General features: G+C 31.9%; 1 protein-coding gene across 1 annotated transcript; it reads left to right on the forward strand.

Moving 5' to 3' along the window:
- The first annotated feature begins 37092 nt into the window (after window positions 1-37092).
- Window positions 37093-40297, forward strand: LOC145312586 (uncharacterized). Its single transcript, XM_080151841.1, has 2 exons — window positions 37093-37138; window positions 39108-40297. The coding sequence occupies exons 1-2, from the start codon at window positions 37114-37116 to the stop codon at window positions 40295-40297; spliced, it is 1215 nt and encodes a 404-aa protein (XP_080007967.1). The 5' UTR covers window positions 37093-37113.
- The last annotated feature ends 31792 nt before the right edge of the window (window positions 40298-72089 follow it).

The following is a 72089-nucleotide window of genomic DNA, read 5'->3' on the forward strand; positions in this document are numbered from 1 at the left end:
ACGAACGTATAGACCCTAACTAAATAGTAGCAAAGCTAGTGATTATGCTTTATAATAAAAATGATTGTTCAAATATATATGAGGGGCACACCCTATATTTACATTTGGAGATTACTATTGGTGTATTTACAAAGTAACAGAATGTTCAATTTGATTAGCGGATCCACTCTACAGATCCAATAATATGTTAATCTATATATTATCCAGATTTTCATATCCTTATTCTAAAGTAACAGGATGTTTGTTTGTGTGTCTGAGTGTCTGTACCGAAGGATCTCGCTAACCGCTGAACCGATCGGGTTCTCCTTAACAGGGTAGATTCTCATGGGTCCCGGGAAGGTTTATAACTATTCTTGGGGAGGGTACCACCACCCTCCCAAGAGAAATGACAAAAAAATCGAAATTTTTTTAATGTATGAGAGACTTCAACGTAAAATAAAGAGGTATCGTACGTAAAGAATTATCGTAGAGACTTTAACAAACAAAAACATTCAAAGTGCCACTAGAGGCCTCTAGGTGCGTAGTACTCTGATAAAGTAATAATCGGAGCTAGCTAAAATAACGATACCCCAATCCACCTACTTTACCCATTCTCCTATTGGATGAATGAACTGAAAATAAATGTGGTCCATATTAACAAGCTAAATTGACGCCAAAATTTTCCCTGTCAAAATCCATCAAAAGTATGGTTAAACTCAGGAACTTGGTATTTATAGTATGCATAACATGGGTCCTTGACAAGTTTTAGTCTATTTTCTTAATTCTGTGTTATTCTCATAGATAAAGTTAAACAACCTATTAAACCAAAAAAAAAATAAAGTTAAACCTTTCAAATCTTGACTCCTAAAGATTTAAAGATTGCAGTGTGGTTTCTTTTATTCATAAAGACATTTTGGACATAAAACAATCAAAGTCATATTATGCTTTCCTAGTCAAAAGCTTGCACACCTATAAGCTGTAACGCTTTAAGTTTAACTGGGAAAATTTATTGCTTATTTGTCCTCGGAATAAAATTTTGCAGGTTTACATGAGCAAACTCTTACAAATAGTTAAGCCTGGACAGGGTGTAATAATGAAGAAGACTTAGAACATAATTTCTATCATTTCCTGTAATCACAACTAATTCTTGACAATTTCCCTCCAAGTTTATTTGGTCCGCCAATCTAAAAGAATTTAAAGGTCCCTCCAATTAAACATAATATAATGTAAAGTAGTAAGGTTTTTTTGTCTGATGCTTCGAAATTGCTTCTTCGAAATCGTTGTATTGTTTAAGGAAACTGTATAAATATCTTTGGGTGATTGTAGGATACCTTCCTGACTTTCGCCCTCTCCAAGAGGCTAGGGACGAAGCAACTTGTATTTATCAAACAATAAAAAAAAATACTAATGTAGGACTACCTTTTTCAAAAATGGATTTAACATTAAAAAAACACATTAAAAAAGTTTCATGGAGTCTTATAGCTAATTCAACACATCAACATCATCAACATCAAATATTTATTTCAGTCAACATATCAAAATACAGTGATAATGCCAGATTAAGAATATTTACATATAGCATAAGTTTATATAAATCATTGATACTAAATGATAAACACAAGAATATGTTGCTAGAGGCAGGATTTAACGCAAAGATAGAGTGCAAACTAAATTTATATATATAGTCAACAATTTTGAATTAGTAACCCTAGGAACATTGATTCGCAAGAGCAATTGTAATCCTTTTCAACAAAAATATTACTTTGATATTATATCTGCATGAAAGATTTTCCATAATTTATTACTTGGATCTAACGCCAGATTGTCATGTACTCTAATTAAGTAAAACTTGTAGCTTGCTAAAAAAACGATTTCACCCATAAACGCCCTTTGACCCACCTCCTGACCTCCTACTGGATGAACGAACTGACCAATAAGTGATGTCCATGTTAGCGAACTAAATTGACGAAAATCTTTCCCATTGTTATAATATCCACGTATATTCTACATCCATACCTGTAACTAAGTACAACACAACGAAATTCAAAAGAAAGTAGGTGTCCTAAAAATCACAATTTTGATAATGACTATGTATAGAATTGGATCTTTTAAAGGGATAAGGCACTGGTTGATAAGTTAATGTATATTCCGAATTATGATACACAAAATTATCTCTTCTGTAGATTACATTTATTGGTTGAAAGGTTCAGACGCTCAACTAAAAGAACCAACCAACCAATTAAAATTCATTGAAACTCCCCAAAGTTGTTAAGCCAACGATAAAAAATGTTTTTATAAAACTTTGGGGACTTGTGTAATAAACAGCCAAATTTACCCTAAAATTTCTGAAGTATTATAGTCGCTTAGATTTTAAGATAACAACTGCTACAGATAGCAATAAACAACTGAAAGCTCACATTTGTAGTTGAAATGTCAAATAAGAAAGATAATTATAGGGCAGGAAGTTGAAAACATAAATAAAACTTATCATTACAATTATAATCATAAATAGCGCAGCAATTCTATGACTACCCGTCCGTCAATCTGTATGTACAGTACACACAAGTAAATACAAAGATGTAAGATTTTCTTAGCTGCCAGGACAGATAGAAGATTTTTATGTCCAGATTCCCAAATCATAATAAATGTATAAGCATTCAGACCGGCCATTGATTGCTTTTTGCGGCTTTATTTTTTGTTTTTTAATAATTCTTATTTTGTATGGAGACTAGCATCTTAATTTATTTTTTGTTATTCCTATTTTGGCATATAATGACATTGGTTGTCAGACCATTTAGTAAATGCTTTTTAATGTCGCTTTTTTGCTTGTTTTATCCCCATTATGGAAAATCTTGTCATTGCATAAACCTAAACTTGAACTTTTATATGAAGATTTTACATTATTTTCAACAACTGTTATTATATTGTCAACTTATTTATAATTGCTTTCTTCTAGCTATTTTTCAATGTTGACTTCGTTTTTTTGGATATTTTGCTGTTTTACCAGCTTAAACCAACAACGAAATTAATTAGAAAAATATAACTATTCTATACGTGATTTTCAGTTGTCGTTGGAGGGCAACACTTATTAAAAATGACTAACTTTTTATCTGCCTCCATAAATTATTTTAGGTTTCTTTCGCTTGTTTGTTATACCTTATTCCTGATGTTTTATCCATTTAACTTTGTTACTTTTCACGCCTAGAAGAAGAAAATTTGACCCACATTTATTTTTTGATTATTTTAAAATAATACGCCGTAAGCCTTGAAAAAAATCTGACAAAAGGTTGAATTATAAAGTACATTATTTGTCTGTAATTTAAGATTAAAGATGATAACTACTGAACCAATTTAGTTCTCCACTTTAGGGAAGCTCCTCATAGGTATTGGGATGGTTTTAGGTTTTAGGCCATTTTCTATCCTCTACTATCACTGTAACTATTGAGCCCCTGGATGCTCGGGGCGCAACCGCTAGTTTGTTTTATAGCATCAACAATTTATGTTATGTTTTACTTAATATGGGAAATCTAGTTACACAAGCTAGTTAACAAAGAATGTAATCATAAAGCAAGGCTGACAACATTCATCAATGTTTAGCTCAACTATTCAAAAATCGGACAAACACATATAAAAAATGAAAACAAAATGCGATTTTAATTAGCTGTAAAACTACTTACATTCTAGGATTTAAAACTCCAGAAATCAAGTCAAAATTAAATTTAATATCATAGCAATCCGTTAAGGACGAATGGATGGACGAATCTAGAAAAGCTTCGCTTTAAAATGGGCAACAAGTAATGTTCTTAGGTTACATTCAAATCATAGAGAATGTATATAAGAGTAATAATATTTAATACAAAAAAATAAAGACTGAGGGTGCTGTATCCAAAGGGGTAAGCAGGAGAAGAAATATTGCTTAAAACCATCTCAAGGTTTAAATCTAAAATTTAAAAAAAAAGAATAAAACCAGCCCTGGGACCAAAATGAAGTTTTCTTAAATAGCAGAACTTAATTAATTTAGTAGTTATTGAAATCCAAAGGTGCAGACAAAATAAACTTTATCACTTTATAAAAAAAAGGGATAGCGCTATTTCTCTTCTTATAGCTACTCCATGCCTCAAATATCTGTTAGAATTGGATTAATAATTTTCAATCAAGACAAGCTGTCAAAACAAGAATCCAAAGAAGATTTCTATAGTTATATTAATCTTAGTATCACAGAAATGTTTAACTTAAAAAGTTTACTAATTTATTGTAACGGTACTGTAAACCATTGGCTTTAGAACTTTTTTCAATTCAAATGAACATTCCATTCAAACTCTTGAGTTTATTAAGGAGATGTAAGTCAACATTAAGTAGAAATTTTTATGTACTATATGAGAAAAGGCAAAAATATTTTAAAGCCTGGAATCTGGATTACAGTTATTGATTACGAAAGGACTGGTAAAACCTAAAAGTAGAGAAAATATTTTTCTCGTATTCATTCGAATCCGGTGGATAGGAACCGGTTCTCATCCATACGAAAAAACTATGTCTAGCATCGTATTATATCCAGTTTTCTACGAATATAGAAATGTACAATCATAAGATTAAAACCAGTTTTTTTAGCCGGTGCCTCCGGCACCTCGGGGCTAAAAAAACTAGTTTTAATCTTATAATTGTACATTCTATATCCGCGGAAAGCCGTTTATAATACGATACGAGAAATAACTATTCCAGTATAGCTTGAAAACCTTTTAATATCAGCTGGATTAGAACCGGTTCTTATCCATACTGAAAATCATGTATAGCATCTTATAAGAAAAAATTTTCAGTAATATTGAATTAAAAAACATAAAATTATTACCAGTTTTGTTAAACTTGGTGTTCGGCCCCTCGGGACTAACAAAGCTGGTTTTAATCTTTTATTTTAATATTTATATGGACCTACGTTGAGTCATTTTTTAAAGCGACCAATCACCTAAACACCCAGAACTTGGTATTCTAACAATTACCAGACAATAAACCATTTGATTGCATTAATCTTATATGAAAGTCCTAAATCTGCAAGGTAATATATTTTATGGTAAACAGTTTTCTTCTAATCTAGCTATTGAAGGTGTATGTACTGTTTTAACGCCTCTAGTATAAAGCTATGATCTCCATAATCACATTGTTTTAGTGTATCGGGTATTCAAATATCGTAATATATTATTCAAAGTAGAATTATTTTTGTCTGTTTTCTTTTTATAATGTTCAAACAAAAAAATACAAAGCTGACCTTTTATGAATATGACCCCTGAAAAAAAAGGGTTTGGTACCATCAGAATTAGAATGGACTCTGTCATCATTTAGATTCAAGTTGTCACATAAACAGTTTCAGGCTGCAAGGCATCTCTGCAATGATATCATTCCTTAAAAAAAAACATATTAGTTTTGCAAGCATATATTACACCCTTTAAATATTTCAAAAATATTATGTTTCTTCAACTACAATTTACCTTAATCATATAAGTTTTCACACAAGCAGTTTTAGATACAAAGCATCGCTACTAATATATAATCCCCGAGGTATTTTTTTATATGATTTTAAACCAGATTTTTTAAAAAAGATTTTTATTTGACTTTTGAGCGGTACCTCTAGAGTATCATATTCTCTCAAAATTCATACAGTATATCCATTACAGTCTAAATATTTTAGTAATGTTTATAAATGGTTAAACATACCATGAAAAAAAAACCTATGGGAAGCTACATTGTAAAGGAAAACCATATCGGTTCAGCAGTTAACTAAATTCTTCGGTACTTAGACAAACTCACAGAATTCTTGATACTTTATTATAAGAATTTAAATGTATGAATGTATGTGTTCTTGTTTAATTTGAAATTAAAAATTGAATATGTCAAGAAAAATCATAAAAGAATTCAAATAGAATATTTCATCTTTTGTGTTCTTTGTCATTTATAAAATGCGTAGCATCTCTATAATAATCATCTTTTTTATTTCTTATTTGCGACGTTTTTGCTGTTATTTACTTTTTTTCTCTATACGGTTCCACATTTACATTTACATTTATTAATCTTTTTCTCTTGTCTTTGCTTTTTAAAAATACTAGTTGCTTTAAGCCTCTAGGGAATTGGAGGCGGGAAGGTTTCAGAAAAATAGATTAAAACCTCCCAAAGACATAGATAAAGCTTCCCAGAAGACTACCAATTTTAACTAGATCTTTAGCTTCGGATAAAAATCTTATTTCTTTATACTGTAGGATATATTGATTTTTGGTCGAATTTTTTTATTTTGATTTTTATTCTATTGGTTTCTTTGGGTGTTGTCACTCTTGTATACATGTGTGTGTGTGTTTGTGTGTGTAATGTGTGTGTGTATGGGATGGGCTTTATTTGATTGTTAAGTCAATCCAAAACACAATTAGATCAAATTTAAAGGGTGTCCCTAAAATTATTTTTAAATGTTAGTGTTATTGACGTCTCAACTTTAAATAATTTGATGTTTTTTATAATTACTCTTTTGTAATAAATATCAGGAAACAGCTTTAATTTTCAGGTAAGATTATGTTTTTTTTATACATCCTTTAATGTCGAAGAACCATTATTACAGAAAAATCTTTAAAACAAATTGATTCAAACTCACCAGTAAAAAAAACCTCACATAGCAATATAATAGATTTTTTAGTAAGCACCATTCATTTCTACATTTAGAATCCAATACATTTAATAATTTTGTATGAAGCTTGAGATCTCAATACCTACTGAACTGATTGGGTTATCTATTTAAAGGTATTTTTACATAGGTCCTGTGTAATGGTTTTATGCTATCTTATTTCAAGATTTAGGTCTTGGGTTGGTTTTAGGCCATTTTTCATTTTTCAATTGTTTGTTGGCCACGTGCTCTTATTTTTTTTTAAACTGTTACCTGTCCTTTTGTGTTGCATGGATAAATTTATATGCTTGAGGCTGTTATAAGACTATCAATTTGAATACAGGAATACTAGGGACACCACATAGTCATATAAACCATTAACATTACCCAATAAAGCTGGATAATGGTTTATGTCATCTGACGCCCATCTAGAATCCTGACACCAAGCATATAGCCAAACACCTTAGGTTATAGTTTTAAGTAACACCCGAAAAAAAAATAATATTTAAAAAACACTCTTTTTTGGATCACCTCACCACTGTCCGTCCATGGTAATCAGTTGAGCCTGTTATTAGGAAAAGGCATTCCTTCTACTCTTACTATTGATGTTACGGAGCTTGACATTGCAGCAAAAGATACAATTTTGAACGTAGTTTAACATCATATGTCGTCTCAATGTAAGTAGAAAAACGTTATATCAATAATAAATCAGTTATTAACACTAATATTCATGTCATATAGTCAGCATAAGTAGTAGTCAATTATGTCATTAGAATTATTGTATGTCGATAATATGTTAGCCATTACCTCCTTATACCATATAGTCGACATAATCCATGGAAATAAATTTTACAAAACCCTTATATCCATGTGATTTGAATATATTATGTCACCACAAGAAGATTCTTGGAGTCAGTAAGATTATTAAAGCCTGGTTCTATAACTATATTTATTGATTAATCACATTAGAATAACAACATTATCAAGCATGCTGTTGTGATGTTAAACTTCTTATCCTAGAACATTAGGAATTTTGGATTAGAAAACTAAATTATACTTTATTAGGCAGGACAATGGGCAACTTTTATTTTTATTTTATGAAACACGAAGTTTTTGGGGGGATTATATAGTTAACAAGGATGATAAAAAGGCTTTTAGTTAAAGAAATAAGTGAAATGTAAATTTTAGCATATATAATTTATGAAAATCATGGGTTAAGATATATTTGTAATCTATTGAAAGAAGTTATACTGTCTCAAAAAGTAATAAAGCTGCATAAATTAGTTGCTGACAAAATCTCAGTACTTGAGGCTAGAAGTTGCAAAATCTGTAAATGTAAATAAAGTTTACATAAAATTATGGTTGAAAATATCTTGCAAACAAAATGCTAAAGTTTGCATCATCCCAAAAATGTAAAGATAGTAAACATAACATAATGGGTGGAAAAATCTTGGCAACTTAATACTAGTAGTTGCATCATCCCCAAAATATGAATAAAGTTTACATAAAATTATGGGTGGCAATATCTTAGCAACTTACAACTAGAAGTTGCACCATCCCAAAAATATAAATATAGTTTACATAAAATTATGGGTGGAAATATCTTGGAAACCTAAATCAAATTTGCATCTTCCCCCCAAGGTACAATGAATAGATAATGAATAATATCAAACAGTGGATAAATATATGACAACAAAAACAGTTTTACCTATGAATTTCTGCTAGACCAAATAACAGAATTTCCTTTATTGATCTCAACTGTAGAATAGATTAAAACTAAATTTTTTAAGGATATATTAGGCTCGATTAGGTTTATTAAGAGTTAGAAGATCCTCGCAGGGATAGAATCTTACATTTTTTAACGGGTTTAAGGGGGGATCGGTTGTCAGTTTCATTTTCAGTATAAATATCCCATATTAATGCAGTACAATTTTGAGGTTTTTCTGGTAATTCATGATCGATTTTATCTTTGTTTTATATTATCTGAATATTGATTTTATAGACAGCTTTCCGCGGATATTTAAATGAAAAATTATTGGATTTAACCAGTTTTGTTAGGTACGCTCTTTTGAATCTGGTATTGATTTTAATATTTGTGGAAAATTGTCTGTAATTCGATGCTATTCATGATTTTTTAGTATTGTTGAGAAATGGTTCTAAATCAAACTGGAAAAGTTTATTTTGATGTAAATTAATTATTATTTTACTTTAAATCTTTATTTCATATTTTTTTTCTTAAATTATGATTACTTTCTTTTTAAGCTTAGAAATTAAATCATGTTCCTACATTTATTATTTCAGCCTTTAAGCATTTATTGTATAAAGAGCGGAAATTATAGCAAAAACACATATTAAGTTTGTCTGTTATACTCCGACTTTTTTTACTCGACAAGAGTAGGATGTTTTATGTTTACACATCAATTCGTCTTCTTGTCTATATATATTTGTCTGTCTATATTTATATGTCTAATTTATTATTTTATATTTTTATTTGTATGTCTTTCATTCTGAATTTCCATTTTTCATTCTGCCTATTTGTCTGTCTGTCTGTCTGTCTATTTGTCTTATGCATCCGTCCATACGTCATATTAAACTGTCTATTTTTCTTTTTTTATGTCTTTTTATCTATCCATCTAATAGTCTTTCTGTTTATTTATCTATCCGTTTATTTGTCTAACTATATTATTTCTACTTGGCTATCTATTTTTTTCTGTCTATTTTCTATAAGTCTATCAGTCTATCTGTGAATTTGTCTTTTTGTTTATCAGTATTTTTTTATCTTCTCATATTTGTCAATTTAGTAATAAAATGCTAGTTTTGATAAAACCGGAAGGGATGGAATTTTCAGGAAAGCATCTCAAGTCTCAGACAATATAAGAACCAATACAACATACAGACATGCATGCGATAAAAAAACATTTAAGTGTAAAACTTCTGAAGAAAGTATTGTAGAGTTTTTGATTGTGTCGTGAGCGTACAATAACATTTAATTGGATTAATTAGACAACTTTTGCTAACATATTAGAGTCTGATGAGACCTCTGTTTAGACAGGTTTTTAAAACGTGTTTCTATCCATAGGAAATATATAATTGCTTTTTACTTATTATTGTACAAACATTTCTTTCTCTCTCTCTCTCTCTCTATCTATCTATCTCTTTCTTTCTTTCTCTCTCTCTCTCTATCTCTCTCTCTCTCTCTCTCTCTCTCTCTCTCTCTCTCTCTCTCTCTCTCTTCTTTATCTCTCTATCTCTCTCTCTCTCTCTCTTTCTTTATCTCTCTATCTCTCTCTTTCTCTTTCTCTCTCTCTCTCTCTCTCTTTCTCTCTCTCTCTCTCTCTCTCTCTCTCTCTCTCTCTCTCTCTCTCTCTCTCTCTCTCTCTCTCTTCTCTATCTCTCTCCCTCTCTATCTCGCTTTCTCTCTCTCTCTCTCTCTCTTTCTCTCACACACACACACACACACACACATATACACACACTGACAAAATTCTCATATCCCTATTCCTACTAAAAACTAAAGTTGATCACTCTAAATTATCTCGACACCGAGTGCGCGTCGACAGGTAAAACAACTTTTATTGTCATTAGTTTTTTTTATTTTTTTCTGCCAAATCTTTTATACTATCTTTCTATCTGAATATCTATCTATCTTTAAGATAGGTATTTATTTGACTATTAATATATTACAATCTATATGATCATCTAGCTAGCTCTCTCATAATATATATAAAATCTGGGGGAACTTATCTTTAATCTAGGTTGCTAACATGGACATCACTTATTGGTCAGTTCTTTCATCCATTAGGAGCAGAGGGGATGTGTAAAGAAGATGGGTGGCGGGGGGGATCGGTTTTTTAACCAGCTACGAGTTTCACTTTATTAGAGTACATGGTAATCTGGTCTAAGATCCAAATAACAATAATTCCATTATATGTAGATCTAAACCTAGAAATATTTTCTGTAATATTTTGCAATAAAATAATTATTAAATAAGTAATTTCTCGCTTCGGTATTATGTTTTTCTATATAAATGAATATAGGATATACGTGGATATATTGACTGGGGAAAATTTGTCATCAATATGTAAGCTTGCTAATATGGACCTCATTTATTGATCAGTTCGTTCATCCAGAAGGAGAGTAGGGGATGGGTAAAGGGAGTTGATAGGAGTATCGTTATTTTAGCCAGCTTCGAGCATCACCTTATCAGAGTACATGAAAATCTGGTGCAACATCCAAGTAATAATATATCGAATTTTATACAATACAACTAACTATAATGTTATGCTTGGAAAATTTCATTTGGCTTGTTTTTTTCTTTCTGCCAATAAAGCTTAGAAATAGAGAAAAATGCTGTTGTGAAGTCTTAGTCGTGTTTAGTGATTTATTGACATAGTTTGACAATATTTATGTTTTTTAATAGTTATATAGAGCATCGTAATATAGACAGCTTTCCTCGGATATTTAGATAAAAAATCATAAGATTAATACCAGTTTTGTTAGCCCTGGGGAGCCTGCCCAAGCTAACAAAACTGTTATTATTTTTATAATTTATTTCAATATTCGTGGAAAAAATACGATGTTATACATGATTTTTCAGTATGGCTAAAAAACCTGTTCTAATCCAGCGGATATAAATCGGTTTTTATACCATAACATAAATATTATTAACCCTCTATGAAACTATTATCTCAGCTACTCGCTAATGTATGAATAATTATCTAAAATGATTAATTACAGTGTCTCACTTTAATAACGTGACAAACATTAGACATTTGGAGAAAAAAGACACACATGAAACCCCTCGCTGAAGATTTTTTTGTCGTGTAGAATATTTGAGAGGTTTTAAGACAAAAAATTTACTTTCTTTCTCTTTTTAAAGTAGAAACGCAACTCCAAGATTTAGCTGTTTTTGGCAGGAAATAGGCTGTTATTACACTAGCTAGTCCCCAAAGTTTTTAATAACGTTTTCTTATTCGTCTGCTTAACAGCTCCGGGGACTTTTGATGATTTTGATTGGTTGATTCATCAAGTTGAGTGTCAAAACGTTTCAACCAATAATTATAATCTAAAATAGAGGGAATTTTGTGTATCATCATTGCAGGGGATGTACATAAATTTATCGGCCATTGCCTTAAACCTTTAGATTCCTGTGTTTTGGTTTGTATGACTTAATTCTTCTTTTGGGTGGTTTTTGAACATTTGAACATTTTAAAGAGGCCACAATATAAAACTGTAAATTGAAAATCCGTCAATTTCCACGTATGTTCTATATAGATTTATCTTTTTAAAAGCGAAGCTTTTCTATAATTAGGGTCGGTCCGTCCGTACGTCCGTCCGTCCGTCACGGATAGCTTTTTTCGTTAATTTAGACATGTTAGAATTGTCCTATCGATTTCAAATTTTGTATGGTGATTCCTTTAGTAGTTAGGTACGATTTAGAAAGCGTAGCAACTCTATAATCATTAACAAAATGTCCGTACGTCCATTTTAAACATGTTGATTTTTTTACTTTTTTAAATAGCTTTTTTCATTAATTTAGGCATGTTAGAATTGTCCTATCGATTTCAAATTTTGCATGGTGATTCCTGTAATAGCTAGGTTCGAGTTAGAAAGCGTAGCAACTCTATAATCATTACCAGAATGTCCGTACGTCCATTTTAAACATGTTGATTTTTTTTTACATTTTTAACAACAAATTTGTATGTGACCTAATTATCCGATTGGTCTGATTTTTGGTAAACTGATTCCTGGGACAACAAAGTACAATATTATAAGCGAAGCAACTCTATAATCAAGACCTAAAAATGTAAGTATGTCCATAATCATTATCCTGTATCAAGCAGTTTTTCAACAAATTTACTTACAATTTTGCTTTGACTCTTATACATTCGCATTCTGATTATTCAGTTCTGACATTATACAAGTGTTAATGTCCGTTTGTCCTACCGTTTCAGAGCTTCGCTTTTATGGATGTTGTCATCCTTGTTTAGATATCTCTGCTTAAGAACTTTCAATTTTGTCATTCTGGTTTATTTTTATTTAGATAATTTTTAAACGCGCTAATTATTTGTCATATCTTTTTATTCTGTAGAGTGCTAACTTTCTCTTTTTATTTATTGATAATTTAAATTATTGTTAATTATGTTGAAAAAACAAGGATTAAAACATCCATAAAAGCGAAGATAAAATCAAAAGGAAGGACAAACAGACAATAACTCTTGTAGAGTGTTAGAACTTAATAAGTAGAATAATAATTTATGCTGTATAAGGACAACTTTCATTATTAGGATTTAATTATAGAGATAATTTGCCTTTACTATTGGACTTTTTGTCCTATGAATCATTATTCATAGAAAAAGTTGTTGTCAAAAAAATCTGCCTATTTTAAATGAACGTACCGACTTCTGATAAAGAATATAGAGTTGGTACGTTCCTAAATCATTTCTGTCTGCTAGAGGAATCATCATACAAGTTTGAAACCGATATGACAATTTTAACATGTTTAAAATAATGGAAAGAGCTAACTGCTAATTATAGAAAGCTTCCCTCATAAAGATTTATTTGATAATTTTTACATTTTTCGAAGAGATAGAGAAGTTTCTCTTGTAATATATACTTAATTTTCCTTTTGCTAATGACATAAATTTTAATGAATAATAAATTTTATTATGATATAAAATTTGTAGAATAGTTGTGAAGCTAATCAGATAAATAATCTTATTTAATGACAATTCACAGCATTGAATTTTTATATTTTTATGTTTATTCATTTCAGCAAAACACACTCAGACAAAATATTCAATGATAATACATATATGTCTATTCAAATTGTAAGTAAATTCATTGCAAAACTGATTAAATACATGTTACTGTTTAAGGATATACTGACGTTTTAAGGACTTGATTATAGAGATGCTTCGCTTATAACGCTATACCTTGTTGTAATAGGAATAAGTATTCAAAAAATCAGATCAATAGGATAATTCTAACATTAAAAAATTTGTTGTCAAAAAAGTAAAAAATCAGCTTGTTTTAAATGGACATACGGACTTTCTGGTAACGATTATAGAGTTGCTTCGCTTTCTAAGTCGTACCTAACTGTTATAGGAATCAGCATGCAAAGTTTGAAATCGATAGCACAATTCAAGGCTGTTTAGATTAACGACTAACTGTAACGGTCGGACCGACCCTAATTATATTTAGAGAAGCTTCGCTTTTAATTTTGGGGAATTTTTTTCATGGGGTTATTTCTCGAAGTAGGTTTGAGCTACCATCCACAAAAAAATACATAAATATAAACCCAACTAGGTTGGACTAATAATTAGGTTCTTTGGTGATTAATAATAAATAGCTAAATTAGATTTTGTTTGGTTTGTGTAAACGTCAACAAGTAAGCATCTATATACTAAGAATTATGCTTACATTTACCCTACTCTTGTAGTCTCTATATAGTTGGACACAGACAATTATAGAAAGTAAGTAATTAGTTGAATGGGCGGTTTCCCTCAAAGTTTCAATCGAGCACAGAACACCTTACCCCACCTCCCTTCCCTCCATCAATAAATTGAATGTAAGGTTTTTCGGATCTACTGCAGTTCACAGTAAAATATTGCTGCTAGCTGCCAAACGGCTGAACGTACAGATCATACCCGCACACCAATTTAAGCGGCATAAGAAGGCTTACAAATAATCTTAAATAGCCATAAATCAAATATGCATAATTATCTAGCAGCCTTTAAAATTCATAGATTTTTGGAAATATTGCTTACCAGCAATATTTTTCCGTGAACTGCAGTAGATCCGGTTTTTCGTTTGTTTGTTATATTGGTTACTGGTATAGGCCCCTCGAGTATTACTTAATTTAACCCACTTAACATTGACAATATCTTATTTTCTTAAGTTCTGTCAATGGTAAGTGGGATAACTTAAGCAATACTTTTATTCCTTTAAAAACACACTGCAGTTACAAACTAACACATAATTGAACTAATGGCTTTCTCGTATTCATTCGAATCCGGTGGATAGGAACCAGTTCTCATCCATACGAAAAAACGATGTCTAGCATCGTATTATATCCATCTTTCTACGAATATGAAAATGTACAATCATAAGATTAAAACAAGTTTTTTTCGCCAGTGTTCGGCACCTCGGGGCTAAAAGAACTGGTTTTAATCTTATAATTGTACATTCCATATCCGCGGAAAGCTGTTTATAATACGATGCGAGAAATAACTATTAAAACATTAAGAATGAATTGTAACATTAATGCTATTATTTTTTTTGAGTATATATCCCTGTTCTTCTATGAAACTAATGTTTGAAGAAATATTGTTTCTTTGTGGGGGGTAACATTTACTTATATTATAGCTATACTCCTTGACCAATGCAATTTGGCAGGGCCGCAGGGAGGGGACATTAGATTTCAAATCATGTTGGTCCTAAATTGTTGGCTTATATCTTTTGATAACCAATTTATTTTGTCCAAACTTCAACAGTAAAGGTAATTTTGTTGATCATCATTAGGAATGTACATATTTTTATTATCGATTGTTTTAGGTCCCTGGCATTTGGTCAAAAGAAGTTCTTACAAAATGATCAAAAGAAACAAATAGCCAATAATATATATTAGTATACATGAAATTTGTTGATTCATTTGGTAGCATTAGTTCGACAACTATGGCGTGCAGAGGTATCTATTAATAAGTAGAGTGTGAGCCTTGAAAGGATTTAAAAATGGGAAGGCATTTTAGGGGGTTGATGTTGATATCCCTCTACACACCACTCCCGCCCATCATTAGTCAATAAACAATTTCGATGTTTACGTAGACTAAAACTAGAATAACATAATTGGTTTTGGCTTAAATATTATCAACCTTCCATCATTCTGCTAACATCATTCGTTGGCTATTTGATTTTAAGGCCATGGCTTTAATATCATCGTTCTAATTATATATGAAAACCACCAATCTTTGAAAGCATTGCTAAATGTAAGGTTATAAAATATGTATGTTTATGAAAACACTAAATATTTCTACTGAGACATAGAAAGTAGGTAAATTGTAAATGGATTAAGAAAACAATATTAGTTATTTCTCGCATCGTATTATAAACGGATTTCCGCGGATATAGAATGTACAATTATAAGATTAAAACTAGTTTTTTTTAGCCCCGTGGTGCCGAAGGCACCGGCTAAAAAAACTGGTTTTAATCTTATGATTGTATATTTTTATATTCGCAGAAAGCTGGATATAATATGATGCTAGACATAGTTTTTTCGTATGGATGAGAACCGGTTCCTATCCACCGGATTCGAATGAATACGAGAAAAATAATTAAAATTTTATATCATTATGTCAAGTCAGGAATAGAGGATAAGTCAATAGTGGAATTAATAATTTCTGATTTTGTAAAGTAAATGAAACCTTTATTGAGGTGTAATTTTCGAATCTTAACATCACTGCGTCATACTAGAGATGTTAGATTTTGTCCTCATGTACCTGCTGTTATTACTAGCGCGTGACATATAGAGTAAAAGTTAAAATAAACGCCTTGAGACGCAACTTGTGCCCATGTACAGATAGGACTTCTGACAATGGTCGTACAGTCAAAGAGTTGATTGTCTATATCCTAGGTAATTTTGTGGCTGACTTTAGAACGTCATAGGCTCGGAATTTTCGAGGCAATAATGGATATATTATTACTTGGATCTTAAACTAGATTATCATGTACTCTAATAAAGTAAAACTTGTAGCTGGCTAAAATAACGCCCGCCCCAACTACATTCCCTATCCATCCCACCCTTTACCCAATCCCCTTCCCTCCAACTGGGTGAACGAACTGACCAATAAGTGATGTCCCATGTTTGCAACCTAAACGTCTGTCATAATATCTCCACGTATATTCAATATCCATTGAGATAATTTACAACTTAAGAAAACAATTTTAATAATTATTAGTATCATAATCAATATGGAATTTCCTATGTTTACAGATTTTAAAATTTCTGCAAAAAAAAAGTCTAAAATTACCTGCCTAAAAAATTAAATTATGTAAAGTAAAAACAAACAAGGATGATAAAATACTAAGCCATCTGAATAGATTTTTGTTTATACACTTTTTGAGTTGTTCTAATATAAACATAAACATACTTTAAATTATTTTTTTTTGAAATATTTACAAGGTAGATTCAGGTCTCTAGTATTATTATATGTATATATCAGATGGAAAAATAATAACAATATCGATAATATTCATTATTCATATAAGTCATGTCCAAGCTTTTTTATTTGGGAGGGGTAAAATTTTGAAAATAAAAATTTTGAGGGGGGGTAATCTTTATTTTATAGAGACATTTTTTTTATTTGGGGGGGGGGTAAAAATTGAAAATCGAAAATTTTTTTGGGGGGGGGTAATCACAACTTTACTCCCCCCCCTTGGACGTCTATGTCGGGAAGGCCTGCTTTTCTTTTTTTGAGGCCATAATAGTTACACACACCCCCATGATAAATCACTGTGCCCGCCACTAGATTACATAGGGATTTTTAAGAACGTAAGACCAACAGACATAAATTTTAAAGAAGCTACCCAAAAATTACGTATAGTATGAAAAATGTTGTGCAAATATTTCCATTATGCAAACTACTCAGACACACGCAAAATTGCAAACATATTTACATCAACTATAAAAAAAAAAAGAGTTATGTCTGTGATTAGCAAATCAACAGCAAGGACGGTACCAATATTTTTTTTGGACATTGGACACTAAACTGTAATTCATGAGGAATTGCTGAGACAAGGGACCAGATTCTGGGAAATTATTCTAGGTAAAAAATAATGAATATAGAATATATTATGACAGAGGCAAAATTGTCGTCAATTTAGGTTGTTAACATGGAACTCATTTAATAGTCAGTGCAGTTTGTTTATCCAGTAGGAGGGGAGGGAATGGGGTAAATGAGGTGGATTGGGTGTAGCGTTAAATTAGCCCGCTGCGAGTTTTACTTTATGAGATAACATGAAAATCTTGTGTAAGATTCAAGTAATAATATATCCATTTCAGATTATCTCTTTCCAAGAAAAAAAATCATAAGTTAAAGATTATACTTTTAATATTTTGGCAGCAATCAATATTTCAAAAACTTAATATCATATTATTGTCTTTTTTTACAGTGCGGTTTCTGTAAACCCTTTAAAAAACACAGAACACACACACACACACACACACTTACACACACAATCACACACCGAAAATACACACACACGCACAGAATACACACAAAAATGCCTTGTTTACAAGAAAAAGACATGCAATTTTGAATTAAGTTAATGTGCAGCAAATTTTGTGAATTTTTTATCCTTGATTTTTCATTGAAAACAAATGAAGCCTGAGATAATTAAATACAATTAAATTTAATATGGGATATAGAGAAGGATAACAAAAATGGATTTGTTATTACTTGGATCTTACACAACATTATCATTAACTCTATTGTAGCTGGCTAAAATAACGATCCCCCATCCACCCCCTTTACCCAACCCCTTTTATTTATATTCATTTATATCCGATAATAAAAAAGATGTTACAAGTTTTTCAAGCTTTTTCTAAGGATTTTCTGTAATAATATGCAGAGCAAAGCAACTCAAAGATTTATGATTAATTATGATTAGTTAATTATCTCATTGTATTATAGACAGCTTTCCTCGAATATTAAAATAAAAAGTTACAAGGTTAAACCAGTTTTGTTAGTTTTAGTTTTTAGTATGGCTAATTCAACTGTTTTACACGATAATATTTCGATTAGGTGTGTTGCACCTCTCGAGATTTATTTATATATGGACATAAAGCATTCTGCAATTTAAAAAACTTATCAATATGATTGTGATATTTTGATATTAAAAGAGCTACAATTTGTGACTTTTATTTGAGTGAGCATTGATTTTGTGAAAATTGGCATCGTTGTATATTTAAAAAAAGACTTTCCAGCATGTCTTCGAAACAATTGGCAACCGCTTGATTAAAACCGGTTCTCAGCCATAATAAAATTACAGACAATTTTTCACGAATATTTAAATAAAGATCATAAAATTATTCTTATAGGGTTTTATGAAGTAGGGTTTTTTAGATTAAAATTACAGATCTCCACATCAACTTGACATATTAAGATGTGCTTTTTAGTGAAGCATTGATACATTCTTGCCCTTGTTATTGTTTTTATGCTATTTTTAATGTATCAATCCCCCTCATCCCCCACCCTTTACAACATGACTTACCTGGGAAATAGGGGCTTTGATACATTCTTGGTATGGTTTTAGGCTATTTTTGATATATAAACCCACCCTTTTCAACTTGACTCACCTGGAGTATAGGGGCAAAGCTACTAGTAATGGAAAAAGAAATAGGTAAGAATATTAAACTTGAAAAGAATAAGCCCAGTTCACAAAAGACTTTTGGAGGTCGACTGATTTTTTTCTTATGTCAACCTAAACAAGAACAACTGAAAAAAAAGCCCAACCTAATTTTTTATCATTTTTAGTCTGTTTTGGTTTATAATTACTAAATACGTTTAAATTATCTCTTAATTTACTAAGAAATCTTAAATTCTAGTATATCAACAAAAATTATTAATATCAGAGTAGCTATAATATCAAATATGGCAGATTTTTCTTGTGCAATTGCATGCCGCGTGTTAATTTTTCACTAGCCCACAATTGGTCGAGTTTTACTTAATTGATTGATTGATCCTAGCGGTTTCTTTTTAGAATGCAGATTTTCTTTTGGTTCATGCAAAATCGCAATTTTATTACATTATTACTGCAAATTTACTGTATATTAGCATACTGTAATTGATAATAATTCTAATATTAAAATTATGGTAAAAGTAAAAGGCAAAATAGTTTTCTTGGGGAGTCATCTAGGGTCATCAGCCGCGCGTCAGCCGCCTGTAAGCTTCAGGAAAATAAATCTTTTACAATTTTAGCTGTAGGTCTAAACGTGACCCAAATTTGACAATTCCCTTTTTCAAAAAAAAAATTTCAAAGCATCTAGTTTAACTTATAGGCTTAGTCGTGGCTGTCCTTGGTGTCATCTTTTAACAGAGTTAGAGTTGTTTGTTCTATCAGATATAATTTTAGATGTCTTACAGTACATGCACACAAAAAGCTAAATAAATATTGGTAAACATGTAGAAATATAATTCTATAATTTCTACATTTTTGCAATTTTAAAATGATAAATGATCGGAGGAAAATGAAAATAGATCACATCTGTTTCGAGTTTGAATATTTTTAAGTAAAAAATTGTTACATTCTGATACAAAAGTAACAGGATGTCTATCAATCTTTGTTTCTCTGTATCTGCTTGTAATTAAGATCTCGCTGACGCCGGACCGATACCGATCTCGTTTTAACAGGGCTCGGCAGCCACGCATCAGCCGCCACAAGACTCCGGGAAATCAACCTTTTACAATTCTAAATATCAACTGGAAGTCTAAACCTGACCTACACTCTTTAAAAAATTTAATTTGAGGCTTCCTTGCTTAGTCTTTTACTACTATTCTATTCTATTCAACCCACCCAAACCTTGGAAAAGTAGCAGAGAACCTGCCGAAGATCTAAAATGCTTGAAGTGAAAATAAAATTATTTTAAGCTGAATGAACAAAAAAGTAATACCTTTTTAATAAACCCAATGATAATAAAAACTAAATGCCCCTTCATTTATCAAATGTATATTCAATTTAAAAATCTTCCAGATAAGATAAATACATGAGATACATATTATAGATATTAGAGCCTAGAGATTTAATGAAAAACATTATTTATTCTATTATTATTTTCATCGCTCACTAAAGACTAAAATAATGTCATTGGGACAAAAATTACTTAATATTTAAGATTTAGACCACACTACGTCATAACTTTAAAAATGCAACTTCACATGCGTAAGACTAATAAAAATGACTGAGACTAAAACAGGCTCAATACTTTGTTAGCTCAGCTTAGCTGAGATTTATAGAAAATTTCGTGCAATCAAGTGGTTCTTTACCTAGTAACAGGTAACTAAATAATAAGATACTTCAAGCAATTGTAGAGCTTAATAAAAATGCTTTTATAGCTAAAATAAAATTTGATAATTTTTTGTATATACTAAAGTAATTAACTAAAATTGTAACTTTTTTGAAAGGTTTGTCACTGAAACTGGTTATTCCCCTAACTTAGACCTATGCTGAGCTTCCTGAAAGATAGAGCAAGGTTAGCCCAGTGGAGATTATTTGGTGCAAACAGAGAGACACCCATAACCATACACATTTAACCTAATCTATTTTTCTATACAACAGAAAGATATTTTAAAACGGATTACTTGTGCTTGTAAAGTAACTGTTTGGTGTCTTAGGTAGAAAAAGTTTTGTTTTATAAATATTTTTAACAGAGATATGGCCAAAAATATAATGACTTTTTGAAAAACAATATTTCTACAGACTGAAAACATTTCTAAATATTCAAAATTGTTGAGAAAAAAGCGTTCCAACCAAGAAAAAAAACATTTTGATTTTTTTTGTCCATTGGCCGACCAAAGTATAAATATCAATTACTCTAAAGAAGTTAAGAAAGGAAGTTAAGCAAGCAGGGGGGCGGGGGGGAGTGAGAGGAAAGGAGAGGGAACGTCACCGTGTACACACACCGTGTGCACGTGTGCGCCACCCACCGACGAATCGCTGTGCGCGCGCCGCCATTAAAAGCTCTTAAATGTCCCCCACTCTCTCTCCTCCCCTCTAACTCCCTCTTTATTTCTCTATGTTACAAGAGTATCATTGTTTCAAGAAGCATATACTTAATGGATATTTGATAAGGGAAAATTGTCGTCAATTTTGGTTGCTAACATTAACATCATTATTGGTCAGTTCATCCATTAGGCGGGGATTGGGTAAGGGGGATGATGGAGAGTGGGGGGGTGGGTTATAATACCCAGTTACAAGCTTCACTTTATTAGAGTACAGAATAATATGTTGTAAGTTCCAATTAATAATAAATCCATTACACACTTACTTAGAAGGAGAAAAAGAAAAGAAGTAAAGAGAAAATATAATGGGGAAAGAGAGAGAGGAAACAAAAACAGTAATTGAAACTTTTTATTCACAGGACGCTTGAAATATGTTGGAGTTTTATATCTTTACTTAGATTTTTCCTATTATGAAGAGTAGTAAAGCTTTTTTTGTCTGTAGCAAAAGATTTAGATATCTACTGGGCCAACTTAAGTCTATTTTGTTTTTCGGAAAAAAAGCTAGAATAGTTTTAGACTATTTTCCTTCCTCACCCCTATGAATACAAAGCCCCTCGATGCTAGGAGTGCACCCCCCCCCCCCCAAAAAAAAAAGAGCGATTCCCTATTAATTTATAGACGCCAAACTATAAGTAAACGCATATAATATAGATTTAATAAAACGATACTTTTCTCTTAATCATTGAAGTTTTTTATATTTCATACCGAAGCTACCTTATAACAGTTGTATGTCCGTCAAATCTACTCAGGATTTGCTTTTTGCTCTATTCAAGGTCTTAATTTAGTGTCTATTTACTAAAGGGTATTTAAGCAAAACACAAGAGGTAAGATCCCCACCTCATAATACTTTTTATATATTCTTATCATATCTATAAAAAAGTTTGTATTTTTTTTTTATCTCACGGTCTGATATGTTAAACTTCGCTTTTATGGATGTTGTCATCCTTGTTACCTATATTCATACAGCGATTTTAAGATATAAGACAATGGCCAATAAATTGATTTACATCCCCAATATGTAGATTTCAATTAGTAGTCGAAGAGTTTGGACACTCAACTAAATAAACCAATAAAATTCAATAAAAGTCTCCCCAAAGTTGGTCAGCTAATTATTGAGGAAATCTTATTATAAAACTTTGGGGACTAGTGTAATAAACCGCACAATGTTCTCTCCCTTCCTTATATACACATGTTTAATGTTGTTATAACTTATGGTGGTGTAAATTAGCATTTGTTATAGAACAAGTGATCAACAATAATAAGAGGAGATCCGTGTTAAAACTTTATTTCTATACAACTTAAGGCATACAGTACTCTAAACTTGGGAGAGGGGGGGGGAGCACTTCAGTCAAGGAAATGGGGGGAAACTTAGACCGCAGAGACGAAAGTTTGGAGCCAAAGTTAAGTAAACTGTCGGTGTGCTAATACTTCCGCAATATGTAGTACATCATCTAATTTTCAAAATGGCAATTAATTTCTATAAAACCAACTCTCATTGCTTTAATCTTACTAGCAGCAGCTTTACCCCTAGAGGCTTCTAGAAGCTATTAGGGTGTGTCGAGGGGCTTTTTGTCAGTTAATCCCCCATCCCTCTCCATACTATGACATTTAAGAAGCTAAATTGTAAAGAGAACCATAACGGTTTGACGGTTAGCGAGATTCTTTGGTACAAAGAGACGGGCGTCCTATTACTTTTATAAAAAAAAAATTAAAATCCCCTTGAATGTATTTGTTGGTATGTTTTTTGCAAATATGAAGAACTTTGCGTACGGGATTGCGCACGAAACTGGCGGCCTAGACGATTTTACCCCAGGGGGGCGGGTGAAGAAAGTTTAGTGGTGGGGAGGGGGGGGGGAGTGGTTGGGGGCTGTTCTAAGGCACCAAATTAATTTGTGACAAGTTATAAATCATTCTATTTGATTTAGTCGCAGCGAACATTATACCTTTTATTTACACTCATAATTATCTACAGATTATTACTTTCTCTATTTTTAGTAGTAAAGCTACTCTAAAAGTATTTTTTCAGTCACATCTATGCTTTTTCTTCTTCAGTTCTCTCAATTTCTCTTCTCTTCCTAAATAACTCAGTAGTTTGCTTATCTGTATCTGACTTTCTGTCCCTCGCTCCCTCAATATATTATGTTTTTTCAGAAAGCTTTTTCTTAAATTTTCTTTTCCTTTCTCCCTTCTCTCTCTCTCTCTCTCTCTCTCTCTCTCTCTCTCTCTCTCTCTCTCTCTCTCTCTCAATCTCGTTCTCTCGTTCACACTTTTCTCTTTTTATCTAACTCTCTATCTCTTTTTCTCTCCTCTTATCTCCCCCCCCCCCCCTCCTCCTAACACTTCTTTATTTGAAGGTAGATAAATGTAAAGATAAATACACATATAATGTCTCTTAGTTATTTTAAAAGACAAAATGGCCAGGGTAGGAATCAGCTTTAACAAAAATAGGGGTCATGTGAAGGAAACAAAGTTGCAGGTTTCGTTATATTTTCACTGTAGCTGTTCTCCTAACTTAACCTAACCTAACCTAAAATATCCTTTCAAAAGCTACTGTGAATATACGACGAAACCCGCAACTTTGTTTCCTTCACATTATTAAAAAATCTTCAGAAGTATATATAATTATAATAAAGATTATGTCTAAAATATGTCACCCATTACCACTTTTTATGTAATGCTATATAGTCGACAAAAATAATAGTAAATAGCATGTCGATATTATGTCAGTCACTTCTGCTTGTATTAATAGTCGACACGAATCCTTCTTAATTCTAACTCATTAACTAAATACCCCGAGTAATTAAAAACTCCCCCATCCCCTAAAACTCCATACTCAAATCCAGGAAACATATTCTAAAAACAAAAACGGTAACTGTCATATTTAGCAAAAATTGAATGAAAAGAATTTCCAGCATGGCTTCGAAGCCGATAGATATCCGCTGGATTAGAACGGGTTCTCAGCCATACTGAAGAATATAGCATCATATTACAGACAATAATCAATAACAAGTATTATAAACAAATTATATACAACAAATTATAAACAACCAGCGGCTGAACCCCTAGCATCTAGAAGCTCTTCATTCTAAGGGATAGAAGTTGCAGAAAATAGCCTAAAACCATCCCAATTTCTTAGTCTAAAACTGAAATAGTCTAAAACTATACCAAGACCTATTTGAAGGTTCCCTGTAAAGGAGAACTTAATCCGTTTAGTAGTTATTAATAGGATATACAAAATGCGAAATTTCAGCAAACATCTTTTAAATTCTCTTTAAAATTAATATTTTTGTTTCAATTATTTTTAAGAGTTATTGTCTATGTCTTTGACAGTAATACAATTTACAGCCTTCTCCTTTTTAGGACTCATTTAATTATCCCCCTTAAAAGGTCCTTCCAATCTAGGGACCCCCCCCCCTCAGAAATTAATTAGCCCCAAAAAGATTTAAATCTTTTTAATGAACATTCTCAACTGCAATTTAATCTAAACACTTTTTGCCTAGATCCATCAAAACAGTTTTGTAGAGGGCTGGAGAAGTTTAATGGAGTTATTTAGAATATACAACTACCTCTACCTTTTTAAAAATCATGGGAAAATTTTGTAGCTTAAAAAACACTTCTATACTAAAAGTAATTAACAAGTAGTACTCATATTTAGGGCTGCTAACAATTTCTTTACTTTTCAGATAGATGGAAACATTTTTATTTTGTTTTTAGGTAACATTAATTTACGTAACTTTCCATTTTTTTTGGGGGGGGGGGCGATATTGAATGCCCCTTTCCCACCCATAATCATATGACTTATCCATCTCATTAGATAAGATACCTTTAAAGCACGGCCAAAATACTATACTATTCTATAACCATACAACAAATATAAATATAGGTGTCCAAACTGATCCCAGGTTTGATACTGCAGATCCTGATCTTCCAGGTCTCCATCAACTTTAGCTTCTGGGATTCAAAAATGTAATGAAAGTACAAGAAATAATCTAAACCCTTAAGATATTTTTTTTTGAATTCTAGTAATTTGACTCTATTATGAAATAACTGGGGCAATTTGAGTGTTTATATTCAATTAAATACAGGACATTAGGCAAATAAAATGGACTATGTAGGTCTATACATACCCATCATGGAGGGAGGGGACTTTGGGCTGTTCATTACACTGGTCCCCAACTGGCTCATTAACTTTGGGGACTATAATGAATTTTGATTGGTTGGTTCACTTAAGTTGTGTGTTCCAATTTTTCAACCACTAATTGTAGTCTACAGAAAGATTTTTGTGTAACATCATTGGGGAGGTACATCAATTTATCAGACATTGTCTTATCCCTTTAGATCCCTGGATAGCAATAGGGGCACGTAACGAATGTTACATGGGGGGGGGGGGGTTGTAGTTAAATTTAAGAAAAAATAATCTCTCATACAATTGAAATGAAACTTTTAAAAAATCTTTTAATTCTTAAGGATGTTTAGTAATTTTTGGGTGTAAACTAAATTTTAGATCTTCTATTATCGGGGAGGGGGGTTTCAACCACCCACTAAGACCCCCATATTTACATACGCCCACATATAGAGGTAATTTTAGAAATACAAGTATAGTTTAAACAATCGAGATTAATGTAATTTTAAAGGCTTGAAATGTGTAGGAAAATTTTCAGAAATAGCAATTAGATATAATATTGGCAAGCTATACATATTGAAGAAAAATTTTCACCTGTCTATATTTCCAAGTATATCCTATATTTACAGGGTGGGGCACATAAATCCGGACTTTTTAAAAATGGCCATAGCGTCCAAACTACTTGACCAATCAGGACGTTTGACCCCACTATAAAAAGCTTAGGTAATGACCTTTCAGCACAAAAAAAAATATTTGGACGATTGGGGACGTGTACTCCGAGCTGGCCGCGAATATGTTCAACAAGGCAGATTCAAAATGCGCTGGTGGTTTAATCTTGATTCTCGACTAGGTCCCACTAAATCTGACCTCAGCCCATCTTTAGGTGAGGTAGGGTTATAAAACTTGCTGGAGTTACTCTTAGATACATAAGTAAGACACTAAAAAGACTAGAGATCTCTATCTGAAATGGCTTGGCCGTAGTACTCCAGCAAAGTGAAACGTGGCAGATTATGAGATGTCAAAAACGTCAAAAATCGTGAAAAATTGTGAAAATTTCTCGGTTCTCGATTTCAGCGACCCATATGGAACTTTAAAACTCATTTTAGACTATGGAAAGCGCTGACAACCGTAGTTGAATTGTAATGCCATTTCCAAAAAGGTAAAGAACGTCGTTCTAGCTCAACTGTGGTCCAAATAAGAGCCTCCGTGTCTAAGGGTAGCTTGAAAGTTGGGTTAATTTGGATCCTGCGGTTACTCACGTTACTAAGGAAATGTGGCCTCCCAGCAACCTGATCTTAATTTAATGGACTTTTGGGCCTAAAGCTACTTTGAAGCATGCACCAATAGACGTGCCCATATCATAAGACCTCCCTCATAGCAAGGAGAACTCCGACAGCTTGGAAAGGTACATTTTGACCTGGGCCTGCCGGCGGTTGAGGAGGCGGGTAGAGGCGGTGAATGAGACTGGCGGCCATTTTTTTGAATAATCTAATAGGCATATACCTATTCTGCCTCCCAGTTTTTAAAATTCAATAAAATCTTTAAAATTGACGATTTTATGTTCATTTGTTTAAAAATTTGAAAAAGTCCGGATTTATGTGCCCCACCCTGTATATAGCGTTACCCGGTATATTTTAGCACGTTCCAACATATATATTACATACGAGTTCCTATATTTTCTCTCTCTTATCTATATCTCTTTATCGTGCTCTCTCTCTATCTATCTATCTATATTTACCTATCTATCTAACTAACTATCTGTCTCTATCTCCCTTCCTCTCTTTTTCTTTTTCTCGACTAGAAGTTGTGCAAAAACAATCCTTATCCATCTATATCTATCTATTCATCTATTAATCTATTGAATATATTTTCAGGAATAGAGTATATAACTAGATTTAGATTACAATTTTTATAAGACTACAAAACAGAAAAAAAACTCAAAAATGTACAGATGTTTTTGATATTATACTAAAGATTGATATAAAATCTCTGTAACTATCCACATATCCCCAAATAAATAGTAATATACATGTGCAAAAGGGTCCACTGAATCGGAAATGTTGGAATGAAAAGAAAGGACCCTAGAATAAAAAAAACTGACTAAACTAAAATTTAAGCACTTCTACTATAAAAAAATTAACAAAAATTGGCTTTCAAAAGACAAATTTAGGGACCATTTTTAATTTCCAACATGAACTAATCCTTAGGCCCCCCAATATTGGTAGGTAGTATCTATGAATAAATATTAGGCCCCCTGGGGATATATGGTGTAGCTAAAATTCATTCCACACTTTCAAAGTGTTCCTATTAACCAATATATATATAGAAACAAAACAATTATGTCTAATCACGTTAGGAATCACTATTTTAAAAATGAAAAGAATAATTCAATCAAATGTAAATTGCTGGCAAGAAAGCTTCAAATTGGAGTATGATCTTTCTGGTAAAAATTACAAAGCTTTCAAAACAATTTTTTGCTACAGGAATCGTCATTCAAAATTTAAACTCGAAACGACTATATTTGCTTGCATAAATAGACGAAAAAAAAACAAATTTTTGGTTGTTTTGCTAGATAGCTTTTACTTGAAGCCAACTGTATGTAGGTATAGTATTGAAATTATGATTACATGTTCACCAAGACAAGTGTAAAATAAAATATTTTACTTAGTTTTTGGAAACTCTAATCTATTTTTTGTCTGCTAGTAATTTACTACAAACGTTTAAACGTTTGTTCTTATTCATTACTAGTCATTATAATGTCGATAATATTTCAGCCATTAATATTTTTTTAATACAATAAAATCGCCTTTAATAATCTTATTAGAAAAACATAATTGTCTATAATATTTCAGCTATTAATGCTTGTTTCAATACAATCCCCAATAATAATTTTATTAGAAAAACATCAACCAAGGCCCATGAGACCTTTTTATCCCATGCCATATAACAAACCTAAACTATTAAAATTGTTTAAATAGACTTTTGAATTCGATACTTTTTAATTAAAAACATTTAAGATATTTTTATAGCGTCTTTTTATTCTTTCCCTCCTTGTTTAAGTTTATGTGTGTATGAATCTTAATGTTGGAGAGGTTTTAGGGTGTCATCCAAGACATAAAACAGTGGGGGTACCATCATAACAGTTGGGGGGACATTGGTAGGGGGGGATCCATGGGGGGATGGGTCTATTTTTATGGGGTATAGATAAATTTTTGATGGCATTGTCCTGACTAAGTTTATGGCACAAGTTCTACTAACTGACACTCCTGCCAACTTATTTACATTCAATATAAAACTGCAAAGCGATAAGGGTCTTCTATAAGATAAAGTAAAAACTATTGTTTTGTTAATTTCGCAAGAATATTTCTTTACCGGCACCTTTTAGTTTATAATAATAGGATTTGAAGCCATACGGGAATAGTTATTTCTTTCATCGTATTATAAACCGCTCTCCGCGGATATAGAATGTACAATTATAAGATTAAAACCAGTTTTTTAGCCCCGAGGTGCCGAACGCATGGACTAAAAAACTGGTTTTAATCTTATGATTGTACATTTTTATATTCGTAGAAAGCGGTTTATAATACGACGCTAGACATAGTTTTTTTCATATGGATGAGAACCGGTTCATATCCACCGGATTCGAATGAATACGAGAAATATTATTTTAGAGTAAGTTAATTTGATTTCAAATAACAAACAGATTTTTGTAACTGTAAGGACCAATAAACATGGATTTAACTCTACAAATTTAATTTTCTTACCCAGAGACACCTTTTAATAAAGCCATGCTAGAATATATATCATACAAATTCAAAGTATTCTAATTTTAAGTTTTAGAGTTGAAATGTAATATATATTTTAAAGGTTTGTACGCTCTTATTGTAATGTAACCTAATCTAAGTTAAGTGTAGTATAAGTAAAGACTAGCTTTGCTCTGATCTTAATAATTAGTCTAAATAGACAGCTAAAATGGATAATGGCCAAAAGGGGTAGCTGTCAATAAAGTATAAGCTGTGGGCTTAGGTAAAACAATGCAAAGCTAGACAACTTCAGTTGGTTTTAGAATTTAGCTTAGCTAGGTTCGCTCCCCTGTAGCTGTAGGTTTGAGTCCCTAGGTGTGGACACCACAGTTACATTATACCAACCCAGAATCATAAGTAATATATACATATATCCAGTTATTATTGAATCTACTATATTATTAATAAAGTGTTGATCAACATTAAACAAGGTGACATTAGTTATTTGTAGAAGTAGCAAATCTGCTCTATAATTCAGAAAGATCTGTCCTACGTCTATACTACAATTTTGGCGCAGTCTTGTACTTTTCATAGGTTGAATTGTATAGAACCTTCGCTGCCTATTTTTATCTACAATTTTCTAATTTCCTAAATTGCCAATCTTATTTTGAACTTTTTGACTTCTTATTTTTATGATGGCTGAGAGATGAATATTAATATGGAGGTTGAGGAGCTCAGGGCGGCCATGGATAAGTTCATGGCAGATGTGACGGCCAAATTAACTGAAATTAACGCATCCAAAACTGAAGTGGCGAATTTAGTTTCGGCACAGGTTAAGGAACAAAAAGATGCTCTGTCCAATGATGTTGATGTTAAATTAACTGGGGTAACAACGGATATTAAGGAGCTTAGGAAAGTGGCTAAGGACCTGCCCAAGGATGGGAATCTGGACTCTTATATTAAGGACAGGATTGAACATGTTCAAGTGTTGGAAACCATGGGTTTGGCGGGTGGAAGTATGGACGATACATTGGATATTAGCTATGGAGAGCATGTTTCAACCTCTCACTTAATAGAGGGGGCGGGTAGAATGGACAAGTCCAAAATAACGGCACCTGGCGAGTTAAAAAATAGTATGTTTGACTTTTGGGGCCCCGACAACAATACAAATTGGGTGAATTGTTATGAGAAACATTTTTCGAATTTTGAACAAGCATTGATCGCTGAAATCCCTGTCATCCCTGACAGATACACTTATTTTGAAAGTTTGAGTATTTCTCTTAATAGGAGTACTAGGGAGGGGGGTGCGATCGATTCCGCACAGGATGTAACTCGTAGAATTGAGCGCCAACTTAAGTGGAATGATAATTTTAACAACTTTTCACCTGATTGGGATGTTAGGGTTAATTTTGAGGATTATTTCACTATACTATGGAGGGGCGCTGAGGAAAATTTGATTGATGATCCTAGTATTATCAAAAAAGTACTTTACAAAAAAGTCATGAAGGCCAAGCCAGATATGGTGGGGTTAATAGCTACTCCTGAACGCTTCGCTTCGGCGTCGGCCTTTAAATATTACCTTCAGTTGCGACGCATATTAAGTCCCTATGCCGACGGTGAAACCGCAGCAAAGTTGTTTTACACTGTAAAGCAAAATGATGGCCAACCCTTGGATTTGTATTTCACTAAAAAGCTTAAGGCATATAAAAATATGCATCCAAGTTCGGTCAATGCAAGACAATGGAGAGAGTTTTATGATAATGTGGCAAGGGGCTTAAAACACAAAGAGCTAGCCAGGGACATGTCTAAGTATGGGGAGAGCATAAAGAATCCAGAAAACTATGGGGATTACTTGAACTATATGGTAAAGAGAGGGGCCCATTACATCTCTTGGGCTAACAATGGGCAGGGGGAAACCGAGAATATAGATTCTTGCTTTACTACGGCCACCAAGGATGAACTGGAATGTAAGAAAGAGAGTAAGAATGACAAAATTGTCATTAACGAGGTCAAAAACGGGGAAATAAATAGGGATGAAAGTGGCATTGTCCAAAATGACCCACATTCGGAAGGACAACTTGCAGAATTTATAGATAGCACAGATCCTATAACTGGGGAGCAATTGTTGAATGTGATCGCAGCCTTGAATACGAGAATGAAAAAGAACTTTATTTGTTGGTGGTGTAATAAAGATGGCCATGCAGCAAATGAATGTTTTATAAAAAGGGATGGTAAACCACCCCTACCAAATTCTCGTTTTGGGAAAATGAACAAAAACAAGGAAAACAAGGGGGCAGCAACTAGATTTCAACCCTCATCCCGGCCAATTTCGGATCAATTTGCTCGACAAGTAAATCAGGTGGAAGCTAAAAGCGGCGGGGATGATAAATTGACGCGGGAAATCGAATATTTAATAGCCGCGGGAATGGAAGCAAATCAAAATCATACGCCTATTTAAACACATAAAAGTTAACACAATATTATTATTGTAGATCTATATTGATATGGATATGCAAAAATATTATTGTGCACAAATGTGTTTAAAAGGGTTATGTCTAAAATTGGGGGAATTATAAACACATTTTGTTCAAGTTTGATTGGGGTTATGTCGACACAAAGAAAAAATATTTTCGTTAAAGTACATTAATAAATTATCTAGCTATTATATATAAAATGATAGTAGCGCCTTTTATTATTTATATTAAAATTAGATAAGTTGGGGTTGATTTCTAAAACAAAAAGTAATATTGTTTTGACTAGCTTGCAATATTATATCCATTATTAGGATTATAATGGATTATCTTTGCATAACACACTAGGGTGTTTCATAAATAAAAATAGGGTTACTTTACAATCAGAACTAATGTTCTTTTGAAACGTTTGCAAATAAAACTGTTTTGCTGAGTCAAAAAACATTTTGGGGTTATTTTTTATAAACAAAATACAAATTTTTTTATACGGTTGTACTGTAAAATCTTCCTAATAGGTTGTTTTGAAACGTTGGCAAATATTTATCTCTGGTGAGTAATTAATAGCCCGGGTTGCAAAACAAAGGGGAAGTTTGCAAAAATATAAGCTGTCAAAACAAAATCTTGGCACTAGCAAAATGGGGCAAAAGAAGGGGTGGGATAATAGGACGCACTTGCCTGCGGGGCCATTAAAACAGCTTAATGGGCTTCTAAAGGGTTCAAATCTTCTCCGTGACGCGTCGGAGAAAAGAGAAGGGGGGGAAGTTAAGATTGTTGTTTTTCATTGGGGGTAAACACAACAACAACACATTTTTAGCAAAGCCAAAAAGACATTGCTTGAAAGCACAGTCTATTTTTGGCTTTTACTCTGATTGGTTATAAAAACAAAAAATCAAAGTGAGTATTTTGATATTAATTGGTTACACACATATTGTTACATATATGTATTATTGTAGTGTATATTTTATTTTAAAGTGAAGTCAAGTAAGTAAAACCTAAGTATATGGGGTAGACGGGGGAAATCATGGCTTATTCTAGCATACATTTTAACAATGAGAGGGGGGGGAAGTTGTTTTCCGCTAATTGTATATACGATAGCGGAAACAACTACCATTCGTTAATTAGTAAAGAATTGTTGGAAGAAAATAATATAAATTATTGGCCTCTAGAAGCACAAGCTTTAAATGTTAACTTGGAACCAGTTAGAATCATTGGGAGGGTGCAACTTAGGTTCACATTGGATAAATCTAAAAGTTCGTTTGTAGAAACATTTTATGTACCTTCTGTTACTAGTAAAGTGGTAAATTTAGGTCTACGTTTCTTGCAAAACAATAAAATAAATTTACTATTTGATACTAATGAAATCCAAATAGAGGGTGTTCACTTTAAACTGCCGCCGTACGAAGCGGGGGGGGAAATTTGTGCAGAAGTTAGTAAAATTCCTAAATTAAAAGAATTAATACAAAACACTGATGTACGGGTACCGGGGATTAAGAATCACCAAAAATCATCAATGCGAACAGTAGGGGGGCAAAAATTTAACCTAACACTATGTCAGGGGGCAAACATAGTACCGGGGGGGGCAACGCTCCTAGTAAAAGCGCCATCTGCAAAATTTCACTCTCGGGAATGGTATGTCGGTCCGAACACAAATAAAATATTAATTAATACAAGTCTTATGGTTTTGGAAGGGGTTTATAGGCCAAACTCTGATGGGACGTGTTTAATTAATTTAGTAAATATGAGTGGGAAAGAGGTTAAATTACAAAAAGGGATAAAAATTGCTTGTGGGTTTCAATCTTCATATGAAAAGGCACCTGAATCTAATGATATTAATTCTTTATCAACAGATGATTTATTAGAAAGAATACGTTTTCTAAAAGAAAATTTAAGGTTGGATGAAAATGAAATTCTAAAGAATGACAAAGTATTAAAGGGTAAATTACTTAAAATTTGTTTGGATAATTTTCATATATTTTCAAAAGGAGATTGGGACATTGGACATACTAATATCATGCAATTTAATATACAACTTCAACCTGGGGCAATTCCAACTAAATCTCGAGTCATACCCCTTAACCCCACCTATGAAAAAAGTCTTAGGGAACAACTTGATAATTGGCTAAAATCCGGGGTAATTAGTGAGGGAATGTCTAATTGGTCCAGCCCAATTTTTGCTGTGCGAAAAAAGGGGGTGAATGGGAACCCTGGGAAGTTAAGATTTGTTGTCGACTACCGTCTGCTTAATAACCAGACGGTAAAGACTCAATGGCCTTTACCACTAATTCAGGATAATTTAGAAAGGTTGGGGGAGGGGCGGATTTTTAGCACATTAGATTTGACACAAGCGTACCACAGTATGCCTGTAGATAAAGAAAGTCGACCGTACACAGCATTCACAGCAAATAATAAGCAATATCTTTTTAACCACCTTCCCTTCGGATTGTCTAATGCCCCTAGCTATTTTTGCATGTTAATGCAACGGGTGATGAGCCTAAATAGGGAATTGGAAAACTTTTCTTTGAGTTACTTAGACGATATTATAATATATTCTAAGGAAATATCCCTGCATTTAAGCCACATTGAGAAGGTGTTTAAAGTTTTGGGGGTGGCAAATTTAAAACTTAATTTAAATAAATGCAATCTATTCACAGAAAAGTGTCAATATTTGGGGCATATAATATCAAAGGAAGGTACACGAATGGATGAGGGATATTTGGATACGGTAAAAAGGTGGGCCAAACCTAGGACGGGTAAAGACATGCAAAGATTTTTGGGCTTTGCAGGTTACTATCGTGAATACTTTAAAGATTATGCAAAATTATGTCACAAGCTAGATGGGTTAAGAAATAAAGATTTAATTGAATGGGACACTGAATTAAATTCAGAGTGGGATAATTTTAAAAATATGTTCAATGAAGCAATCTCAAAGTCTTACCCTCAATGGGAAAATCCTAACCCTTTTATATCTGATATCGATTATAGTAGTCATTATTATGCAGGGGTAATCTCTCAAGTTCAGGAAGGAAAAGAAAAGATTATCGGTATATCAAATAGAAAGTGTAATGGGGCAGAGGGGGGGTATCCAGCGTGGAAGGGTGAGATGGCCTGTTTAGTTTTTGTATTAAAGAAATTTTTGCACCTAGCTAGATTTCGGCCATTCGTTGTTAGGACTGACTCAATGAGTCTAACTAAATATAAGACTTGGACAAAAAACTCTTTAAATGGTGTCACACACCGCTGGATATCTTTCCTGCAATCATTTGACTTTACCATTGAACATAGGGCTGGGAAATTACATGCGAATGCAGATAATGTATCTAGAGGGAAATTCTTGTGTAAAGACCATAATATTGATGAATGTACACAGTGTATAAATAACAATACTTTAGATCCATATCTCGACACATGTCCGCTAGAGGACCAAATCTTTAATGTAGAGGGGGTGCGAGTGGGGTCAGATAAACAAGCTTGGATATTAGCTACTCAAAATGATACTGTTTTATCAAAAATAAAAAATTATATTTTGGAAGGGAAAGTATTTACCAAAGGGGAATTGGAAATTTTAAATGGAAGGGAGGAAATGTTGGTTAAATTACTACCACATTTGCAATTTGATAAAGGTATCATTATTTTCAATCAACCATTACCCAATGGTAAACATGTAAAAAGACCAGTAGCACCTTTAAGTCTATACAATGAAATATTTGAATTAGCTCATAGCGGATATGGGGGCGGATACAGGGGGGTAGTCGAAACTACACTAAAAATAAACAGCGTTTATTTTTTACCTGGGGTAAACAAACTGGTGGAAACCAGAATTAATAATTGTATCAACTGTTTGAGAAAATACAATAAATCCCCTAAACACAACAGTGTTATAACTCAGTCTGCCAGATATAATCGAGTATGGGGGTGTGTGTCTATTGATCTAATTGGCCCTTGGACAGAAGTAATGTTTCAGGGGGGGAGGGTAAAGTTTGTACTAATATTAGTATGTCTATACTCACGCTATGTTCTCGCTCACCCAATAGCTGATGCTACTACAGAAAGCACAGTAAAATGTTTGTTAGAAGAATTCATTCCTACGTATGGTTTATTTTCAGCACTCAGGTCTGACAGGGGAACAAATTTTACGTCACAAGTGTTTAAAAGCGTCATGCAAAGCATGGGAGTTAAAACTATACTAATTCCGGCGAGAAACCCTAATTCAAACCCTGTTGAAAGATATAACAAAGGGATATATAATGCAATTAGATCAGATACCAGCAGCGAACCAAGGGATTGGGCAAAGAAAATTAAAATGGCAACTTTTGTAATTAATATAAGCAAGAACAAAAGGACGGGGTATTCCCCATATTTTGTAGTTTTTGGACGGCAACCTTTGTTACCTTTGAACGTATTTTCACCTGTTGAGCAACAGTTAGTGGATGAATTGGATTGTAAATCATATGTAACATTTCTTGAAAAGGTTGAGCAGATTATGTATAACATTACTGGGAAGGAGGAAATTTACCTAGAATACGAAAACAGGAACAGGGGTGCCAGGGAAATTTTGGAAGTTAATGATATCGTATACGCCTTTTTTGATATTGCAAAAGTGGGAATTTCAAGAAAATTACAAAGTTTTTATGCAGGACCGTTCATTGTTAGCCATAAATTTTCAGATGCATTATTTGAAATAACTCCAATTCATAATTGCAATGTAAAATCAAAACATGTTATTACCAGGGATAAGTTAAGAAAAATTCACTCAAGCGTCAAAGTATGTGGAGAAAAGTTGTCATTTAACGTATACCCTTTAGATCTAATCCTTCCATCGAATGAAATAATATTGTCCTATTCAAACCCTAATTTCAATGAAAGTTTAGAAATACAGGGAGCGGGGGATAAGGATTTTGTAACTATTGACAAGTTAATGGACAATTCCGACAATGAAGATATGGGAGGGGAGGATACTAGAGGGGAGGGCGTCGAGGAATCCAGTAATGATGGTGATCAGGGAGGGGATCAAGGTAGTAATCAAGGGGAATATCAGGAAGGGGAGCAAAGCCAATATCAGGGGGAGGAACAGGATGAGGTATTTTCAGGGGAAGGGCACTCTTTTGGGGGGAATGCAGATTTAACTACTATTCCTGGGGAAGCTTCTTTTTGGAATAAGGAACCTATTCAATCCTCACCTGAAAAACTTGTTTCCATACCTGAAAATAGAAAAGTTACGCTACCAGAATATGTTTACACCAATATAGTGGGAAAAAATTATGGTACTAGATCCAAAAATTTGGAGCAGCATTATGAGGTAGCACCTACAAGGCAATATACAAAGAAAACCAAAAATAAAAATAATTAATTTCATTTTTTTATTTCAGTTTGTGTCACCAGCAAGATGTCGGGGAAAAGATTTAACCAAGGTACATTTTTGTTTCTAATGTCAGTATGGCTATTCAATATTGGTTGGGCGGATGAACTAAATGTCAGTGTGCTAAATTGTACGGGGGGAAACATAACAATTAAAAAAAGTAAATGTGGGAATGGGTTATTTAATATTACTAACGATAATGTAAACGTACATATTCTGCAAAGGGCAAAAAAGTGGGTAATTCCTGGGGTGATTTGTCACATTTATGAAACACAACACTTTTATTACTGCGGGGCATATGCACATCTTCATTTAGCAAAGCCAACACAAATTAACAGACCAATATTAATATCCGCGGACGAATGCGCACAAGCTTATAAATCAGGGATAATAATTATTAGAGGGATACCCATATCAGTAAAATTAAATCAACAGGTTAAAGAATCTTTTCTAATAAATGGAACAATATATTTCAGGGATTCATGGAGGGATGGATTTAATCCCCAATGCGAGGGAAAAGGGATTTTAGTGGGCAACACTTTCGTTCCTAATTCATTTATTGATACTGAAGTAACCATTAATATTAGAACCGTTGATTTAATACAAACAGAGAATGGGTGTATTTTTAATGATATAATATTAGCCACTGACAATGAAACAAACAGGGATTGCGGGACGCCCCATCTTCATTGGGATATGAGTAGAATAATAGCATTAAATGAGACAGATACTCAAAAACGCTATTATTCGGGGTTTAGAACAATAAAAATCTTGAATGCATCTATTCTAACGCACAGTGAATGGGGAGAAGATAATATCTTATATAACAAACTTCGGGTGATTTACAATGAAAAACATTCACTAGCTGTGGAAATGGGGGATAAACAAATATTTGGGGATGTCCTACCGGGAATTTACTACTATATAACAAACGTAGAGGGTTTATATGTATGGATTACCCACAGCATAAAGGAATTTTTTCCTTTCATCCACAGGGCAGAAATAGATGCAAATTTGGAAGATAAATTTTATTTATCGTATGGGCATTATAACAACTTAATAAATGAACACAATGACTGTACCTCTGACAGTGTTATTTTATACAATCTGGTTAAAGCACACAAAATGAAAATCCAAAGAACTATGGGGGAAATAATTTTGGAACAACAATGTGTACAAGTTAGGGTTAAATTAAATATTAGCGAAAAATTGCCTTGTTTTGTCAATCATTTTGCCGTGGCAATTAATGGATCCATTTATGGCATTGTACCAAACACTAGATTATTAGTAAATAAAGATCATCTAATAGAGGTGGATTGCAATTTTAACCCAACGTACATTTCAGTAAATCAAAATGTGTACGCCGTTAACACGGATAAAGGGATAAATTTGGTAAAAGTAACAGAGGGAAAAGTTAAATCTTATATGTTTGAAGATCTTTATGGAAAAGTAATTGATGAGCAGGCAGACCAGGGGGAAACGTCGCTAATTAGCTTAGACGTCCTTAAACTACAGGAGCTGGCCCACGACGCTATAAAATTTAAACCCAAAGTCGAGATGACATGGGTCAAGTATTATGTAAATAAAATATCCGGGTGGGTTTCAACTAAATGGCATGAAATTTTAATGTACATGGCGGGGGGTTTAGCTGCAGCATTATCAGTCTGCTTGGTTGGGTCTATGATATATTTATGTTGCTGTGCTAAAATATTTAAAGTGAACAATACACAAGGGCAAGCAACAAATTAACAACTATTCTTTTATTCGTGGGAGGGAAACTAATTAATCTTAAAATTTAAAATTAATGTGTGGATAATAACTACACCTTTATTGGTTAATTATTGGATAAATATCCTTTTATTCGTGGGAAATAGAGGGAAAGCACCATATTCCTTTGGGTGGGAAAATAAACCATGATAAAGCACATATGTTATTTGTTTATTTGTTTATTTGACTATTAATATGTGTTAATATTGTATTTGTATTGTTTGATATTGTAATTTAATTTTGCTATATTGCAGCACCCTTCGGACGTGGAGCCAGCCAGAGGAGGTTCAAAACTGAGCCCAGGGACACCACCCCTCCAGCAGCTGCCGCAGCCAACCTGGTATCCAACGACACGATGCTCGCAGTGATGATTGAGGTTAGACAGCAGGTGCACGCCATGAACACTAAGCTGGATAATTTGACCGCTGTAGCTGGGGCCAACACTGCAGCCATCAAAGATCTGCAGAAGGAGACCTTAAGGGTGGACACCACCCTTAGGGAGCACACGGGGAAAAGAGGGATCACGTTAGACCAGTGGCAACAGGAGGTCAACGCACTCCAAAATAATGTGACCTTCTGGGGCAAAAATAGTCAGAGTCAGCTCTCTGAGAACATGGATATTATTATCCATGAACTCAAAAAGCTGGCTGAAACGGTCAACTCCCATACTGATAGCGTGACCAGGGACAACCGCATTTCCAGTGTCCAAGAGTTGGGCTACATCCTACGACGAGAGTGCCAGGGCATCGTTCCAGCCACCACCGCCACCTTGGAGAATAAGCTGAAGAAGATCCAAAATTCAGTGACACTTGTACAATCAGCCCAAGACAGGTTGAGATTGAAGCTGGACCAGTTCCAAGGTTGGACGAAAAACAGGTTGTCCATAGCTGAGATTGATGTAACAGAGGATCCACCTGTCCAAGCACAGCGTAGTAACGAAGCTGAACCATCAATTTCTGCTGCTGCCAGAGCTAGGCAAACCTCGCCACCACGCCCTTCAAGTTCAACAGTAGCCAGAGCCAAGGAGATGACTGACCGCTACCTTGTTTCCACCCGTCCACGCAGCCCCAGACCACACACCCCACCCATGACCAGCGACAGGCTCTTGTTCACCAGAGATGATTACTCTGGTGGCATGAGCAGTGATGATGAAACACTCTATGAGCCCCCATCACCCAGGTACACACCAACTTCACCCAAGTACACACCAACCTCTCCTTCCTACAAGCCTGGTGATTTTTCTGAATCCAGCGATGAAGATGTCAAGCTGCCAAGGACCGAGCCCCCCAGGAAGAGAAGGAAAGGGAACCCCAACGGGATCCGCACGAGATCAGCTGCTGCCAGCAAGGCCGCAACCTGCCAGGATCCAGCACCTGTACCTGCTCCAGATCAGCAACCAGATCCAGCTATCCTTGATGAAGTGGATGAAGAGAACGACAGCTGACTAGTTGAATCTATCGCCCACTTGGTGGCCTTAGTAGTTATCAACATTAGACTACGCCGCCAGCAACGTCGACATGGGCGCAACCGCCAAGGGGGATAACTTGATTATCATTGTGACCACAAACAGTTATACCTCTAAGCTGCTTTGTACCAAAATTAAATAAGTGAACTAAAAGTTAAAATTATGTTCTTGCGCTGCGCTATGATGAATTTTGTAATGCTTGATAATTATGCCATTTTTGATATGTTTAATGTATTAGTATGTAAGAATTAGTATGTAAGAGGGTCAAAGATTACCAGCGGTAATCAATGATTTAATTATTAGTGCCATGGTTAATATTAAGGAAAGATTCTGGGGTTTAGGTAATTATGGGTAAAGGGAATGTAATTTACATCCCCTTCTAAGTCCGGGAGAATGTAGTATAAGTAAAGACTAGCTTTGCTCTGATCTTAATAATTAGTCTAAATAGACAGCTAAAATGGATAATGGCCAAAAGGGGTAGCTGTCAATAAAGTATAAGCTGTGGGCTTAGGTAAAACAATGCAAAGCTAGACAACTTCAGTTGGTTTTAGAATTTAGCTTAGCTAGGTTCGCTCCCCTGTAGCTGTAGGTTTGAGTCCCTAGGTGTGGACACCACAGTTACATTATACCAACCCAGAATCATAAGTAATATATACATATATCCAGTTATTATTGAATCTACTATATTATTAATAAAGTGTTGATCAACATTAAACAAGGTGACATTAGTTATTTGTAGAAGTAGCAAATCTGCTCTATAATTCAGAAAGATCTGTCCTACGTCTATACTACATAAGTAAGAAGCTAAAATATCCATGGTTAAAAGAAAAAGTAAAAAATAATTGAAATTGCTACATGTTATGTTATATTCAAACTAAAATTGAATAAATCTTATAAAGTCTTAAAAAGGCATTCTAAATTTATAATTTTCTATGTTTTATAAAACAAAGTATTACATATGTAGTGATCAAATTAACCATTAAAAGGGTCTGCATGTCACAGTTAGCTCTTTTCGTTAATCAGGCATGATATTAACGATTTCAAACTTCAGACGATGATTCCTATAACAATTAGGAAAGCATAGCAACTTTATATTCGTAACCAGAAATTCCGTACGTCTATTAAAACATACTCTTTTTTCCAACTATTTTGACAACAACTTATTGTATGATAATTATTATATCAACCTGACTTTGGGAACAATAATTCCTAGAACAACAAGATACAATATTTTAAATACTACATAAACCTTTAAACATATCATTTTCTTGATAGGGGTATTTTCATAATTTCTTGATTTACCAGGTTTTCTTATCTTTTCATTTTTAAACCTAATTTAACATAGAATATAGAATGGTTCATAAAACAATTTATTATTTAAGTATCACAGAACAATATAGGACCTTTCATTTGGTTAAGTGTAATGTGATATAAATAAATGATACAACTAATAAACCCTGCTTCATATTGGATAAACATACAATTGATTACCCATTTTTCCCTAATTTCCGAAGTTGTACGACAGATAACCCAACTATTGCAAACGCTATTTTCAGCAACTCCGGTCTTAAATAGCTGAATTGGTGAAAACAAAGCGATTTATACATTATACATTCAAATTTTAAATTTTTTTGGAATTTTGAAGCTTTTTAGCTAGTATTAAATATTGAGATAGGATGAGGGTGATACGTACTAAATCGGAAAGTAAGATTCAGCTGGTCTCATATTGGGTAAGTTTAACCCATTTACTGTCCTATTTACCCCACACTGAGTTAAACTATTACGCCAAGCAAAACAATGTTTCCTAATAAGTTTAAGTTTTGACCAATATATGGACAGGGAAAAGAATATTTATTCTATAAAACAATTCTTTACTTTAAATACAAGTTTTTAAGTTAGAACACGCAAGCGAACGAATATACTAAGGCGTGCAGAAGGGGGTTTATCCACCACCCTGACAAAATCAGGGGTTGTGGACACCCCCCCCCCCCCCTACCCCAAGGTGTTCAATTTGAACTTTTGTATTTAGATTCGTAAAACATATAGGTACAATATGGAACGCGTAACAATTTACCAGAAGCATAATTTTTTGGAATGACAATTGTTTAATTGTTAGTGTTCGTTCTTTTGTCACAACTTAACAAGCTTTTTAAAAAGATTTATTCAAAAACTTAAACCTTTAATATTTTTTATGACAAAGCTAATCAAAGCATAGATTTGCAGTTCTATTTAACTACTACAAATGTTGCTATAAAGGGATGAAGGGGGGTAGTAGGACCCCCTAATGGGACAAGTTGCATTACCATGTCTCCTGCCTATTCTCCTTCTGGCAAAATTGATCTGATTACGCCCTGCCCCTCACTTTACAAGGGGTTGCTGTGCCACTTATACTCAATATGTGGATTGCAAACAGCAAGCCAACTTTTAACGGATTAAAATAAATATTTCATTACTTGGGTCTTACACCAGGTTTTAATGTTCTATACAAAAGTAAAACTTGCAGTGGGCTAAAATAATGATTCCCGCCATCCACTCTCTTTACCCCATCCCTTCCCCTGCAATGAACGAACTGTCCAATAAATTGTAATTCAAACACTCAAAACAGAAAATGTTAAAAAATCTAATTAGTGTTAGTTCTCATTTAAATCTCATATTTTAGAGCTATAATATTTCAAAAAGCGTGTGTGATAAATCTTTTTATATTATTTTGTGCCTTTTTAGTAGATTTATTAATAAAATTAAATTTTTTTTTATTGAAACAATTGAAATAAATTTGATGTATTATATAACAGAGAATAAGGGCATATAATTTTATTCCATATTCCTTTTGTTATTGAAAAAATATAAAAACGCAGATTTTTACCTTAATATATAAATGAATTTAATTTAAATAAATTTGGCTTTTAGGAACCCACACCCTTAAACCCAATTATACACGAGAGCACTCCTGATTTGAGGAACCCTAGCTCTGCGGGAGGCTTGTCCTATCCAGGGGTCTGTGCCTGCCAGGCCATATAGTGACCTCTCATTTGATTCATTGATTTACAGGGCTTAATGATTTTTATTGTAAATTATGTAATAACAAGCATGGTATTGTCCAGAAAAGCGAATTTCAGAAAATTAATCAGTGGGATAAACAAACAATAACAAGTATAGACTTATAGTTTTTTTGTTATTCTTTGATACTCGTCCAACAACATTTAACCCTATATTCCCAGAAATAGCAATTCCAATAAAATTGTAAATTAGATAATGAATCACCTAAAAATAGTAATAACAAGTCAAAAAATACTCAGGTTTAAAATGGACAGAATTTCTGTTTATAACCATAAGGTTAATACACTTTTAAAACTGTTTGAAGTCGACTGAACGATTCTAACATACGTATATAATCGCTAAAGGCTATTCGTTACGGACGGATGGACTGACCCTAATCATGGATTATCTTTGTTTTGATAAAATTTATATAATAAATGGTAATGTATTGTCTTATATTAAATTTTTGATAACCTACTGGCATAATTGACTTAGGTCAAAAACAAGGATGACAACATTTATAAGTAACAAAAATCAAAATAAAATCTGACAAATTGATGAAAGTATAAGTTACATACCATCATATAAAGTAATAATAGTTTTTTTTGTTTGTCTGCTTTACAATTACATAGTTCTCAGAATTGTTTTAGAATAACCTATTTTAATTTTAAGTCTCATGATTGTTTTTATGTTTTTGACCTTTTGTATCTCTTCAAATTTAGAGCCCCGAATACTAGGGGCGCAGTCGCTAGTAAAGAAAAAAAAGTAACAAATTTTGTAAGCCTAACTTATACAACAACATGGTAAATTCAATTTTCTATGGAAAAAAAATATTTGGAACCTTTCCTTAGACTAGAGATAGAAGAATGAATAGACAGACAAACAGAGCTTCAGTACAAGAGAGGAAAAAAGTCCTCTTATATAAAGTAGTAAAGTTTCTTTGTCTGAAGGTACTTAACGCTGGTGCAAATGTATTGCAATTTTTAGGGAAACTTTGTAAATGTCTAAGGTTGGTTTTAGGCTATTTCCCAGTCCTCCACCACCCTCCCCTGTAGGTTAGAAAAATTTGAAATATATTAATGAAATAACTTTTCAAAAATTATTAGCATAAATTTGTGACTTAAGGAAAAATAGAACTAATGTTTAAGATAAAAGTATCTAGAATATATGCAAAGTAAAAATAAAATGACGTCCGGCTAAAAAAAAAGTTATCATAATTTTCTGCCATTTTCGTAGGGAGGCGAAGGGTTAATGAAAATTCATATTTTCTCCTTTTCACATATTTTCTCGAGGCTAGTGTTATGCCACTATTATGTTAAACAATATCACAGAATTGGATATAGAATATACATGGATATTATGACAGGGAAATATTGTCGTTCATTTTTTAGGTTGCCAACGTGGACATCACTTATTGGCCAGTTCGTTCATGCAGTAAGAAGGAAGGGGATGGGTTAAAGGCGGTGGATTGTTATTAGCCAGCTACACGTTCCTTTTTATTAGAGATCATGATAATCTGGTGTAAAATCCAAGTAATAATAAATCCATTACCACCGTTAATCCAACAAGTATAATCAATTTTAAAGGGAGGGGCCTTTAATATCAAAACCTTATTGTCTTTCGCTTTAATGGTTTGTTTTTGTAATAAATTAAATTTTCTTATTGATTTTAGTTTTAGCACTTATCAATGCTAATGAAATTTTTGTATGTATCTATCTTATTTTCCCTTCAGACCTATAAAGTTTGCCATATCAATGGATCTAGAATATATGTGGATATTATGACAGGTTAAAAATTGTCGTCAATTTAGATTGCTATTTTCCCTGTAATTTAATGGTCAGCCCGTTTATCCAGTACGAGAGGAGGGGATGGGTTAAAGAAGGATGGGGAAGTTCGTTATTTTAGCCCGCTACAAGGTTTGATTTTATTCTTTGAATATTTTTGTATTAATCTATGTAATTGACTATTATATATCTATCTATTTAGTATATTAGTCCCATTAATAATTGACTAAATTAAATCTAAAAATCAATTTTCCAAGCTACTCTATATGCATAAGTATTAGTGTAAAGATTGTTAGACTGTGCAAACTAAGATTTTAATAATGGATATCGAATATAAGAATAAATTTAAAGTTTCCAGGCATACGACTAATCATCAACCAAGTCTTGCTTTTATAAACAGAAAAAATATTAATTTTTTAAGACAATTTGTATGAAACCACATTTTATTTTGTATTCTTGTTTCAGTACTGGTTTGTTTTAAGTGGATATTAATCGGAGTCGTGGCCATGAGAGGTGACTTATAACGATATGCAGACGTTCTAATGCACCTCTATGTATGTTTTACATATATTATGTATGAAAAATACATAGATCAATTATAAAAGGAGTAACCTTTTAAGTACATGACTAACTAACTTAACAAGGATGTAATGTAACATAACATCTATAACTGCGGTGGCATGTTAAAGTTTTTTAAAATGGAGACGTATTTTCTTAGGGGCGTGTATCTAAGACCCTTATTTATTTTGTCAGTTGAGTTGATACACCCCCTACACAACCCTTTATGTATGCATCTGCCTTGGGTACTAGTCTAATTAACAATCCAATGTCCCCTGTTTAATAAATCAGAGGTGAATTCTTAAAAAACTTTTTTGGCTCACTGCCTCACTAAAATAGTAAGGCAAAATTATCCCCTTTAAATTTTTAGTGAGCCTCAACAATTTAAGTGAGGCATAGATTTTTAAGTGAGGCAAAAGTTTAAAAATCCACCTCAGGTTGGACAATCTGATATCAGAACTTGGAGCTCAAAATAAAAACAATCCTTCATATCATATGGTTCATATGGTTGTACAGGTTAAGTTTTCTATTTCGGAGAAGCTTGATAAAGGTCCTGGGGGGGGGGGTGTTTGGTTTGATTTGGATTTAGATCTTGAGATGATTTTAGGCAATCTTTTAACTCTTTCTTATTTCCTCTCCTAATGATATCATAGATAATAGTTATTTACCGCATCGTATTATGGACAGCTTTCGAAGATATTGAAATGAAAAATTATAAGATTAATATAAGTTTTGATAGCCCGGAGGGGCAGAAAGCCTTGATTAACAAAACTGGAACTAATATTATTATTCTATTTTAGTATTCGCGAAAATTGTCTGTAATACAATGTTATTTGATTTTTCAGTATGGCTGAGAACGTGTTCTAATCCAGCGGATATTCATCGGTTTCAAAGTCATATTGGAAACAATTATTATGATAATGTATAGTGTATAGTGTATACCTGTCCCCGAAATAAGTAAATTATGCAGAGCCTAAAATAATTTTCAAGAAACCAGGCCAAAATTAAAAAGCTAATGAAGACTTTGTTTGATGTTGTGCTTATTCAAAAATTAGGGCGTATTTTGTGATTTTATCAAGGGTAAAATTACATAAAAATTAAGTGTAGTTGAGCTTATATGCCAAAAAAGAACGACTTATATAAAAAAAAAACTTTCAACTATTAAAAGCACAATTTCACACATTAGACTTTGAAAGATAGGCAATTTATCGACCATATTCAAGAAAAAAAAAATTATTATTACTTGTTTGATATGATTTAAACAAAAGAGTAAAGCTTCCTTACTAAAGAGGGCATGGAGGGGGGGAAAGGCCACCATTTCTCCTCCTTGATGCCGCTAAGGGTGCATATTTTGTTAGTATTCTAGTTAACAAGGTCTAAAAATTAATCATAGAATATTGTTTAGCCCCCACCCAACCATTAGAATAGAGTTAGTATAATATAGAGTAATCATATAATATTATTTAACCCCCACCCACCCATTAGAAAAAAGTTATAATATAGAGTAATTATAAAATATTATTTACCCCCCACCCACCCATTAGAATAAAGTTATAATATAGAGAAATCATAGAATATTATTTAGTCCCCACCCACTAGAATAGAGTTAATATAATATAGAGTAATCATAGAATATTATTTACCCCCCACCCACTAGAATAGAGTTAATATAATATAGAGTAATCATAGAATATTATTTACCCCCCACCCACCCATTAGAATAAAGTTATAATATAGAGTAATCATAGAATATCATTAGAATAGAGTTAATATAATATAGAGTAATCATAGAATATTACATTGAACCCATACACCCACTAGAATAGAGTTAATGTAATATAGAGTAATCAAATCATAGTATGTAACCCTCACTTACCTAATAAAATAGATATAATATGATAGAGTAATCATATCACATCATTTTGCTCTCACACCCACACACTAGAATACCGAATCACTGCAAACGAGGTAATAGAGTAAATAATAAAGAGCAATCAAAATAATTATTCATTAGTCTAATATATGTTCCAACATATTGAAACATTGTCAGCCATTAGTCATAATCATAAAATATTCTAGGTTTAAGAAGGGGAAAATTATTTAGTACAACCAATGGAAGTATATACAAAGCTACTCTAAAACTTAATATTAGTAATGTTTTACAGGGAGTAAGAGAACAATGCTCTGTTTATTACACTAGTCCCCAAACTTTTTAAATTTTTTAAAGAAGGTGTATCAACTTTTTTTTTTATAGCTAGCCGGTTCTTTTAGTAAGTAGTAGATGTAAAATTTTTCATAGAATTCAGATATGCAATCGTTTTTTTTTGTAGACCTCTTATTTTTTAAGTAATTTAAGTTTTAAAAAAAAATTCAGTCGATTTTAAGGTACTAAAATGCAACAAAAAAAAGAAAGAAAATGGCCATTATGAACAAAAATAGTAAGATCTTTAATTTGACACCTTACTTTTTCAATTCTGTCAGGTAATTATTGAAAAAATCGATTTTTTTAAACCCATGAGAATAAAAACTTTGAACTTAATTTTATCATTTCACAGGTAAAAAAATATGGGTTCATATATACCTTTAGAATCAGAAAAATATTACGAATCCATTGTAAGCAAAATTGAAAAAAAAAGTTTACAATATAGTATATAAACTACAATAAAAGGAATTATATGAAAATATCATATTATATTATACAGGCAACGTCTTAATTCTTGAATTGAGTATAAAAATGGGAAGGGGGTAAAGAGGGGGTAAAAAAGGGAAGACGAAAGTGTTGCCTGAACAAAAAATATAATTGGCCATTTGTTTATTTTTTATTTTTTTACTTTTTTTCAATTTTGCTTACAATGGATTCGTAATATTTTTCTGATTTTAAAGGTATATATGAACCCATATTTTTTTACCTGTGAAATGATAAAATTAAGTTCAAAGTTTTTATTCTCGTGGGTTTAAAAAAATCAATTTTTTTCAATAATTACCTGACAAAATTCAAAAAGTAAGGTGTCAAATTAAAGATCTTACTATTTTTGTACATAATGGACATTTTCTTCCTTTTTTTGTTGCGTTTTAGTACCTTAAAATCGACTTAATCTTTTTTTTTAAAAACTTAAATTACTTAAAAAAAAGAGGTCTACAAAAAAAAACGATTGCATATCTGAATTCTATGAAAAATTTTACATCTACTACTTACTAAAAGAACCGGCTAGCTATAAAAAAAAAAAGTTGATACACCTTCTTTTGATTTGTTGATTCATTGAGTTAAGTTTCCAAACGTTTCAACAACCAATAATTGTAATCTACAGATGAGGGAATTTTGTGTATAAACACTGGGGGTTACATCAAATGATTTGCCATTGTCTTATCCCTAAATGTTTTATCAAATTCTAAATAGTCTTGAAAATGCAAACTTTTGTTCTTGTTTTAAAGAGTTTTAAATTTGAACATTGGGGTTATATGTAAATTCATAATGTTCATAATGATGAACAATACTAAGCTTCAATACTTTGTCTATTGTCACCTTTCAATGACTAGTGACATCTCTTAATATCTAGAAGACAACTAACCATTTGATTTCACGATCTTTGTGTGAATGTGCTGCAAGTGCAATGATTGCACCCGTTTATGGGCAAAGGTTTTTCCCCTGTCACGTGCCATTATTGCATGTATCTTTATTAATGTCTCCAGAATGACGTGGTTTGGTCAAGACTAGAACCTTACTTACTTTTATACAAAGAACATATGAGACAAATTTACTCATCATAAAAAGCCAGTTTGTTAAGAGTACAAAATGTACAAAAACCTTATTTCCTATAATTGGTCATCATATGATATATCTCCTTTATGGTTCTAATTATGTTGAAAATATGTTTGGGGTACTTTAAACTTTTATGGTTGAGAAATTAACATATATTATTATTCATAGATATTTTTAATTAAGGCATTTTTAAGTTTTAGGATTTTTTAGAAATTTAACTCAACTTAATGAATATTTTTTTATAAAAACTTAATTAATTCAAATATGGTTACCATAAATAATTGTTTGAAAATGACAAAGTGAGTTATAAAGCAGATGTTCAGTTGTCATAGCAAATAACTAAAAAAGATCACAAATCCTTTTTATAAAGTGTCATGTCTTTTATAGCATGACCGACAAATAAAACATTGTATAGACTAGATGCGCAAACGTCCTAGGACTCTTGCTAAAATTTTTAGCTGTCTATTTTCAATAGCAGCCAAGAAAATTAAAGCTCCCTCTTATGGTTACAGACTGCCAGACTACCTGACTGACGCTACAAAAAAATCCTAACTTATTTATTTTGGTTAAGATTTTTAAAGTCATTTTTCATTCATTTAAAGCTATTTACTTAAGGAAAATGAACAAGTTAAAAATATTTTTATAAATTTTTTATTATATGCTAAAAGATTAAAGGGATACTTTATATTTTTATTTTTATTAATACACTAATAAAGTCAGGTTGGCAATTAATCTAAAACATAAAGGATTTTAGAATCGTCTTACAAATCTAAATACAAAAAATCAAATTCTAGATTTTTTCTCACTGAACATAAAGAATGTCTCTTGATGCAAAATTCTGAATAGAAAAAAATGTAATGAATGGATAAATGAATATTTATTCATGATTGAAAAGTGTTTTTTCTATTATATTCAACTTTTATTAGTAATTGTTCACATATTTATTTCAAACATTATTTGTGTATAAAATAAAAAAACAAAGATGTCAACATCCATAAGAAGCAAAAAACAAAAAAATATTGCAATGAACAAAGGGAGTTATAATTATAAGTTTATGTCGTTTGAGGCATAACCGAAAAACAGACGGACAAGACAATGTATAGAATATGTAGATGATCTAATGTCAAAGGAATCTTCACTAAAATTTTAAGCTGTCTATCTTCAATAGCAGTCGAGAAAACATCACATTTCTCTCTTAGCGTAATGGACTAGCTAATTGAAATACGGACGCACAGACAAAATGAGTTTTAGAGTAGCTTCGCTACTAAAATGATTGTTAAACAAAAAATATTTGATCCAAATGATCGGAATTGAATTATACATAAAATTTGTCCTTTGGTAACAAAGATGATGAAAAAATGATTTGTTAAATTTGTGCTTAATCAATTTTTTGCTGTCTGCTTTTGATTACAGTTAAAGCGCGCGAATGGCCGGCCAGCTTCTATTTTGAAAAGATTTCCTACTAATGTATATTTTTTCTTGTTTTTAACCTTGTTTCATTTGCTTTGTATTTCACAATTGAAAATTGACAAAAATTTATTAAATTGTAATTATAATTTGAAAAATGCAACATGCAAATATCATTTACATTATTTACATCAACAAAGATTGTAATTTACTAAGGGACAATTCTGAAGTTTAACTTCCATTTTTTCCTAAGAAAACAAACCGGTTCTAAGACGTGAAGAAAATTTGCGTTTTACATGTTAATTGTCCACTGAAACGTAATTCTAAATAAATGTTTAATTGTTTTTATTTTACAGTTATTACCTTGGTAAGTTTTTCCTTCTAAATAAGAATTTTCTAAATTGAAAATTACTTAATTCTAAAATTCCTAAAGAATACAACCAAAGCGAACCAGCAATTTTAGAGATATTAAGCTTCAGACAAAAACCTGTTCAAAATTGATTTTAGATAATTTAGATAAATACAAAATTAAGACTTTCTCTTTATTTATGCATTTGCTTTGGAAAACAAGATACACCCCCTAAAAGACCCTAAGGGAGTAATGCCATCGCAAGTCAATTTAAAAGTCAAAGGACGCTTTAGAAAATGTAGTAGTTGGGCATTAAAGGGGTGAAAACACCCCTTACGCTAAAAAACACCTTGTGATCTATAATATTTCCTCTATTTTAGTTTAAGGAGATTGTCAAAAAGTTCATAATTTTCTGGCACTCCCAGGCAAACCCTTCAAATTAAATTTAGTAGAACAACGACAACAGGAAAAATTATAGATTAGCAGTGCTGCAAAAAATGCATTTAAAAAACAAAAATCCTTGACAAATTTTCAATTTGTTCAGAGAACAATTTTATTAAAGATAAAGAGAATAATTACACAAGAATAACAACATACATCAGAAACTATCGCTCGAAATAAGTTTAACTTTGTCCCTCCTTTTCAATTAACAATATAAACCTGTTAAGATCTTCTTGTAAGGGAATATCAAATATTTAGTCCCTGAGCTAGTTTTAAAATCAAAGCTTTTCTATAATTTATACATGTTAGAATCGTCCTATCAATTTCAAACTTTGTATTTTCATTCCTATAACAGAAAGGAACAATATAGAAAGTGTTACAAATCAATAATCATTTTTTCAAAAATCATATGATTAGGATAATTATAGCATACAAAATTTTTTGTCAAAAAAGTTAAAATTAGCATGTTTTAAATGGACGTACTGACTTTTTGGTAAGGATTGTAGAGTTGCATCGCTTTAACGATCGTTCCCAACTGTTACAGGAATCATCACCGAAAGTTAAAAATCGATAGGATAATTTTAAAATGCCTAAGTTAACAAAAAAGAACTTACCATTACGTACGGACGGATAAAAGAATAGACCGTCACCCTGAAAATCTTCGCTATAAAATAAGGAGAGATATTTATTAGACTATAAAAGTTGGAAAGATTTTTAATCAATATAATAGATTTGAAATCTGCATAAAATTTTAAGGATTTTTTATAAAATTATTTTTTTATATAATTCTTTATTTAAAGGCGCAAATCCAAATTAAGTTAAATAATTTTGAGATCTGTGATTGGTGGATGGAAAACTATCTGCGCTCTGATTGGAGAAGCTTAAGTGACGTACATCATTCAACCAATTAGAGCGTAGGTAGTTTCCAATATCCTATTGGTCAAAATTTATTAACTTAAATCGTATTTGCGCCTTTAAATAAAGAATTATATAAAAAACGAATTTTATAAAAAATCCTTAAAATTTTATGCAGATTTCAAATTTATTATATTGATTAAAAATCTTTAAAACTTTTATAGTCTAATACTTATAAGAAAAAAAGTTATCTGTAAAAAAAGGATAAAACTTCCATGACATGGAAAAATTATGAGCGAAATTTGAGTATGATACAAATTGATCTAGGGCACAATGGGAAGGGGAAAGTTGAGAATCATGGGCTTGTGGATTTTTTAATTTGTCAAATAATTAGACAGAAACACAATAGAATAATCAAAAGAGTCCTTTTAAGAATGAATTTAATAGAGATTGACGTAATCTGATTTTGTACTGTTCGTGGTAAAATGTTCCCAGGATCAATAACATCTAAAATTAATGAACTTAAAGGCTGCTAGCGGCCAAACGGCTAAAAATACATGTTATTCCTGCACACCATTATAAGCGGATAACATGCCCGCACATCTTAGAAGTGGAATAAGGCATACACTTAATCTGGAAGAGTCAAGATCCAATGATGCACAGAGAAAGTTTAACCAAGGAAAACACGCATAAAATAAGTTTCTTTTCGTGCATTAAAATAATTGTTCTTAAATGAGTAATTTATGTATATTACATAATTATATACGTTCTTCTGTTTGACCGCTAGCAGCCTTCAATTCAGTGGCGTGCGAATCGAAGGGGGCATTTGGGGCAATCGCCCCCCCCCTAGCGACCTTTGTACATACCCTTACAAAAAAACATGTTTTTTTTATGTAAATTTTGAATTTTCATTAAAAACCCTTAAAACTAACTACACTCTATATCCCTAACTTGATAAAATATGCCACTCTTGTTGTCTTTAATTGATTTTAGTTTAAAGGGGGAGTAAATATTTTTAGGTGCGCTTCACGCACCGCCCTATAAATCCTTGGAAACACCACTTAATAAAAAATTAACAGAGTTTTAAAGTGCCATATAAAGAGGGTAGTATATGTTGATATAACTTTTTAGCTTCTCTATAATTCACTATGGTCGTCAGTACGTAATGCTAAGGGGGGAATGTGATTTTTTCAACTGCAATTAAAGATAGAAGGCTAAAACTAAATGTTAACATTCCTATCTTTATGGAGTATAATTAACTATTAAAAATTCATGGAGGTCGGACTGCTTTTCAGGACGTTTTTGGCTATTTTTGTATCTTTTAAATTTCGGGTATAGTCCCTTTTGTGACATTGCCTCTTAAGGTGCATTTTGTTGTATTTTCACAGTAGCTTTTCACCTCTTTATAGCTCCTGTGGGGCCAATTTCTCAACCCTGCGGGGAAATCACCTGACCTAACTTAACCTAGAATAACCTATTAAAAGCTACTATGAAAATACGATGAAATGCCCCTTAAGAGGCGTTGCCACAAAAGAGACTATACCCCAAAGTTTTCCATATTTCTAATAGATTTTTATATCTGTAGATGAAAGGACAAGTTATTCATCCTTCCTGCTGAGATTTTATAACATCCCCTTCCACCCATAAAAAATGTTTTGTGGGGGGGGGGGGTTGTTGGAAGGTTAAATTATCTTCTGTACTTTTTTTTCAAAGATGCTTTCTAGCTCCCTTCCCTTTGGTCATTGCAGGGTGTTTAGAAGGGATGGGGGAGAAGAGATGGGAGATATAAATTGGAAATAGGGATGGGTTAAGGGATGGGGAAGAAGGGATAAGGACTAGAAGGCCCATAATCAAATAATCCCACCCCTTAAAACGCCCTTATTTAAAATTAGTATATATAATCAAAACGCCCCCCCCCCCTAAAGCAAAGTGCCCCCCCCGGGCACTTTGATTTAGGGGGGGGCAAAATTTTACAAAATCTTCAAAATGCCCCCCCCCCCCCTAGACAAAGTGCTTCGCACGCCACTGCAAGTTCAATTTTCATTTTTAAGATCCCGGGAATTTTTTTACCGTGAACTGCTGACTAATGGAATATTTTGTTTAAATTCTAAAGTTGAATAAGAATAAAAGGGACTCTAAAATATCTCAATTAGGGTATGAAATTGAAATTGTGTAAAATGACAGGAAATAAGGTAAAATTTAACAATATCAACACAACCATATCTATCTATCCTAGGTATCTATCTATCTACTAATCTTTCTATCCTAGGAAATAAGGAAAGATTAAAGTATATCAACACAGCTTAATGTACTAACCAACTAAATTAGAGCAAAATAATATAAGAAAATATTTTTGTTAATGAAAAATAAGAAAGAATACAGTAACACTATATTATAAAAATCTTTTATAATGTTTAAATCTGTAAGTCACCACATTACTTTGGCATTAAGGATCTGTGCAATACTAGAGACTTTAAAAATTTAAACTACTGCTCCGATTTCAGGCGTTTGACATTGATATACATCATATGAGATTAGGATATTCTGCAAATTTCAAAGAAGTTTAACATTGGTCCAAAAAATATTTCAGTTTATTTTTAAAGGGGGGGGGGGGGGGTAAATAGAAATGAACAATTTGAAGGAGGGTTAATCCTTACGTCAGACAAATCATACTAACAAAATATCTTGGTGCAATTTACCTATCGCAATATTTCGGTTGTAAGCCAATAAATTATTTATTAAATAGGAAACAATCACTAAATTACCTAAATGGATAAAAAAGCGAAACTAATTCATAGTTGCACCTTTTTTGTCACTAGTAGAAATTAGATAAATAGAGTGTTAAACCGAATAATCTACGCCAAGCTTTAATGTGTCATTATTTTGAAATTAATAGAAATTTCTTTTCATTTTAACTTGTTAGGAGAACAATAGCTTTTTTAATATTTGTTTATTTCTAGGTTTATTGTTTTAAGATTGCTTAACAAATATGGAACTTCAATAATAAATAGAGAAATATGATAAAACAAGGATGAAAACATTCCTTAAAGCAAAGCTCAATCAGTCAGACAAAGAACATTAACAAATAGTGAGTCACGGCGAATTTAATATTCCATTAGAAGTATTTATTTCAGGATGCATAATAAGGACAAACTTTCATTTTAAAACTTGACTATAGTGAAGAAAATGCTTTATTTATAACATTTTGTCTTATTGTTCTAGAAATAAATATGAAATTTAGTTTCTGGTTGTGATTATAGAGTAGCTACACTGTGTAAATTGTATCTAAAAATAGAAAAGCTCTTAACAAGAAAAAAGTAGAAAAAAATATTGACTGTCAGATAGATTTGTGATACATTTTATGTCGAAAGTGATAATTTTTTAATAGCAAAAATGTTAAAGGCAAATCATTTTAAGTTAACAGAATTAGAAATATCCCTTTTTAACTAGGGGCCTAACTGTTTAGGATATATTTAAAGGGGAATATAAAACATCTTTAAATTCTTAAAATAATGTATATAGATATATTTTAATTGGATGTTACACCAGATTTTTATGTTCTCTAACTGAAAACGTGAAATGTGAAATAACGAACCCCAGTCCCCCCCAATCCATTCCCTTTATACAATACCCTTCCCTCCTACTGGATGACCTAACTGACCAATAAATGAGTTCCATTCAAGGAACCTAAATTGACGAAAATTTTTCTCCTGTCAAAATATCCACGTATATTCCATATCCGTTGTTAGAATTTAAAAGGGTGTCAGAAATAAATATCTCAAACAAATTACGAGTAGGAGGACATATTGTGCAGTGTGTTTATTTTAATAATAGAAATTATTATCTAGAGGAATATACGTGGATGTTATCACAGGGGAAAAATTGTCGACAATTTAGGGTTGTTATTTATTGATTAGTTAGTTCATCCAGTAGGAGGGGAGGGGATGGGGTAAAGAGGTGGAGGGAGGTTATCAATATTTTTAGCCACCTACAAGATTCACTTTGTTAGAGAACATGATAATCTGGTGTAAGATCCAAGTAATAATAAATCCATTTCTAGAGGTAAATGTTTTAGTAGCACAGTTACTCTATAGTTACGTAAATTGAACGTATTTTTTTGGCTTGTAGGAAAAAAAACAAAACATACATTTTAATGATAATTTTTGTGGTTTAATAGAAATTTTAAAATTGTATACTAAAAAGAAAATAGATATCAGAAAATCAATGCTATAATTTTTATACTTCTATCCGTAGATAATTTATAATATTATCGGCAAATATATAATAATTTTTCATCTTATTCTATCTCTAATGTTAAAAAGTTCGCCTACACAGTATGGCAAAATTACCAAATAGAATAGAAATGTTCCTTTTCATCAGAGATTAATAGATAAGGTAATGATCTGATTCTAATACTTACTCAAAACCTTACAAGGAGGGGGCTGCCATGGCTGCTGCTAAAATTTAAAGATTGTCGCTGAGGGTGGATTAGAATAGATAAGGCTCAGAATGGCTCTGAATGATTGTGGCTGTTTTTGGCTGTTGGTGGTGGCTGAATTTTAATTTTGTTGCTGCCGCTAAATTACAATTTGGGATTTTTTCTAAGGCTAAGGCTGCAGTCTAAGAGCCGCTTCTAAATATATTTTTGTTTTTGCTTCCTAAATTTAGTTTCAAATCTACAATTACATGCAGGTATAATACAACCCAAATTAATTATCAATTTACTTATCCCAGTATTCTTGAGTATGTATATCAATTTACTTATCCCAGTATTCTTGAGTATGTATATCCAATTTACTTATCCCAGTATTCTTGAGTATGTATATCAATTTACTTATCCCAGTATTCTTGAGTATGTATATCAAATTTACTTATCCCAGTATTCTTGAGTATGTATATCAAATTTACACCTTTATTATTCTTTAGTGTAAAATGCATTTTAAAAATTAAATAGTTAGATACATAATGCAAAATAACATCAATTTTATGGGGAGAGTGGTTTGGCTCTAAATCCTTACAGCTGCTATATTAGATAGGCCTCTGATTTTTCACTTGGATTAATGAATAATTACATGTATAATACACATTGATATTATGACAGGGGAAAAATTGTTGTCAATTTAGGTTGGTAACGTAAATATCATTTATTGGTCAATTCGCTCATCCAATAGAATGCACGGGGATGAGATAAAAGTGGTAGATATTCGGGGCGGGGTCTTTATTTTAGCTAGTTACAAGTTTCACTTTATTGGAGTGAGAAAGACCAAATTGCTGCAAAATTGTGTCAAAAATGATCCGTGTGACGTCATAAAATGAGGGAGATGAGAGGAGAAGTGGGAAAGAAAACCCCTAAAAAAAAGATGGATAATCCCTTATTTTTATGACACAATTTTGCAGCAATTTGGTCTTTGTCTATTAGAGTACATGATTTTCTGGTGTACGTGTAGTAAAATAAATGTATAACCCAGACAAGTACCTGGTTAAAGTGGTGGGGACCTTTTTCTTCTGCTAGCAAATTGCTTTCTGCTCTTTTGTATCCACTTGGCTGTGATACTATTTCCGACGCAATTGTATGATATTCAAAGACCCAATTGAATGTCGACAAAGGGTCTCGACCCCATGGGTAGAGTTACAAATAGCTTGTGGCCCCACTATTTTTTTACTTTAATTATTAGTCAATTACATTACAATTTTTACATTCTGTTGTCATTCTTATTATTTTCTAGATTTTAAAGCACTATATTATAGTAAGTGGGTTTTTAAAAGCCAACTCAAATTTAAAGATGCATCGCATTTTAAGCATTTTAGTATAACAAAGGTAAAACCAATTTTGTTAAACAATTTCTGTGGGTGGGATACGAGTTAACAAAACAAATAAATCTTTCAAATGGGGCCATAAACTTCCCACCTCCCCACAAATGAGAAACACACCCCCCTCACCCCCACTCGCTAAAATTAACAGAAAGATTTTGCAATATTCAGTGAAGGAGATATTTTTCTTCTAAACCGATTAATTTTCGCTGGATTAGAACCAGTTCTCGGCCATAATGAAAAATCATGTATAGCATCGTATGATATCCAGTCTTCTGCGAAAATAAAAACTGGTTTTAACCTTATAATTGTACATTATATATCCACAGAATGCTGTTTATAATGTGAAGCGAAAAATAATTATTCAAGTATGGCTTTGAAGCCGATTAATACCCCATGGATTAGAATCATTTCTCAGCCATACTAAAAAATTATGTATATCATCGCATTACAGACAAATTTTCCACAGAAAGTAAATTAAAAATCGTAAAATTAATACAAGTTTTATTTTAACCTCCACGGAAAGCTGTCTATAAAACGATGCGATAAATAACTATCATTTTATTGCCTTAAAAATATGATTGGGCTTAAAAATTAATTCTTTTCACTATCCCCATCCTTGAACATGGAGAATTAACCAATTTAAAAAGAAATAGCTGTTAAGAATAAATTTTCTTCTTGTGTTTATTTAATGGGGGTAAAACAAGGGCGTAAAAGACTTTTCTAGGGGTAAAATTAATTTATTTTGTACATATGTATACTGTTGGAAAAAAGAAACATTGATATTTCCAAAGAACTGTTTGAACAGGCCTTGAAATCAGAGGGTTGGTTGTGTGTCTAGTTATAGGTATCCTCTATATTTACTCATTTTCGTGTTTTCTCTTTATTTGGAACATGTGCATTCTTGTTTAAATTTAATTTGTAAGAATTTAGGTTTGCACAAAAATTTCGAAATCTATAACAATAAAATAGGTAAAAATTTAAGGCAATTTAGAATCTGCATGCATTAAAAAGTAGCACGACGTGTGTCCGTCTGTCCTCCAAGATCTCGCTAACCGCTGAAACGATTAGGCTCTACAAATGGTACACATCGTGTTTTAAAGCTGTTTTCAAAATAATGTCCCCCACCCAGGGAGGAAGGGGATATTGGGCTGTTTATATCACTAGTCCCCAAAGTATTACAATAACGTTTTCTCATTTGTTGGCTTAACAACATAGGGGACTATTTTTCATTTACTTGAGTGTTCAAACGTTTCAAACACTAATTGTAATCTACAGAAGGGGCAATTTGTGTATATCATTTGGGATGTTCATCAATTTACCGGTCATGTCTTATCCCGTTAAATCCCTGCCCAATCACTTTTTGAATATTTAACCTATCATTTCATTTGACCCTATTCTATATCCTTATGGTACAACCCCAAGAGGCTAAGGGTGAAGCCTCTAGCGTTTAAATTATTGCCAGATTTTTATGTACATACCTTTTTAAATACCACATTCATTAGTTTCTCTTGTTAAACGCTTTTGAGGCTATATATACATTACACATATGAGGTTTATTAATTGCCTATGTACAGCAAAAAGTTGCTTCGCCCCTAGCCCCTAGGGTTTGTCGAAAGATCAGAAAATAATAGCCTAAAAAACCCTAAGACAATCAATAAGCTTCCCTGAAAAGTATAATACTTTCTGACCAGCAATTTTCGAGCTCTTTTGCTTTAAATAAAACTAAATTATAATTTTTAAAATAAGGTTACTTTAACTTAAACCAGCCTTTCAACAATTTTTATAGACTAATAATCCCTTTGATTGCTCAACCTTTCTTTAATTGTTCTAACTGTGCACATTCATAAGTTTATTAGTTAAGGCATCATTCATCTGATATAACAGTGGAAAACGAGCAACTATATTTTTACAAATAATATTTAATAATTCCTATCTCTGCCCTAATCTTGCCCAATAATAAAAAGTTAATTTCCGGCCTTTTAAACAATTTATTGGCCTGATTAGTAGGGCTTGAGGCACATAATATTATCTATCTATCTATAGTTATATCTATGCTCTGTCAACTGTATAGTTTTCAATCTATCTATCAATATACATAGTCAATAAATATATTAATCCTTCGATTTATCTATTCAAATATCTATTTATCTATCTATCCATATTTCAACCTGTATATTAACTGGTATAAATTTTATGAAATACGTGTGGAAAATTATCTGTGAACCAATACTATACATGATTTTTCAGTGTGGCTAAGAACCGGTTCTATTCTAGCAGATATATTTTTGTTTCTAAATTATACTTGAATATTCTTTTATTGCATTAAAAAACTATTTTCTTATTTCTATTTCTATTAGCACAAAATACTGATAGAATTTAGAGAGAAAAAATCAAAAACCTTTTTAATGGATTTTAAAAATGAAATCATTCATAATTTAAATTTTGCATTAATTTTAATCATTCAATATTTGATAATCACGAAAATTGAATGATGATCACCCAATTTTTATTCTAGGAAATGAAAAATATGTCAATTAATTACTAGTTTTAATTTTGCTGTATTAAATGTGGAATTTTGAAAAGCAAATAAAAATAATACCTTAATCAGGGAAAATGAAATGTGATTCTGACAAACAATTCTAAGTGAAAATTTCCCTATCACCCCCTTCCCTTTTTCTCATCTTCTTATCCACTCCCCTTCAGTTACATAAAAAAAACAAGTTATACGCCAACAAAATATCAAATTTTTCGGCAATTTCAATTGGAATTAATTGGATGAATAGCAGCCCCTGGCCTTTATAAAGTTGCGAAGCAAATACCAAAAAACTTATATTATGTTAGGTTACAGATAACCTGCTCATTATTTCCAAATTTTTACCTAATTTTGTCTTTTTAGCGTTATGGGTAGACAGATAGGCGGATATTAAAATAAAAAACTGTTGAATAAGATTAAAACCAGTTTTGTTAGCTCCGTTTTTATGAGTTTTATTTTATTTTTTGTTGAAAATTTTCTGTAATACGATTCTATACATGATTTTTAAGTATGGCTGAGAACCGGTTCTAATCCCGCGGATATTAATCGATATAAAAGCCATACTGGAACATGTGGTGAGGAGCTTAAGAATATAAAAAAAAGTTATTTTTAAGAGCAATTAAAAATTTCAAATAATTTTTCTGAACTTGAATTAAAAGATGTTTTTAAATTCAATAAAAATATACAAAATTCAAATTTTTTTTATGTAAAAGAATCGGTTGTAATTAAAAGTTTAAAAAATTTTATTTTAATTAGTCTCCCCTCAACTTATCCCTGGTTCCCTGGTAAATAATGCACATTTTTTGTGCAAATTTTGTTCTAAAACTTGTTGTAATTGGTTAATTTCTGCATAAACCACAACTAATCAAAATTATTATACATTATTTTATGCATTTTTAGAAAATAATTTTTTTTTCAGCGAAGCTTTTCTATAATTAGGGTCAGTCCTTCCGCTCGTCCGTACGAACGCCTATATTGGTTAGCTCTTTTCGTTAATATAGTTATGTTAGAATTGTCCTATCAATTTCAAACTTGGCATGGTGATTCCTGTGTAGATAACACAAAAGATTAAAACATACACGAAAAATAGATAGTTTTAAAAGCTTTAAAATATTAAGAAATATTGTTAGCGAGTTTAAATTATGTTGTTGATTTATTTTCTAAGTATTATAGAGTAAAACAAGGATGACAACATCCATAAAAGCGAAGCACTGAAACGGTAGGACAAACTCTTGTATAGTGTCATAACTGAATAATCAGAATATAAGTGTATAAGTGTCGAAGCAAAATTGTAAGTAAATTTGTTGAAAAACTGCTTGATACAAAAGTATGTTTATGGACATACTTACATTTTTAGGACTTGATTATAGAGTTGCTCCGATTATAATATTATACTTTGTTGTCCCAGGAGTCAGTATACCAAAAATCATATCAATTAGATAATTAGATCAATATAAATTTGTTGTTAAAAAAGTAAAAAAATCAACATGTTTAAAATAGACGAACGGACGTACGGACGGACCAACCCTAATTATAGAAAAGTTACGCTTTTAATAAAATGAAAAATGGTATATCATGATAAAGAAAATTACAAAAGTACAAGCTTAAGTTGATATAATCAAAACTAAACTTTTTATTTGCGCTATAATCTACTAAATTAGAAGGACTTACAAAAAATACAAAAAAATATAAAACAATATATTTTTGAATTGATTGATGTTTGCTTTATAGTCAGTTCGTTGGACTATTCCATTGCAACAAAAGATCTCAGCAACCAACATACCTATTAAGTCAGATAAGATTTTAGTATAAAAATAAATAAGTTAATATTTATTTCAAAACTATTATTAAGTTTAAGCCGTGTGTAAAATAATCTTAAAAAACTTGAAGCACCAACTTCCTAAAGGGAGGAAAAGTAAAAAGTAAAAGAAAGCTTTGGACTAAAGTTGGCTTATAATACAAATTAAAATTGAAACTAGCTAAAAATATGATCAACATATAAGAGAGAGAGAGAGAGATAGAGAGAGAGAGAGAGAGAGAGAGAGAGAGAGAGAGAGAGAGAGAGAAAGAGATATAGATAGAGAGAGAGGAAGAAAGAAAGTGAGAGAAAGAAAAAGAGAGAGAGTGAGAGAGAGAGAGATTAAAGGCCGAGAAGACATCGTTACAGCTGTTTTCAAAATTCTTTAGTTTAAGAGAACACCTTTTACTAATTTGAGACCAATTTTGTTAAATTGGAAGCACTAACTTTGTTCACGACTTTACACAACAATAACAAACATGTCTATCTCTCTATCTATCTTTTTATCTATCTGTCTTTTTGTCTATCTATCTATCTATCTATCTATCTATCTATCTAAATATCTATCTATCTATCTATTTATCTTTCTATCAATCTATCTATCTATCAATCTATCTATCTATCAATCTATCTATCTATTAATCTATCTATCTATCTATTTATCTATCTTTCTATATATCTATCTATCTATCTTTCTATCTATCTGTCTATCTTACAAGATCAAGAAGAAGAATTTCAAGAACGAAACATCTCCTACCCTGCCTCGACGGAACTTCTGGTGCTGCTGTATATGAATATTTTTTTTAAATATTATGTTCAAAAAATCTTCTAAAATATTAGTAAAAATCCTTTAAATTAAATTTATATTTAACTTTAGTTTTACATTGACATCTGAAGAGTGCAAACATGCACGAAACAATTTGTAAAGTCTGAATAAATATGTAAAATTCATATTTTGTTTGTGAGTTAACCTCTTATATTATTCTCTACATTATGTATTGAGAACTCTCTGGTAACAATTTTGATACCTTCACTTTCAAGATGAAACTAGTCTCCTATTATTAAAATAGTTGAGACCTCTGATCAAAATTGAATCAACGCTCTGAAACAAAAATTATTTCCTTCAACCAATATCCTGAAGAAGAATCTGCCCCCACCCCCTGACCAACTTCATGCAGCACCTGGTAAAACTGGTCCTTTAATGGCTTACAAGATCAAGAAGAAGAATTTCAAGAACGAAACATCTCCTACCCTGCCTCGACGGAACTTCTGGTGCTGCTGTATATGAATATTTTTTAAAAATATTATGTTCAAAAAATCTTCTAAAATATTAGTAAAAATCCTTTAAATTAAATTTATTTTTAACTTTAGTTTTACATTGACATCTGAAGAGTGCAAACATGCACGAAACAATTTGTAATGTCTGAATAAATATGTAAAATTCATATTTTGTTTGTGAGTTAACCTTTTATATCTGTCTATATATATATTTATCTATCTATCTATCTATCTATCTATCTATCTAGAGAGAGAGAGAGAGAGAGAGAGAAAGAGATATAGATAGAGAGAGAGGAAGAAAGAAAGTGAGAGAAAGAAAAAGAGAGAGAGTGAGAGAGAGAGAGATTAAAGGCCGAGAAGACATCGTTACAGCTGTTTTCAAAATTCTTTAGTTTAAGAGAACACCTTTTACTAATTTGAGACCAATTTTGTTAAATTGGAAGCACTAACTTTGTTCACGACTTTACACAACAATAACAAACATGTCTATCTGTCTATCTATCTTTTTATCTATCTGTCTTTTTGTCTATCTATCTTTTTATCTATCTGTCTTTTTGTCTATCTATCTATCAATCTATCCATCTATCTATCTATCTATCTATCTATCTATCTATCTATCTATCTATCTATCTATCTATCTATCTATCTATCTATCTATCTATCTATCTATCTATCTATCTATCTATCTATCTATCTATCTATCTATCTATCTATCTATCTATCTATCTATCTATCTATCTATCTATCTATCTATCTATCTATCTATCTATCTATCTATCTATCTATCTATCTATCTATCCATCTATCTTCTAACTTCTTATTAACCTATCTATCCACTAAATACATCTTTTTCTAAGTTACTCTATTCATCCGTCCATTCCTATTTACGATACCTTTCTTTCAAGACGTTTATATTACATTATTAATTTTCATCTTTCTAACTATAATATATATTGTTTTATTGCATACTAGTGTATTTGCCCAGGGTTCTAAAGTGATCGGCAAGCGCCTACTAATTGATGTACAGACCTTACGTAGATTACAATTAATGGTTGAAACGTTTAGACATATTTAATGAACCAACCGATCAAAATTTAATAACAATCCCTAGAGTTGTTAGGCCTACGAACAAGAAATTCTTATTCAAAAACTTTGGGACAGGGACGTCAAAGGGAAAGGGATAAAGGGTTGATTACCTCAACAAACGATTTGGGGGTGCCTTACCTCTCCCATTTGAAATTTACCCCAACTTTGGGGGTCCTCAATACTTCAATAGTTATCAAAATCTTAAGCTACAGACATGGAAAAACCTTACTACTTTATATATATTGGACTAGTGGATTTGTCTTTAACCGTTATTTGTGCGTATGAAAATTTCGACGGATCAGAACCAATTTGGTCCAACAGTTAGAATGATGTTTTGGTACAAACAGACAGACAGATACAATTTTACCCAGAGATAGAGGGGATATTGGGCTGTTTGTTACACCCATCCCCAAGGTTCAATAATAACTTTTTCTTATAACTTTTGATTTGTTCCTTCATTTAGTTGATTGTCCAAACGTTTCAACCACTTTTATGCATCGTCATTGGGAATGTACATCAATTTATTGCCCATTGTCTTATCTCTTTAGCTCCCTGCATTTTAACTCTTTTATTTTAGGCTTGGTAATTATACAACTAGCTCATTAGTAAACAATTATACCTTAGAATAATTATAATAGAGATACAACTACTAGAGTATTTATAGTAAAGAAAAAATTACTACAATATTTATAATAGAAGTACAATTACTAGAAAATTAATAATAGAGATACAATTACTAGAATATTTATAATAGAGATACAATCACTAGAATATTTATAATAGAGGTACTGGTAAAATTACTAGAAAATTAATAATAGAGATACAATTACTAGAATATTTATAATAGAGATACAATAACTAGAATATTTATAATAGAAATACAATTACTAGAATATTTATAATAGAGATACAATTACCAGAATATTTATAATAGAGATACAATTACTAGAATATTTATAATAGAGATTCAATCACTAGAATATTTATAATATAGGTACAATTACTAGAAATTAATAATAGAGATCCAATTACTAGAATATTTACAATAGAGATACAATTACTAGAATATTCATAATAGAAATACTATTACTAGAATATTTATAATAGAGATACAATTACTAGAATATTTATAATAAAGATACAATTACTAGAATATTTATAATAGAGATACAATTACCAGAATATTTATAATAAAGATACAATTACTAGAATGTTTTTAATAGAGATACAATTACTAGAATATTTATAATAGAAATACAATTACTAGAATATTCATAATAGAGATAAAATTACTAGAATATTTATAATAGAGATAAAATCACTAGAATATTTATAATAGAGGTACAATTACTAGAATATTTATAATAAAGATACAATTACTAGAAGATTTATAATAGAGATACAATTACCAGAATATTTTTAATAAAGATACAATTACTAGAATATTTTAATAGAGATACAATTACTAGAATATTTATAATAGAAATACAATTACAAGAATATTCATAACAGAGATAAAATTACTAGAATATTTATAATAGAGATAAAATCACTAGAATATTTATAATAGAGATACAATTACTAGAAAATTTATAATAGAGATACAATTACTAGAATATTTATAATAGAGATACAATTACTAGAATATTTATAATAGAAATACAATAACTAGAATATTTATAATAGAGATACAATTACCAGAATATTTATAATAAAGATACAATTACTAGAATATTTTTAATAGAGATATAATTACTAGAATATTTATAATAGAGATACAATTACTAGAATATTTATAATAGAGATACAATTACTAGAATATTTATAATAGAGATACAATTACCAGAATATTTATAATAGAGATACAATTACTAGAATATTTATAATAGAGATACAATCACTAGAATATTTATAATAGAGATACAATTACCAGAATATAAATATTGAAGATTCAACTTTCATAAAAATCCGCCTACAAATGAAATGTTTTTAAGCCAAACTATTTCTATTGCTGTATAAAAATTAATCAAGGAAATTCAGCTGTAGTTAAGCACCATTTAAAAAATTTACAAAACAACCAAAAAAAGTTTTAAATTTAGCATTTAAAACAAATAAGTTAGTTTGAAATTTTCATGATTCAATTTCTATTGCCCGTTCTTCTGTATCTCTATAACTGATGCTTATTGGATATTTTAGTAGAAATAAGTGCTTACTTGAAATGTTATATCTGCCTATATTTAAATACTACCGTCTAAGCCCCTAGAGGCCTTAAGGGGGAACTTGAGGAGGGGGGAATGGAATTTGATAACCCAATTTTTATTTTAGATTTTTTGTGGGTCGAAGGGTCGACCACCCCTCCAAAAAAAAATTTTTTTAAATGAGGGGGATTCATTTTGGTAAGGTAGTCGTACCCTTCCCCAGAATAGTAAACCTTCCCAGGACCTTTGAGAAGCTAACATAAAAAGGAGAAGCATTTGGTATGAACAGACAGAATGACATCCTATTACTTTATTACAAGGATTTTGAATTACAAGCTTACGTAATATGGATGTTGTCATACTTGTTTTTGTCATAATTATCTAAGATAGAAGCAGCATTGAGAAAACACCTATTAGATTAAATACATACGAGTTTGAGCCCTAATTTAGCCCTAATATAGCCTTAATTAGGAGCATATACATAACATTCTTGCATAATATTATAACACAGATCAAAGGGATCATGGAAAGAAAACAAAGTCATTCCTAATTAGGACAGAAGTCACTGAAAATTGGTCTAAGGAAGGCTACTTATGTCCTTCATCTAACAAAATCTAACTTAAGGGAGGTGACTTATGTCCTTTGTCTGACAAATTCTTACATTAGGAAGGCTGCTTATGTCCTTCAAGTTGCAAAACTTAGCTTTTCTGTCCTTCACATAGCAAAACCTCACAAAAAATAGCATTTCTGTCATTCACATAGCAAATTCTTGCAAAACATAGCATTTATGTCCTTCACATAGCAAATTCTTGCAAAACATAGCAAATTCTTGCAAAACATAGCATTTATGTCCTTCACATAGCAAATTCTTGCAAAACATAGCAAATTCTTGCAAAACATAGCATTTATGTCCTTCACATAGCAAATTCTTGCAAAACATAGCAAATTCTTGCAAAACATAGCAAATTCTTGCAAAACATAGCAAATTCTTGCAAAACATAGCATTTATGTCCTTCACATAGCAAATTCTTGCAAAACATAGCAAATTCTTGCAAAATATAGCATTTATGTCCTTCACATAGCAAATTCTTGCAAAACATAGCAAATTCTTGGAAAACTTAGCATTTATGTCCTTAACATAGCATTTTGGTCCTTCACATAGCAAAATCTCACAAAACATAGGTTTTTCTGACCTTTTTCTACCAGGAGATCAGAACACACATAACAAGAGTTTTACATAATTTAACTCTGCATAAATTATGATAATTCATTATTATTACCCCTCCCCCCTCCCTATTTAAAATTTACCCCTGCATAAATTATGATAATTCTTTATTATTACCCCTCCCCCCCCCCTATTTAAAATTTACCCCTGCATAAATTATGATAATTTATGCTGAGTTAAATGTACTGTTTGAACTTCTATCTAACAGGATATGAGAACTTAATCAGAACACACATAACAAGAGTGTTTACATAGTACATTCAGATTAACAATTATTCAATTGGCCCCTTTCCAGTCCATCATATGACATGGGAAGGAGGTTGAGGAGCATTTTATGCAGCCTAAATTCCGCTATGCTATGCCACTTTTCCTAAAAGGCGTCATAGCTGGCCTCTTTTGTGTCCATCATATGACATGGGAGGTGGTGCCATGTAGGAAAAGTGGCATTGCATTCTTGGGAATTTAGACTGCATAAAATGCTCCTCAACCTCCTTCCCATGTCATATGATGGACTGAAAAGGGGCCAGCTATGACGCCTTTTAGGCCCTAGAATGCAATGCCACTTTTCCTACATGGCACCATAGCTGGCCTCTTTTGTGTCACAACCTCCCAGTTCTCATATCCTGTTAGATAGAAGTTCAAACAGTACATTTAACTCAGCATAAATTATCATAATTTATGCAAGGGTAAATTTTAAATAGGGGGGGGGGGGGAGGGGTAATAATAAAGAATTATCATAATTTATGCAGGGGTAAATTTAAAAAAAGGGGGGGGGAGGGGTAATAATAATGAATTATCATAATTTATGCAGAGTTAAATTATGTAAAACTCTTGTTATGTGTGTTCTGATTTAGTTCTGATCTCCTGGTAGAAAAAGGTCAGAAAAACCTATGTTTTGTGAGATTTTGCTATGTGAAGGACCAAAATGCTGTGTTAAGGACATAAATGCTAAGTTTTGCAAGAATTTGCTATGTGAAGGACATAAATGCTATGTTTTGCAAGAATTTGCTATGTTTTGCAAGAATTTGCTATGTTTTGCAAGAATTTGCTATGTTTTGCAAGAATTTGCTATGTGAAGGACATAAATGCTATGTTTTGCAAGAATTTGCCATGTTTTGCAAGAATTTGCTATGTTTTGCAAGAATTTGCTATGTGAAGGACATAAATGCTAAGTTTTGCAAGAATTTGCTATGTTTTGCAAGAATTTGCTATGTTTTGCAAGAATTTGCTATGTGAAGGACATAAATGCTATGTTTTGCAAGAATTTGCTATGTGAAGGACATAAATGCTATGTTTTGCAAGAATTTGCTATGTTTTGCAAGAATTTGCTATGTGAAGGACATAAATGCTATGTTTTGCAAGAATTTGCTATGATTTGCAAGAATTTGCTATGTTTTGCAAGAATTTGCTATGTGAAGGACATAAATGCTATGTTTTGCAAGAATTTGCTATGTGAAGGACAGATAAACTATTTTATGCAAGATTTTGCTATGTGAAGGACCAAAAAGCTAGGTTTTGTGTGGTGAAGGGAGGCTACTTATGTCCTTCATCTTGCAAAATCTTTGTTAAGGGAGACAAGTTATGCCCTTCATCTAACAAATTCTCACATAAGGGAAGCTACTTATGTCCTTCCTAGGAAGGTGACTTCTGTCCTAATTAAGGAATGACTTTGTTTTCTTTCCATGATCCGATCAAAGGGTAGCTATATGTAATCTAAATGTAAACAAAATATGTTTTAATCCAAATTGAAATTTACTTTTAGGGAAATGGGGCGTATTTGTTGGTTAAATTTATCTTTACCTTTAGAATCAAGAAGGAATGCGTCAGATTAAACATGAGGACATATGCTGAGAAAAAGCCAGAAAAAAAAGGTGAAAGGAGGTGGGGGATATAGAAAATAGTAAAGAAAGGGAAGAGAAAGAGTAAGAGGAGGAAAGAAGAAAAAATGAGAAAGTTAATAGATGGACACATAAATTTATAGAGCAGTTTTTCATATGTATAATCTTATCAGTAATACAATAATTTTATATACAAATACTTTTCCCTTTATCACTGTTATTACAAGAGTACACCACCCTTCAATAATTTGTACATATATCACAAGAATAATACAACTATATTTCATCTAAGCCTAATTAAGACATTATCATGAATATGATAAAGATAGAAAACTTTCATAAAAAGCGGCTTTGAAAAATAGAGAGTGGAAAAAAACAAAGCTTTAATTTTGTTGATTAGGCTTCTTATTTTTCAATTCAAAAGGAAGTATGAAGTCTTTTTGTCTCTTATTAACTAAAATCTCGCTAACACAATAAAAGGGGGAGTTAAAAGAAAAAACTCAAGACGCTAATTTTAGCCTACTAATTAAGAATCCGAATCCGCTATAAAAAAAAACGGATTCCGGATTCGGATTCCAAAATTGGCCAAAAATGGGGCGGATTCCGGATTCGGATTGCCAACCCTAGTACTGTCATAAACACAGTTTTACTGTCAAATTCACAACCATGAAATTCAATCAGGCTGTCAAATTCACAGTTTTAAGGTTTTTTGGTTAAATTAAAATCCTTCCATCTTCAAATAGCCAGATATATTATTACTTGGAAGTAAAACTCGCAGTGGGCTAAAATAACGATAAAATAAATAAACTGACGACAATTTTTCTTCTTTTTTATATCCACTATAATCCCTTTCCATTCCAGTAGTGTCTTCTTAAAGTATTATTAAGAATCTAGTGGCGAAGCTCCAAATTATTAATAAAAATATGAAAAATTGGGTTGTCAATTAAGAATCTTATCTTCAAATCTTTTATGATATTGTAGCATATCTTTAGATAAAGACTAGTTTAGTTTTATACATAGATTAGATTTCTAGAATATGATTCACTTTCAGAAATGAATAATAGTAATGGATGTAGAAAAAACGTGGATATCTTGACAGTGGAAAATTGTCGTCCAGGTTGTCTATTTTACCTGTTATATATTGTCAAGTGTCACTTTATTACAGTACATGATAACCTGGTGTAAGATGTCATTATAAGGTTTATAATAATATAATAATTTAGGCATACATACAATTAAATGTCTTCTAAAAAGTGATGGGGAGATGAAAAGATGGTACTTTCACTCATTCCTATTTCTTGACAACCAACCCTACTCCCTCCCCTGAGCATTTATAATTCATATAAATAAAGTCATATTTCCAGACCTGGATGCGGGATGTAAATCTGAGGGTTTCTAAGGTAAAACCCTGTTGGACCATCTACCCTTTACTTGACCTACCCTAACCTACAATAAGCATAAAAAATACGTTCGTTGTTAAATTTATATGTAAATTAACAAAATATAGAAATGGTATGCTTTAAAATGGATAATTAATTAATTTTTCTATAGTTATTTATCTATGGTTTTAATAAGTATCTCCGATAAAAGAATTTGGTTTATAATATCATAATTAAGCTCTAATATAAACTTATTTCAACATTAGGCAGGCGCGATCTTGTATTTTGATTTAGATTATCTTATTTTGTGGTAAAGGTACTTTTTATCTTTTCTTTGAATGTTGTTATAATAATTTCTAAGCCTTTTTCTTTTTCTTGGTTACTTTCTGTCCTTTTTTGTCTTTCTTTGCTTTATTTGTCAAAGAGGAAGGG

Source organism: Acartia tonsa, chromosome 2 (genome assembly GCF_053477335.1).
Source record: "Acartia tonsa isolate MP-2025a chromosome 2, ASM5347733v1, whole genome shotgun sequence".
Taxonomy (NCBI): domain Eukaryota; kingdom Metazoa; phylum Arthropoda; class Copepoda; order Calanoida; family Acartiidae; genus Acartia; species Acartia tonsa.

Excerpts from the sequence above, each read along its gene's own strand:
- LOC145312586 (XM_080151841.1), top strand. The coding sequence starts at position 37,114 with ATGTCGGGGAAAAGATTTAACCAAG. Across the intron at positions 37,139-39,107 it reads GGGGAAAAGATTTAACCAAG|CACCCTTCGGACGTGGAGCC; the intron begins GTACATTTTTGT and ends GCTATATTGCAG.